The 72089-nt window shown below is 41.8% G+C and overlaps 1 protein-coding gene across 1 annotated transcript; it reads left to right on the top strand.

Annotated features, from left to right (window-relative positions):
* Positions 1 to 22639: 22639 nt before the first annotated feature.
* On the top strand, positions 22640 to 68328 carry SEMA4C (semaphorin 4C). Its single transcript, XM_077469552.1, has 15 exons — positions 22640 to 22958; positions 49275 to 49398; positions 49752 to 49903; positions 50020 to 50082; positions 50303 to 50401; positions 50886 to 50982; positions 54087 to 54203; positions 54408 to 54559; positions 57082 to 57257; positions 58322 to 58466; positions 60131 to 60353; positions 62894 to 63009; positions 64402 to 64559; positions 64674 to 64741; positions 65586 to 68328. The coding sequence occupies exons 2-15, from the start codon at positions 49305 to 49307 to the stop codon at positions 66428 to 66430; spliced, it is 2505 nt and encodes an 834-aa protein (XP_077325678.1). The 5' UTR covers positions 22640 to 22958; positions 49275 to 49304; the 3' UTR covers positions 66431 to 68328.
* The last annotated feature ends 3761 nt before the right edge of the window (positions 68329 to 72089 follow it).

The raw sequence follows: 72089 nt of genomic DNA, 5'->3' as shown, positions 1-72089 counted from the left end.
GCTTTTCATGGAGTACTTTACAGGACATAGGATCTTAAGTCTCAAGCTGGCCATATATCACTCAGGTTTTTTCATTCAGCCAGCAAGCTTAATGAAAAAAACTGAGATGGTTTACCCATCCACACAATTGAGGAGGATGGGGAAATCCTACCTGCTGTGTCTTTGTATTCTAACAGCAGGACCCCGCTGTCATTAGAATACAGTGATTAGTGTTGCAGCTCATTGGCTGCATGCGAGGATTGAGTGGAGATTTTCCAATAAGCCTGTTCATGAAAAGTCAGTCGATCGACTGCTGAACTCGCCAAATTTTAATCCATGTATGGCCAGCAATAGATGACTGGGTTATGCAGCTACCTTCTGTTCCAGTGATTGGACAATGGCAAAGAAAAGCTACAACCCCAGCATAATTCCTCCCACTCCCAGCAAGCCTATGTTTAGAAGCACGCAATAAGGATTGAATCATATAAACAGAGAGGAGGAACATGTGCTCTGTAATGTACTCCAAGAAAAGGATTTTATGAGTCAAAAATCCTACATTATGGAACACCTCACATTACAGGATCTTAATCTTGAATGATTGCAATGTCAAAAAGCAATGTAGCTGAGGGATGAGCAACACAGAAACAAACGCTATCAGGCCCATGCAACAAACAGGCAAAAGAGAGATCCAAACTCAGAGGGCAGCATGTTACACCTCAGGCCAAAAATGATCTCGTAGATCTTAACAAACCTGTAAACAGAAGACCAAGTGGCAGCCTTACAAATATCTAATGCTGAAAAGCCCACAAAGCACTAATTGAACTGGTAGAGTATGCTTTAAAGAGATAGTGAGGAACCTTATCCTTCAGACTGTAGGTGATGTCTTGCATAAATTATCTATCAATGGTGGAATGAGAGGCAAGATGTCCCTTCTGGGGACACTCAGGATTGATGTCAAAGCCTGAATCTGATTGCCTAAAGGAAGCCACAGTAGAGATAAACTTGTACAGCGCTTACCACATCAAGACAGTGGAGAGAATTTTCCTTGGAGTGCTTTGGAGCGAGACACAAGGAGGGAAGTAAAATGTCCTGTTTAAGTTGGAAGGAGAAAAAATAGGGAAAATAGGAGGCCATAGGCTGCAAGACAGCACAGTGGTATAGTGGGTAGCACTCTCATCTAGCAGTAAAAAGGGTCGCTGGGTCGTATCCCAACCATGACACTACCTGCCTGGAGTTTGCATGTTCTCCCTGTGCCTGCGTGAGTTTCCTCTCACACTCCAAAGACATGCAGGTAGGTTAATTGGCTTCTGTCCAAAAAAAATTGGCCCTAGTATATGAATGGGGACCTTGCATTGTGGGCTCCTTGAGGTTAGGGACCAATGTGAGTTTGCAATGTACAGGGATAGGGACAATTCACTCAGGTTGAACTGGATGGACTGGTGTCTTTATTCAACCTTTCTAACTATGCAACCAAGACAAGCTCATCACTGTAATTCTAGGAAGGGCTCTTATCAGTATAAGGCCACTAACTCTGCGACACATCTCACAGAGGTGATCACCACAAAATAGACAACCTTATGAGTGAAGGAACACAGTGGCATGTTCCTGATTGATTCCAAGGTGGGGGGGGGGGGGGTGATTTGCAGACCCAACAAAACCAAGTTGAGGTCGTGGGAGCATGCACATTTCTATTGGCCGTTCTTTGTGAATGCACATTTCTATTAGCCTGGTATGCCTGGTAGTCATTCCCTGTCAGGAGGTCCGGTCTCCCCCAAAAAAATTTACAAGTACTGTAGCTGCTGACTCTTAATATACTGTATATAATATACACTTACCTGTCCAGGGATCCAGCGATGTCGGCATCTGAGACGATTCCTCAAAATACAGCCACTGTGTCCATTAAATGCAGCCACTGTGCCCCATAAAATGCAGCCACTGTGCCTATCATATGTAGCCTCTGTGCCTATCATATGCAGCCTCTGTGCCCATCTTATGCAGCTTGTGCCCATCATATGCAGCTTGTGCCCATCATATGCAGCCTTTGTGTCCATCATATGCAGCCTCTGTGCCCATCATATGCAACCTCTGTGCCCCTCATATGCAGCCTCTGTGTCCATCATATGCAGCCTCTGTGCCCGTTATATATAGCCTCTGTGCCCATCATATGTAGCCTTTGTGCTCATCATATGTAGCCTGTGTGCCCATCATATGTAGCTTCTGTGCCCATCATATGCAGCCTTTGAGTCCATCATATGCAGCCTCTGTGCCCCTCATATACAGCCTCTGTGCCCATCATATGCAGCCTCTGTGCCTATCATATGCAGCCTCTGTGCCCATCTTATGCAGCTTGTGCCCATCATATGCAGCCTCTGCTCCCATCATATGCAGCTTGTGCCCATCATATGCAACTTTTGTGTCCATCATATGCAGCCTCTGTGCCCATCATATGCAACCTCTGTGCCCCTCATATGCAGCCTCTGTGCCCATTATATATAGCCTCTGTGCCCATCATATGTAGCCTTTGTGCTAATCATATGTAGCCTGTGTGCCCATCATATGTAGCTTCTGTGCCCATCATATGCAGCCTCTGTGCCCATCATATGTAGCCTCTGTGCCCATCACATATGTAGCCTCTGTTCCCATTATATGTAGCCTCTGTGCCAATCATATGTAGCCTGTGCCTATCATATTCAGCCTCTGTGACCCCCCCCTCCCTCGTCTGACCAGCACACACTTACCCTATCCTGGTGACGGGTGATGGCGGCGAGATGTGGGACGTGCAGCGAGCTCTTGTGTCCTCCATGGCTCTCTGTCCTCCCGTTCTTCCGTTCCGTTAGGTACCCAATCAGGGCGCATGTGCCTTCAGCCAATCAGGTGATGGGTATTAGAACCATGCCTCCTGATTGGCTGAGAGGTGATTCAGTGTTAGCAAAGCAATTATTAATTATTAATTTGCTTTGCTAACACACCTGGGTGAACTGCGAATGCAATGCTCTGTGCTTGCAGTTCACCTTTTTTGAAGCCTATTAGAGCCTTTGGCTCTAATCAGGTGCTTGAAAAAAACACCCCTGCACTATATACTCTGAACTGCAGTATATATACTATACGGACTGCACTATATACTCTGCTGAAAAATTGGGCCTTAAGTGTTGGTAGATGCAGAACACATTAACCCCTCACAGGTACTCTTGTTGGGAACAGGAACGGTTCCTGCTGTTAAATATTATTTCAAAATCTGTAATTACATGCCCCTGTTAAACAGGAGCAGAAACATTGGGCCTTAGGTGTTGGGGGTGCCAGAACACTGTAACCCCTCACAGTTACTCTTGTTGGGTGCAGGAAAGGTCCCTGCTATTAAATATTATTTTAGAGGCTGCTTGCACTCTTTTAGTTGCCTGTGAGCGTCTGCCTCTCCTTGGAGGCCTTCCGGACATGATGGGTATTTTTTTTTTAACACAGCACTACACTATATTATATGCTGTGTTAAGACCTGAAGTATATATAAATATATATAAGTAGAATGTGTGTGTGTATATATATATGTAGCACTAAGCCCCGAATGAGCTGCTGGTTTAATTGGACTTACCGTTACCTTCCTTTCTCACTTCACGTCTAGGGGTTTCCCATGGTAGATGGCCCAGTAACTTGAGAGACTGACGACAGAATCTACACAAAGGGATTTTATTTGCAAAAACATAGACAACGAACAGTCTCTTGAATAGGGATCAGAGGGTTAGGAAGGAAGTTCAGGTACTCTTAGTGTCAGTCATTAATAAAGAACTTGGTTACTTTGACTGAATCCAGAGAATAGTCATTCACAACTGGATGTTCACTCAAGTTGGATAGTCCCTCTCTCACAAGGTCTAGCAGCCAACAAGGTGCTTAACTCAGGAAACAAGTCTCTGCCACAGACGTTGTAGAACATACAAGAATAAGTCTCTGCCACAGATGTTGTAGAACACGTGGGAAAACTAAACTTGTAGAACACTCGTGTGATACCTGGATCTTTCAGCCAGCTTGGTGATATCCACGAGACCGGATTCTCTTAGGTACTTCAGCTCCTCCAGGCTCTTGCTAAGAAACCAACCCATACGTGGCCTTCTTCTGAAGAGTCCTCCCCTGGATAGCTATGAAGTCACTGGGTCTCTCCCAAACCGGAGACGGCAACCTCAGAATCCTCCTTTAGTTTCCTTTGCCTCGGGGTAGCCAGCCCTGAGAAAACAAGTTGGGTGGATCCGCACCCCAAGCCATAGCCTTCCTGGGGGCTGGTCAGGAGGACCAGGACCATGAAGTCAGTACATCCTTCTGGACCGGAACCCCGAACCACGTGACATCCGCATCTTAAGTACCCTCTCCCAGAAAGCACAGCAAGAGCGCCACTCCAACTGGGCAGGCTCCGAGAGAGAGTAATCTTAAAGCACCCAACCAGACTGTAGTTCCATGCCTGCCAGAAGAGTCAGTGCCCCCTGTGGCCAGGCTGAACATGCCATAGTCCAGTCAGACTGATGCTGAGGTCCAAATTTAAACAATTTTACCCAAACCAAACAGCAGTTCAGGTGTAACCTTAAATTTAAAAAAAACATAGTGCATGCTCTTCAGGAGCCGGCGCTACATATATATATATATATATATATATATATATATATATATATATAGAGATATCTATCTATCTATCTATCTATATCTATATCTATAGATAGCGATATATATATCTATAGAGATAGATAGATAGATAGATAGATAGATAGATAGATATCAAATACACTGCCTGTACTGACTGAATATAGATTTTACACTGTATGTATGTATATATATATATATATATATATATATATATATATATATATATATATATATATATATATATATATATATATATACTGCCACTAACTAACCTGCCTGCCTAATCTAGCTGAATCTCTCTATCTCTGTCCACTATAACACAAACACACTATACGGGCGCTGTCTAAGTAGCCTTGCATAGTGTGGGGCGTGGACGTAGTCCCTCTGAGCCATGATTGGTGTCATGACACTGGCGCTGTTTAGTAACCCACAACTAATTCAACACGCTGCACCACATGCCAAAGTGACAGCCTATGCAGAATCCAGTGTCCAAAGCAACATTAAAGTGGAGATCGACCCAAAAGGGGAAGCTCCACTTATCTGCCTCCTCCCCCCTCCGGTGCCTCATTTGGCACCTTTCGTGGGGAAGGGCGGAACAGATACCTGATTTTGACAGGTACCCACTTCCAGGTGATCTGGCTGCAGCGAGATGCAGCGAAATCACTCGGAAGTTCGGCCCCCCTCCTCCTTCCCCCCGCAACTGGGCCATTCACAAAATACAGCACGCTTCGCACATGCGCAATAGGTAGCCGGCTGTGCCGAGAACCCACGGAAATATTGGCTGGGGTGCCGACATCGCTGGATTCCCTGATATGTAAGTCTCCTATTATTAAAAGTGAGCTGCTACGGTATTTTTTTTGTAGGGAGGCTGGACCTGGAGACGTCTGGGTCCAGTCACTCAAGGCACAGCTGAGGAGTCAACTGCTGCTAAATATGAGCTTCAGTGGCTATAAGCACCCACAGACTTATTAGAACAATGTAAAGGTTAGCAAGAAAATAAAAAAACATAGACAAATGTTCTTTCTTTCAGACCAAAAAAAAAAAACAAGGCTTATGCTGCGTACACACGACCAGACTTTGACGGACTAGGTCCGACGGTCTTCCCGACCCGACTTTCGGCGGAGGTCCGACTGACTTTTTTAATGAACGGACTTGGCCACACATGACAGAGGCTAGGTCCATTTCAAAGTCCATTCTTTTTGAACGTGATGACGTAAGACAGGACTAAACAAGGAAGTTCAATACTCAGTAGCCAATAGCTGCCCTTGTGTCATATTTGGTCCGTCGGACCAGCACACAGACGGATGGTTTACCCGATTTTTAGTCTGTTGGACTTGAGTCCATCAGATAGATTTGAAACATGTTCTTTTTCTAGGTCCGTCTGATTTTTTATATAAAAACCGGTCGGACTAGCCCACACACGATCAGATTGTCCAACACACTGATCCCGTTGGACCTAGTCTGCCAGAAATTCCGGTCGTGTGTACGTGGCATAACTGGGATTGGGAGGGGGTTATGCTGGACTGTCCAAACAACTTTTTGTTTGCCAGTGTCCAGTCGCTGCATAACTCAATCATCTAAGACTAAGAACCTGTGTCCTGTAATGTACGATTAAAAAACATAAAAAATTTAATCATAAACAGTTGGCTCAAAACTAGCCAATTTGAAGGTTGTGATCAGGACCCAAAGAATCTCAGCTATATCTTCTCGGTAGGAGCATACCTTTGATCCTTTGAGTCCATCTGCACTTTATTCATTGCAGGAAAAAATTCATGAGATCATCACCCAGACGTCTTGCTTTACTAGGTGTGCCAGGAACCAACAAATGAGTTCTTGCGGGCAGGCTTCTAATGAGTTTAGAGGTCATATTGAAGGATTTACTGTGAACAGCTCCTTTCAGTGTGATGAGACATAACATTAAGTGCTCCTAAAATACTGACGCTATACTGGCAATAGATTAAAGCATTTGTTAACCCAAAAAAAAAAATGGATCCTGCTCCTTTAAAGCATGCTTGTCCTGTGTCAGTGGCCCCCTGTAACACCTAAAAAATCCTGGCTGATCCTGCCAGTTTCTCCCCACCCCTCTGTAAACTGACCACAGTGTATCATGGCTGCTGAGCCCTGAAATCTTGGTCAGTTTACGTGCCTCTGTAATCAGCAGCCTACTATCTGCTCCCCTCTCTGTACCTGTGTCTGTGTGTGAGCCACCCCTCCCCCTCCTGCTGCTCTCATAACCATCAGCACTGCCTTCTATTGCAGAGTCCCCCTCTGTGAATGATTTATAAATTTAAATGCTGTAAATACCTCATTTAAGATCTGAGATTGTGATCACATGACCAGCCAGCTTTCTCCTCCTCTCCCCCTCCCCTTCTCCTCCCTTCCAGACTGACATCAGCAGACCAATCTCAGCCCCGCCCGCTACAACTCTCAGAGGAGGAAAGAGAAAGCTGGCCAGTCATGTGATCGCAGTCTCAACAGTGAAATGAGGTATTCGCAGCATTTATTTTTATAACTCACAAACAAAGGGGGACACTGCAATAGGAGGCAGTGCTGATGGTGTATACAGGTTAGAGTGGCTTAACAACCACTTTAAGCAATTCTTTGGATGATATGAAGATTTTTGCAATTGATATGAAAATCATTTAATGAGTAAATAAGGAATAATTGCAGACACAGTTTTACATGAAAGAGATCTCTACTAACTGTAAAAAAAAAGTCTTGCTAGTAAAAGGAGCAAAGTATTAAGTGCAGTAAAGCATAACAACAAATCAGAGTTCACTTTACTGTAATCAAACCAGTAAAAGATGGATGCTGATTCATTGCTGTAAACATCATCTTTTCTGCTTCAGTCCTTTGCAGAAATGTCAGCACATCGCTCCTTCCTATGCGTTTTGTCATACGTGACATCGTCCCAGGCCAGTGATAAATTGTTTATAGTGCTTTATGACATAGTGGAATGTGAGTGATATTTTAAATAGTTTAATAAATTTACCTGTGGGATTTTACAATATTGAAGCACCTTTTTCTTTCTCATGTTATACCGATATGTCACAGGGATATCCAGGGCCAGGTGCCCTAATACATGCTCATAAGACCTCACTTTAATTAGGGGGTCACACGATAGTTGGTAAGCATGCAGTTTTGACTATCTGGTGGTGGGTTTACTATCTACTACTTACTATCTATTATTTACTATCTATTTTTATTGGTGATGGAGGTGGATCACTAATTGGAACACAGAAGAGGAATCTTGTTTCTTTCACTTATGGACTTCTATATACACTGGATATTTTTTCACATATTTTCCCTTATTGACTTATGCAATTTGTATCATATTGAAGTGCAGCTTTTTTTTGTATTATTGTATAACAACTGTGTATTATAGTATCTCACGGTAGAGTTACGGCTTTATCTCATTTATCTTAATACTATTGGTTGGTAGTGCAGTTTCTTTTTGGGATTTATAACCTTAAAAATGGGTGTTAGCATTTTACCATTTCTATGATGAGCCCCTACAGCAATACTGGATTGAATAGTCGCTGGAGTACCCTTATATTCTGTTTCAGTTAGCTAAAACAAAATGATTTGTCCTGGTTTCGGCAAGTCCAACGTATGGGAGAAAATTCATGTTTGGGCGATTGTTGGTGTTAGCCACCAGTTTGTATTGTATAAGTTATAGCAGAATAATTCTAATGTATACCAATAAATGTAAAATCTTCCTGTTTTTGGCTTGTTCTAATCATTGCACTTATTTTTTATTTTTATATCCTTTTTAGTTCTAGTTACAATTACTCCTGATTGCTGACAGAGAAAGATAGCAGCATAAAATCAGATAATAAGCCATTATTTGTGTTTCCATATTTTCCTATGTCTATTTCCAGCTGTACAATGTTTTCTGTGTGAAGGATGGAACTGCCTTATTTCCTTTGGAAAGAAATTTTCCGCTACTGATTTTTATTGCTGTAAAAGCCATGTTAATGCCATATCTATATCTACACATATAAGCATAACTATTAGCCCAGCTTAACTTTACTAACCTGACTTTAACCTGGTGATGTATACTGTATGTGCAGACTATATCACAGTGACATGATGTCTGAAGATGCAGTCAGCATGGTTTTATTGAAGTGATATGGAGCAATTACCTTGGACCCAACAGCAGCCTTACAAGTCTTGAAACATGTAATGGTGAGGCAGTATACTAGTTGATCTCATCCCCTTATGTCCTAGGACAGTGATGGCGAACCTTGACACCCCAGATGTTTTGGAACTACAATTCCCATGATGCTCATGCACTCTGCAGTGTAGTTGAGCATCATGGGAAATGTAGTTCCAAAACATCGGGGGTGCCAAGGTTCGCCATCACTGTCCTAGGAAGTCAAATGATCATTTATGTCAGGAAAGTGTTCTGTAAAAATCCTAACCCACATGGTTCTGTTGTATAAATGCCCAATTCCAAGTTTGGTCTTCCATTTTACAAGATGCCAAGGATGAAAAACACAGCTCAAACCTGGAATTGCGCTTTAAGTAAAATTTGGCTCAATAGCTGTGTTTTTTTCTTCTACGAATTGAACATTTTGGAAGCTTTTATGCTGTGAGATTTCTACCAGACAAAACATATTTTTACATTATGCTCAACTTTTACTTAAAATTCTTGTGGCCCCTTCAGTGCACCACAACAATGACGTGTCACATCTTTGGACTTCACTTACTGGCCATCTAACAGCTGATTACTGGGTGTGGTTGTGGCATGCGTTTCAACTCCAGCAGTTCTATCACTGACGGTCTGATTTGATCATGAGCCCACTTACATAAGTAAAACTTATCACATATCCTATTTTAAAATTGACCATGAAGAAATAAATGTATAAGTTCTACACCCACTCACCTCCCTTTCAGTGAGAACACATGTAACTCTTCTGGATAGGACACCCACATTCCTGTCTTTAGGAGATACTCCGGCATATTATTTCTAAAGACACCATATGGCAACTTTGAGGACAGTAGACGCAGTGGTATTTCCCTTTGACAATGGAAGATGTCCAGCAGTGCCATCAGCACAGAACTGGTGGAAACCAGTGAGACCCAGGTAGGTACACCCATCTACTATCTGGAGAACTCTGGTCAGATGTGGTGTTTAATGGAAGAATTGCAGCCAAAAAGCCATACCATATCAAATATTGATTTGATTAGGATTTCTCTTCTTTTCATTTACTTTCTATTGTGTCAATTGATAAAAAAATAAACTATTAACACTTCTGTTTCTGAAAGCATTCATAATTTACAGAATTTTTTCAAACGTGCCTAAAACTTTTCCACAGTACTGTACATAGTAAGCATTAGAGACTTGCGTTTTCACCCATAACAGCAGATACTGCATATAGTAGTTGAGGTTGGGGTACTTCCGACACTGTCTAGTCTCTGGATGTTGTCTCCCACATAATACTACATGTCCTCACTCCCAGGCCACGACACAACCACTTCATCCTTTAGGATATTCCATCCATAATTCCACTCCTCATACATTTGATGAAATTCTTGGAAGGTCAAGGATCTGCCCTCCTACGACCAAAGTGAATTGGGTATGCGCCTCTTCTAGACCTCTGGATGTCCTTGCTATAGATGTGTACCCCTTTCTCTTTCTCTCTGGCTGCCTGTACATGACGACGCAGGCAGTATCTAAGTGCATGCTTGCAGTCTGTCTCTGAGGAGTACACATGAAAGGGTGGCTCCAGAGGACTCTGCGTGAAGCCATCTGAGCAGAGAAAACCTGGGTCAGCAAACCTTGGACCGACTCAACCAAGAAGAATGGAAAGCTTTTTGAAGCAGATGCACCAGATTAGATCTTCTGTTATAAGTTTTAAAAAATTGAGAGTTTAATAATACTTGAAAGTAATCAAAAATAAATGTTTTCTTCTGGAAACCAAGGTAGTTTATAACACATCAAAATGGCAGATTTTATTCTGCCATCATCCCTTTTATAAAAGCACTAGAAACTGTGTTTCTGATACAAAAGATTTTTTAATGTAGAGGTACAAAAATTAGGTCATCACGTTCTGAAAGATCGGATTTTCCGACAACTTTGTCCGACCATGTGTATGCAACAGTTTCGGACAAGATCAGTCGGACAAAATCCGACGGACAAAATCCGACGGATTTGGTTGTCGGAATCTCCGACCGTGTGTACAAGGGCTAAGAGCTAACAGGAAGCCAAAATTTTACTTTAAAAATTTTTTTTACAGAACAGGTCAGACAAAGCAGAGCTCCAGTGATTTCGCTTCCCCAGTGTAATCAGCGGAGTTGTTATTTTGGCAGCTTGGGCCTGCACAGCGCAAAAGAGACATGCGGTGTGATGTGGTGGCCCCCACCAGGGGCCTTTCCTGCCTCTGCCTCGGTTGGGCCCTGGGTGGAGATATTTGGCACAAAGCAACAAAAGTTGTTGGTTATTGATACTAAACAAACTGGCATGATCCAAGTTGAATCCCCATTTGCAACTCTTTAGCTCTGACACTTTGATACAATGGGTCAATTTACATATGATTGCACACTCTGAAGGTGTTAATTCCACTGAAATGAGCTCATGCAATGTATTCAGCATTTATATAGTCTGCTTCTGTGGTATATACATCGGGGGCAGATGTTTATACTATTAATGCATTACTCACATTTTGAGTGGGGACATGACATGAATGCACCCACCTGGGATAGCTGTCTGCTTTTATTGACATTACTCCACTTACTATCAGGCTCCAACTATCCACATCTGCAAGTTTAATTCCAGGCACTAGAAAAAAAATTCCAAGAGGTTGCTGGAAAACTGTGCGTCTGATAATATATTGAGCAAAATCTGGCTACTGCTTTTTTTATATATGAATGTCAATTAAAGGACAGATTCTGTTATGCAGCAAATTAAGTAATTGTGGGCAGTGTTCATTACATCTTTATACCGTTTCTAACTTTATTTTTAACATATAACACTATAGCACATATGTATTCTCCAGAGATTAGTTTCCAAATAACTAAGCATACAATTTGTGAGCGAATCTGAGCAAATCAGACTTCTCTGTATTTACTAAGACAAATATTCCTCAAATTAATACTGACCGATGCAAATTTACCAGTGGAATGCCTTTGGGTTGATGAGGCCAAATGGAGAGAGACCCAAAACCAAAGCATACCTACTGTGACTCTACTGCTGTGCGATATTCAGATAGATTGCATTAATTACAGTATACAGTGCCTTGAAAATGTATTCATACTGTTACGACAAAAAAACGTAAATCAATTTTATTGGGATTTTATGTGATAGACCAACACAAAGTGGCACATAATTGTAATGTGGAAGAAAAATGATAAATAGTTTGTAAAATGTTTTACAAATAAATATGTGTGGCGTGCATTTGTACTTTCTAGAAACGCCTTTCACTGCAATTACAGCCACAAGTCTTTTTGGGGATGTCTCTCCTAGCTTTGTACATCTAGATAGTGACATTTTTGCCCATTCTTTGCAAAATAGCTCAAGCTCTGTCAGATTGGGTGGAGAGCGTCTGTTAACAGCAATTTTCAAGTCTTGCCACAGACTCTCATTTGGATTTAGGTCTGGACCATTCTAACACATAAATATGCTTTGATCGAAACCATTCCATTGTAGCTCTGGCTGTATGTTTAGGGCCGTTGTCTTGCTGGAAGGTAAACCTCCGCCCCAGTCTCAAGTCTTTTGCAGACTCTAAAGCCTTGTACACACGATCCGAGAATCTGTCGGAATGTGTCCTATCGGACCGCGCTGTCGGATAATCCGACTGTGTGTGGTATGCATCGGAATGTTTCCGTCTGAATATCCGTCGGACCCAAATTTCCAACTTGTTGGAAATATTTTCCGACAAAATGCTCCGATCGGACATACTCCGATCATGTGTAGAGAATTCTGATCGGACCAAGTGCCACGCATGCTCAGATCAAATTCCTACATCAAAGCTATTGGCTACTAGCCTGAATGTAGTCCCATCGTAATGAAATTACGTCATCACGTTCTGAAAGATCGTATTTTTCGACAATTTAGTCCGACCGTGTGTATGCAACAGTTTTGGACAAGATACGACGGACAAAATCCAACGGGCAAAATCCGACGGATTTGGTTGTCGAAATCTCCGACCGTGTGTACAGGGGCTAACAGGTTTTCTTCTAAGATTGCCCTGTATTTGGCTCCATCCATCTTCCCATCAACTCTGACCAGCTTCCCTGTCCCTGCTGAAGAAAAACCTCCCCACAAAATGATGCTGCCCCCACGATATTTCACTGTGGCAATGGTGTATTCATGGTGATGTGCAGTGTGGGTTTTCCACCACACATACTGTAGCGTTTTGCTTTTAGGCCAAAAAGTTACATTTTGGTCTCATCTGACCAGAGCATCAAAAACAGCTAATTTGCATGTTTGTTGTCAAAAAGTCCGATCGTGTGTATGGGCCTTAATAGTTATCCTGTGGACAGGTTCTCCCACCTGAGCTGTGGAGCTCCTCCAGTTACCATGGGCTTCTTGGTTCTTCTCTGATTAATGTTCTCCTTGCCCGGCCTGTCGGTTTAGGTGGACGGCCATGTCTTGGTAGGTTTTTAGTTGTGTCATACTCTTTCCATTTTCGGATGATGAATTGAACAGTGCACTATGAGATGTTCGAAGCTTGGGATATTTTTTTATAACCCAACCCTGCTTTAAACTTCTCCACAACTTTATCCCTGACCTGTCTGGTGTGTTCCTTGGCCTTCATGATGCTGTTTGTTCACTAAGGTTCTCTAACAAACCCGAGGGCTTCACAGATTAGCTGTATTTATACTGAGATTTAATTACACACAGTTGGACTCTGTTTACTAATTAGGGGAATTCTGAAGGCAATTGGTTCCACAAGATTTTAGTTAGAGATTTTAGAGTAAAGGGGGCTGAATACAAATGCATACCACACTTTTCAGATATTTTTTTTTTTTTATGTAAAGACCATTTATCATTTTCCTTCCACTTCACAATTATGTGCCACTTTGTGCTGGTCTATCACATAAAATCCCAATAAAATACATTTATGTAAGTTTCAAGGGGTGTGAATACTTTTTCAAGGTGCTGTATGTATGTGCATGTTCAGTGTGTTATTGCTAGTAGCTCCTACAGATATGTGTGTTTTCATTACAACCGCATTAAACACAAAATCAAAAATGTAATATACACTATATTGTCAAAAGTATTGTGACACCTACCTTTACGCGCACATTAACTTTAATGGCATCCCAGTCTTAGTCCATATGGTTCAATATTGAGTTGGCCCACCCTTTGCAGCTATAACAGCTTCAACTCTTCTGGGAAGGCTGTCCACAATGTTTAAGAGTGTGTCTATGGGAATGTTTTACCATTCTTCCAGAAGCGCATTTGTGAGGTCAGGCACTGATGTTGGACGAGAAGGCCTGGCTCGCATTCTCCACTCTAATTCATCCCAAAGATGTTCTATCGGGTTGAGGTGCAGGCCAGTCAAGTTCCTCCGCCTCAAACTTCTTCTGGAATGGTCAAACATTCCCATAGACACACTCGTAAACTTTGTGAACAGCCTTCCCTGAAGTGTTGAAGATGTTATAGCTGCAAAAGGAGGGCCAACTCAATATTGAACCCTATGGACTAAGACTGGGATGCCATTAAAGTTCATGTGTGTGTAAAGGCAGGCATTCCAATATTTTTGACAATATAGTGCATCTCCCAGCTGCTCCACATTTGGAGGGATAGTCATGTTTTTGGATCTCTCTGTCCCTCCTTCCTCCTTAGTTGCTGATCTTTTTGGTCTGACGTACAGACCTCTACAAAAGAGAGAAAAAAAAAAGCATTATTCAACTACCAAAAGTTTAAAACTACACTTAGCCCTTGTACACACGATCGGAGATTCTGACGGAATGTGTCCGATCGGACCGTTTTGTCGGATATTCCGACTGTGTGTGGTATGCATCGGACTGTTTCCGTCGGAATATCCGTCGGACCAACTTTTCCAACTTGCCGGAAATATTTTCCGACAAAATGCTCCGATCGGACATACTCCGATCATGTGTAGAGAATTCCGATCGGACAAAGTGCCACGCATGCTCAGATCAAATTCCTACATCAAAGCTATTGGCTACTAGCCTGAATGTAGTCCCATCGTAACGAAATTACGTCATCACGTTCTGAAAGATCGGATTTTCTGACAACTTTGTCCGACCGTGTGTATGCAAACGTTTCGGACAAAATCCGTCGGACAAAATCCGACGGATTTGGTTGTCGGAATCTCCGACCGTGTGTACAGGGCTTAGCCCTGTTCACACTAATGCAATTTGTTTTATACATGCTGTTGCACTGCAATGCACTACAAGTAAAATCACAATATTCTCCATGCTGCCCATTCATCTCAATGCAAAATTGTGCAGTGCGATTTTTGAAAGGGTGAATGTGCTTCTTTTGGTGACGCATCCAGTCTCTTCCTCCTGAAGCATGAAAATTAATAAAAAAACAAGCAAAAATTATTATACGGCACCCTAGTATGAACCTAGGCTAAGGCCTCATGCACACTTGAACTCAAAAACACTGTTTTTGCAACGTTCAAACCTTTTTTTTTTTCTCAGCCTCATTCTGGCCAATAGAATTAATGCCAGAACTGTGAACGTGAATAAACCCTCATGAACGCACATGCAAAAACATGGCTTTTTACTGCGTTTTCTGCTGCTAAACTTCTACAGGAGAAAGGCTTCATAGAGATTACAGTGCGCATGTGGCCTAAAGGAAATGAAGTGGTGTAAGGGAAACTTTTAACCAATCATGTTTTTCTGTAATAATTCTTTGTGATCTGCGTAACTGAAAGCATGGTAGTGTGTCCCTTGTCTACATACTTTATCATCTCAGAAAGTTGGGATGTACAGTGCATCTATAAAGTATTCACAGCGCTTCACTTTTTCCACATTTTGTTATGTTACAGTCTTATTCCAAAATGGATTAAATTCATTATTTTCTTCAAAATTCTACAAACAATACCCCATAATGACAACATGAAAGAGGTTTGTTTGAAATCTTTGTAAATTTATTAAAAATAAAAAACAAAAAAAATACCATGTACATAAGTATTTGTATATGTAAAAGAAAAGCAAGGCGCATGGCCTAATGCCTAGCAACAGGCATTTCTGGTAAGTTAAAAAAAAAATGTTTTCATTGTTTTTTTTTCAGATTTTTTTCTAATTTTTTATGTATTTTTTTTTCAGGGTGGCCCTCCACTTTAAGCTGGCCATACATTATACAATTATCTTATTCAATTTCCATTAGATTTACTTTCAACTGTCATGTAGTGCAAGACCTGCCTGTTTGCATACAAATTTAAAATGTTTAAGTTTGGCCTCATATTATATGGTTTTGGTAAATCAAAGGAAAGTTGTACCAGGAAATTGTATAATGTATGGCCAGCCTAAAGCCTCGAATCTGCCTCTTCCTCCTCCGCGGAGATCTTCTGTCTTCTCTCCTCCGTGCGGTGTCTTCTGGGAACTGTGTGTCCCAGAACACAGTGCGCCCCATTCACAAAGCTCTGCGTGACTCACGCATGCGCATTAGGAAATGGGCAGTGAAGCCGCAAGGCTCCACTGCCTGTTTCCCTTAGCCAAAATGGCGGTGCCGGGACCCGAGAGCCGAGGGATGGGTCAGCCTCGGGCGGCCGACATCGCGGGCGCCCTGGACAGGTAAGTGTTTGCAGCTGCTGACTTTTAAATTTTTTTTTTTAAAACCGGCCCTCATCCTTAAGGCTTATAAATTCTTACCCTTCTAGGAGTATCTCCCATACAAATAAGAATAAATGTTTTATTTGCGGGTCCTCTGCTATGCTCGATAGCTTGACTGCTATACAGTTATACGACATTACCAAACAAACTGCATTATTATGTACCAACAAAAACACAATACTTTGTTACCGAGTAGATGAGGCTACCCATGCATGTAGCAACTGGAAAGAAACAGTTGCAAAATTTTCCATGGAATTTTGTACCTGAGCATATTATCACATTGCATTATGAAAAATCCTTTTGTTATTTACATTTTCAATATAAAATGGACAATAAAAATACCATTATAAAGTCTTCCGGGAAAATATCCACAAAACTGGGATTGTCCCTTTAAAGGGGTTGAAACCCCTATTTTTTTTATTTTTAAATACGAAACATCATTGGTGGCTGGTGTTCAAAATATTTGGGGGGCACAAACAAACTGAAAAAAAAAAAACATTAATTGCAGCCACTGTGGTCATCAAACACAGCTACTGTGCCCATCAAACGCAGCCACTGTGCCCATCAAACGCAGCCACTGTGCCCATCAAACGCAGCCACTGTGCCATCAAACACTGCCACTGTGCCACCAAACGCAGCCACTGTGCCCATCAAGCGCAGCCACTGTTCCATCAAACGCAGCCACTGTACCCATAAATTGCCACCACTGTGCCATCAAATGCAGCTACTGTACCCATCAATTTCTGCCAGTGGGCCCCATAAATTGCCCCTACTGTGTCTCATCAATTGCTGCCAGTGTGCATCGCCCGGGAGTTAGAACTTACCTGTCTCGCAGCAGAACACGGGGGTGTTCTCTACATCCACACTCCTCAGTGTCTCCGGTGTTCTGCCGTATAGTGTCCGGCCATCAAATAGTGTCCGGTCCATACTGCGCATGCGCAGTACGGAGCAGACGAAGCTTCGGAAAATCTCCGAAGCTGAACGGCGCCTGCGCCGTGAGTGGAGGTGGTAGCCCCACCATCCTAGCGGTCATAGGGTTGTGAATATTAGAGGGCCCCTCGCGGGTGAGCTTCGCTAGCCACGCTTCGGGCTCGGCCTCGCTGCGCTCGGCTCTTTTTTATTCCTACTCTATGTCCACTTGGATAGTGGGGATAGAACCTGGACTCATGGCGCAGGCGCTATTCATCCTCTGCAATTTTCGGAATCTGTGTTGCTGTGTACTGCGCATGCGCAGTATGCAGCGGACACTATCGGATGGAGGACGTTATTTGACAAGACACCGGTCCTCTATATCAGACGTTCAGCCAATCAGGTGACAGGTAACCAGACCCGAGCACTTGATTAGTTGAGAGGCGGGTCAGTGTTAGGAAAGTGATTTATTCGCCTTCCTAACACAACACTGTGGGCTCTATCGGAAAAAGTCCGATAGAGCCCACACACAATCGGATTTTCCAACAACATAATCCGATCTGACCTTTTCCATTGGAATTTCCGACCGTGTGTACAGGGCATAATATTGTATGTGGTTTTCTTTTGGGCAATTCCAACATACTTTCAAATGACATTCGTCAAGTGTTTGTTAGCATCATGAAATGTACTGCCGAGATGTTTTGTACAAACGTTCTACCAGTGTATGGCCAGCTTTAGTGAAATCTCTTCAATGTATCTACAGCCATATGACAGCCTGTGTCTGATCACAGCTTGCCTATGGATAGACGCCATCTATATCATTGCCATCTATCCCCTGAAGGCATTCATATGGGAAAGCTAGCATTATGAAGTGCTGATCTTTTAGTTTGTCTTTTGAGATCAACAGTTGGCAATTTAATACAAATATTTGTAAATACAAAGGTAGAGCAGACATGCAAAAGAGTTGTTAAAGCAATACCTTTTAGTGGCTATATAAAAAGATTTAAAGTGGGAATAAACCCGCAGAATTTTTTTTTTTTTCATACAATGGCAATCAGCGGCTCATTGCGAGGGGAATATCTCCTAAACCATACAGGTTTAGGAGATATTTTTTTACCTACAGGTAAGCCTTATTATATGCTTACCTGTAAGTAAAAGTGAAAAAAAAAAAAAGAGTATACAACCGCTTTAAAGATGAAGTTCGGTAAAAAAAAACAAAAAAAAAAACTTTTCTCCTAAAGCTGCAGCCACACCACTTAGTACCCTTTGCACACGTGGCATCTCGCCCCTGTGTGCCCAATTCTGGCATTTCAGTGCACCTGGGAGGCACAGGGGCAGCATCCAGCCCCACTGTCTGTAGCCTGCCGGGATCCGCCAATTGTTCCCGAGGCAGACAGAATGCCGGTCTGCCTACGTAAAACAAGGCAGATCACAGTTCTATCAGAGGGGAAGATGGAGATCTGGTGTTTCTGCTAAGCAGGAACACAGATATCTTTCTTCCCCTAGTCAAATCCCCCCTCCCCCCACCCACACCCACACACACACACACACACACATACACACACCCACACACACAGTAAGCAAGCACTCACAGGGAACATATTTAACCCTTTGATCGTCACTGATGTTAACCGCTTCCCTGCCAGTGTCATTAGTACAGTGATAGTGCTTTTTTTATTATTATTTTTTTTAGAACTGATCACTGTATTGTTGTGCCACTGGTCCCCAAAAAGTGTCACTTAGTGTCGATTATCAGATGTGTCTGCCGCAATCTCACAGTCCCACTAAAAATCATTGATTGCCTCCATTACTAGTAAAAAAAAGAAAAAGAGTGTAGTGGTTAGCACTCTCACCCACAAGTACAAAGGGTCACTGGTTCAAATCCCAACCATGACACCTTCTGCCTGGAGTTTGCATGTACTCTGGTTTCCTCCCACAATCCAAAGACATGCTGGTAGGTTAAAGTGGTTGTAAACCCTTACAACCAACTTTGACCTACAGGTAAGACCTACCTGTAGGTCCAAGAAATATCTCCTAAACCTATACGGTTTAGGAGATATTTACCCATAGACAGCAGTGCACAGGCGCACTGGGGCAGGCCGTGAGTGTCAGCTCCTGTGTGTATGCGCGGGAGTGACGTCATCGCGGCTCCGGTGAATCACATCGCCGGAGCCGCGAGACCCGGAAGTTGCTCCGGGATCCATGGCAGCAGCGAAGAGGAAGACGGAGGACCGCTTCGGGGGCTTCGTTCTCAGGTAAGTTATTCATAATGAGCTAGTATGCTATGATAGTATGCCTTTCCCTTGCAGGGTGTGCTTTTTATTAAAAAAAAAATTTGCCTTTACTTCCTCAATTAGCTTCTGTCTAAAATCGTAGTATATGACAGGGGAGTAGAGAGAGATCTGCTGTTCCTAGTGGTCTGGAACAGCGATCTCTCTCCTCTAGTCAGTACACTGCCCCCACAGTTAGCCCTTGTACACACGGTCAGACATTCCGACAACCAAATCCGTTGGATTTTGTCCGACGGATTTTGTCCGAAACTGTTGCATACACACGGCCGGACAAAGTTGTCAGAAAATCCGATCTTTCAGAACGTGATGACGTAATTTCGTTACAATGGGACTACGTTCACGCTAGTAGCCAATAGCTTTGATGTAGGAATTTGATCTGAGCATGTGTGGCACTTTGTCCGATCGGAATTCTCTACACATGACCGGAGTATGTCCGATCGGAGCAGTTTGTCGGAAAATATTACCAGCAAGTTGGAAAATTTGGTCTGACGGATATTCTGACGGAAACAGTCCGATGCATACCACACACAGTCGGAATATCCAACAAACGGCTCCGATCGGACACATTCCGACGGAATCTCCGACCGTGTGTACAAGGGCATAGAAACACCTCTCTAGGGAACACTAAGCACTTGTACACATGATCGGACATTCCGACAACAAAATCCGTCTGATTTTTTCAGACGGATTTTGTCCGAAACTGGTGTTGCATACACAAAATTTTATATCCAGCTTTCAAACTTTGTTGGTCAGACATTCTGACGGAAAAAGTCAGATGGAGCCCACACACAGTCGGAATATCCGACAACACGGTCCGATCGGATATTTTCCGTCGGAATTTCCGACCGCTTAAACCCTTAATCACCCCCTAGTGTTAACCCCTTCTCTGCCAGTGACATTTATACAGTAATCATAGCATTTTTATAGCACTGATTGCCGTATACATGTCACTGGCTCCAAAAAAGCAGCAGACAGATCAGACACTTTTGACACTTTTTTGGAACCAGTGACATTTATACAGCGATCGGTGCTATAAAAATGCACTAGTAATCCATTAGTAGTAAAAAAAAAAAAAAATTTTTTTTAAATAATAAAACCTATCCCCTATTTTGTAAACGCTATAACTTTTGTGTAAACCAATCGATATACGCTTCTTACAATTTTTTTTAACCAAAAATATGTAGAAGAATACATTGGCCTAAACTGATGAAGAATTTTTTTTTTAATTGCCATTATTTATTATAGCAAAAAGTAAAAAATATTTTATTTTATTTTTTTCAAAATTGTCGGTCTTTTTTTGTTTATAGCGCAAAAAATAAAAAACGCAGAGGTGATCAAATACCACCAAAAGAAAGCTCTATTTGTGGGAAAAAAAGGGGGATCAATTTTATTTGGGCACAGCTTCGCATGACCACGCAATTGTCCGTTAAACCGACACAGTGCCGTATCGCAAAAAATGGCCTGTCATTAAGGGGTAAATCCTTTCGGTCCTTAAACAGGAGTGCCACCCAAAAATTGAACTTCCGCTTTAAGGGAAGGTGACCCCCCTGACATGCCACATTTGGTATGTCATTTTTTTTTGGGGGGGGGAGCGGAAACCCTCTTTTTAGAAGGTTCCAGCTCCCACTTCCTCCATGGTGCCGGAAGTAAAGTCACCTCTCCCCCCTCCCTCTTTGCAATCATCTGGGACACATCACAGGTCCCAGATGATTGCCCGGCCAATCACATTGCACAGCGTGGCTCGCGCATGCGTAGTGCGTGCCCAGCTGTGAAACTACAGCCGGTTGCCCACAGTAACAATGCCGGCACTGCAGAGAGGAGGAAGAGATGAGCAGGGCTTCGTTCCCCTGCATCGCTGGACCGTGGGAACAGGCAAGTGTCCAATTATTAAAAGTCAGCAGCTGCAGTATTTGTAGCTGCTGACTTTTTTTTTTTTTGGAACTCTGCTTTAAGTGGTTAAAGTAGCGCAAAAAATGGCCTGGTCATGAAAGAGGGTACACCTTCTGGAGCAGAAGAGTTTAATCCCATTAAGAATTTGTGATCAATCCTCAAGAGGCAGATCAAAATGAAAAAAAAAAAATACTGCCAAATGCCAATCATTGATTATGGAAGAATGGGCGGCCATCAGTCAGGATGTGTCCCAAAAGTTGATGACATCATGCACACCGCCCAACTTTTTGAGATGGTAAGAAGGGACACCTATCAGCAAAAGTATTCAGGCATAGGACACACCCCTTGTCACGCCCCTTAAAGGAAAATTGTATATATAAAAAAACATGATTGGTTAAACCCACAAGTTCTTTTTTACCACTACTATTCCTTTTTATTGGCTTTTGGAATTTACAAATGCAGCAATTTAGAAATGAGATGAAAGGTTTAGGGCTGGAAAACACTTTTTGATAGATAAAAAGTGCATTTTATTATCTACTCTAAAGATCAGACCAAAATGAGGGACAAATGAGGAAAGAGGGACATTGATCCAAATCAGGGACAGTCCCTCCAAATCAGGGACAGTTGGGAGCTATGTATCATGGGTGGGGGGATTTGAGAGGTCTTGAATAAGAAGGACCAACACTGTAAATATTGGCTCTTTGCATAAACTTCATGTCATTGTCAATAAGAGACTTTGGAGATTTACTAAAACTGGTTCACGCAGAACTTGGTGCAGCTGCACATGGTAGCCAATCAGCTTCTAACTTCAGCTTGTGTAATGAAGCTTTGGCAATATAACCTGGAAGCTGATTGGCTTCTATGAAGAGTTGCACCAGATTTTGAAGTGTCCATTTTTAGTAAATAGCCCCCTTTGGCACTTCTGAAATGCTTGTCATTCTACTTCACTATATCATAGTAAGATGTGACATGAAGATCTAAGAACACCGTGCAGACTGTGTGAGAAGGGATATTTGGTGTACATGAGATGTGTGGGATCCCGGGGATCTGTGTCCCTCCTCTAGGACAATAGACACATTATAATGCTGCCTTAGGAGAGGAGGGACAACCCTCCTCCATCACAGCTCCACCCCACCCCCCTCTGTGACGTCACAAGGAACGGGGCGGGGACAGGGGGAGGAAAACTGGCAATTGAAAGATGAGAAGAGTATTGAGGACGGCGATGAGTGCGGAGAGATCGGAGTGCACAGGGATGCAGACACAGGCGAGCTGAGGACTTTGTTCATCTGGTGCCGATTGCATACTTGCCTACACTGGACCTTCCTGCACCTGGAGCTGATTGCATGTAATAGAGGAGCCCCTGGAAGGGATCGCATTCTAAGGATCTCCACTCTATAGCTGCAGCCTGATCGCTAGGTGTGTGTGTTGTCGGTGGTCATCTCTACAATCAGAACAGGGAACGGGATAGAAGAAGTAAATCGGAGCTTTGGTGATCACTGGGAGCAGGTGAGCGATCAGATCGTGCGATGTTCTCGGTGTGTTGTGTGGGGGGAAGGGATTTCTTGCTGACTTGCAGAAGTCTGGACAGTGTAAAGAGGAGGAGGGGGAGGTTTGTATATAGTGTAGAGGGGGAGGGGAGGCTGTGTGTAGAGGAGGGGGTCTGCACGTGTGTGTGTGTGTGTGTGTGTGTGTGTGTGTGTGTGTGTATAAGAAGGGAGGGGATGTGCAGGGACAGCTCAGGGTGCTGCTTCCCATTGCCCCCCCCATAAGCCCTGCACTGGGCACCCTCACCTACAGCTCAGATTTGCAACCTGATCAGCTGATGTGTAATCTCCTCTGTCATTGCCTTGTGTGCAACTGCAATAGAAGATCTCCTCCTCCATGTATCGATGGCAGCTCCATGAATGAGGTCCTCCTATGTGTAGACAGAAGGCTCTCCTCCCTTCCCTGACCTCTGCACATCCCAGGGAGGATTTACTTAGGGAGATGCATTAGACAATTGCAGGCACCAGGCCTAGGCCAGCAGCTGGAGGGCAGAGACAGTACTGCTAATCTCATTTCTATGACATATCATGTAAACTCATTTTCCAGATGGACCGGCTGTGTTGGGGCATTGCCCTTAAAATTACGCCGGTCAGCCACCCCCCAGATCTGGCATCTGTTACCAGTCACCAAATATTGGTGGGTCCAGCTCTTCTCCCATCTGATGATCATTACTTCTTCCTTTAGAAGTAGTGGTGGAGTCTGGGGCAGGCCTGGGGCCACCTGGAGAACCTGATCCCACATGATCAGAAAATGGGATGTGTTCATTCATCTTCTGCCCGTCTACAAGCTCACATTAGCTGCAGTCTGCCTTTAGTCTTCTCTATTTTTCCATGGCTCCTGTAAAGCCCTCTGCGTCCGTTCGCACTGGGATTCCGCTTCACAGGCACCATGGGTTTTCCCCACATCTACGTTCCATCCAGGGCTGCTGGGATTTCTAGTTGCCATTTTGTACAAACTGCTGGGTGATGGTTATATGCTTCCCCCCCCCCCCCCCCTCCTTCTTTATTTTTTTATTTTTTGTGCATTTTATAGAAATTCTGTACAGTAAAAGCTGCATCATTCGCACCTGAGATTTTGAGGCATCTTTATATAAGTGTTTTACATGCATTATCAAGCTTCGGATGTTTTTGCTTTAGCCAATGAAAAACACAAGGTGAAGGAGAGCAGTTATTACAGGTTTAATAAATAAATAAATAATAAAAAAAAAACAAATGCCTGATATGTGTCTCGCCTCCAAAAAACACAAAAAAAATTGGCAGATTTGAGCATTTTCAGATATTCCTATGGGGCCCAAAATGCAGAAATCTGCCTTAAGTGATATTAAAGTGGCTGTATGCCCTGAGCAAAAAAAAACCTGTAAGGCAGGGATATGCAATTGGCGGACCTCTAGCTGTTGCAAAACTACAAGTCCCATCATGCCTCTGGGTGTCATGCCTGTGGCTGTTAGTCTTGCTATGCCTTATGGGACTTGTAGTTCTACAACAGCTGGAGCTCCTCTAATTGCATATCCTTACTGTAAGGCAAAGGCATAATGAGCTAGTGTGCATTGCATACTATCTCATTTTGAAGTACTTACCTTGGAACAAAGAGTCAGCACTGCCTCCTGGTCACCGCTAAGGGAGTTGACACGTTCCCTCTGCGTTCTTCTTCTGGGTTCGCAGCTCTGGCGCTGTGAGTGGCATGCACGGAAGTCCTCCATTCCGACAAGGAGCTCTGAATTTCTGGCATGATCCACCAGAGCTTCAGAGGGCATGTGCCACTGATGTCAGCGGCTGCATGCAAGGCAAATATCTCCTTTTAAACAAGCAGTTTTAGAAGATATTCACAGGTAAGACTTATTATAGGCTTACCTGTAGGTAAAAATCCACCAAGCAGAGGATACAATCGCTTTAAAGGTTCATAAATGTAATTATGTTTATTTTTTTATTTTTTTTCCTTTTTGTCATATTTGCCTGCTCTGTGTAATGGTTTTGCACAGAGCATTCACAATCCACTACTTCTAGGGTCCCCGCCGGCACTCTGAGCTCATGCCAAGTACCCCCATAGCAAGCTTCCTGAGCCTCTGCTCCATGTGTCTGTTCCCACTGCTCTCTCCTCATTGGCTCACTGGCTGTGAATGACCATAGTGAGGTCCAATGGCTACTGCTGCTGTCTCAGCCAGTGAGGAAGGAGAGACACTGGAGACCTTCCTGCTTTAAAAGAGCCTCTACAACCACTTAAGGAGCTCATGTAGCTTCTGGCCTCAAGCTACAGGCGTTTGAGCACTTATATGTATGAACAAGCACCATTGAAATACATTGGATTTAGGATAAGAGTTGTAGCTTCGAGCTAGAAAACACTCAGGTGGGAATTGGGCCTAAGGCCCTGTTCACACCTGAGCATTTTAGGTGTGGTGTGTTTAAAAATAAAAATTAAATAAAGCTTGCCGCATCTTTGATTCACTCTTATGAAAGCCCATGTCTAGAGTATGATGGTAGTGCAGTTTTGGTAATAGTGTTTCGGATTTAGTGTGTGTGTGTGTGTGTGTGTGTATGTATATATGTATGTGTATGTATATATGTATATATATGTATATGTATATATATATATATATATATATATATATATATATATATATATATATATATATATATATATATATATATATATATATATATATATTACACACACATAATTTTTTTTTTTTTTAGATTGCATGTCAGTAAGATGAAAAGAACAAAAATCATTAAAAAAATAAATAAAGAAGAAACAATAATGTAACAATATTTTTTATTTACAGATAATTGTGTACAACTGTGTTACTTAGTTTACTAATAAAGTACACTGGTGACATGTAAGAAATGCACACTGCATTGGCTCCTTGTAATATATGGAATCGGATGTAGTCCTCTGTGATCTTGCTGAAATCTATTCACATAAGTAACCAGCATAGATCCCTTACCAGATCAATGCAGGGAACACTCCCATGTATTGATTGGAAGCATCAGATTACTGTCAGTAGGAAGCAGGCTTTTATTCTGCATGAAATGTGTACAGGAAGATATGCTTTTTCATTTAAAAGAATACCTTTTAATGGCAGACGTGAGATGATTCCATGGAAATTGTTTGCTCTTGGGATATACTGGGTGTTTTTTTTTTGTTTTTTGTGGTTGGAAGAATTATTGTAGCTTGTCAGTAAATCTTAGCTAGCAGTCCACTATCCCGGAGTGCCTGAATGACCAGCTTGGGTTGGGTACTTTGTATTGATTGCTGACATGCTGCTTCCTGGAGGACCTCTTGGTGTATGTTACTAATGTACATCTTATGAATCGCATGAAGGTTGATCAATGACCTGATCTATGGGGCCAATTGCCATGCCACCGTTTTGTTCTGAATCTGCAGTGTGGCTGGTTCTAAACCTATTGATGCAAAGGGATCCTGCTTGTTGGCGTTTTAAGCAATCAGACCCTCAAAAGAACTTGAAGACCAGATACGTACATTTTTTTTAGAATTTGTGTTGCTCGGGAATTCATAATGTACTGCTCATTTTGGTGAACAGGACAAGTTACAATGTGGATCTGGCTGAAAATTTCCACATTGCCTGATTGTTTTTTTGGTTCATTGCTGCTGTGCCAGTGTTTGAATATGCTGTCTGTCTGTTAGAGCCCAAATTGTGCCTTGCTGGATCCTGTATAGCCCTATTCTATGACAACAGAAGCAGGAGTGCAGCTGCTACCCATAGAAAGCTGCCAGGCGTTAACCTTTTAGATGGTTGTTTTGGGTAATAGTTGAAATTTTATTAGTAATTATTTTTTATTTTTTTTAAGTGTACATAACCTGTGCTCCTCTACTTGCTGTGAAGCTTCTGTTGCGTGGCTCTGCATTTTCTTGTGAACCAGAATGCTTTTTTTTTTTTTTTTTTTTCTTCCCATTTCTTCCACAGTAATTATTGATTTACTTGGCTTACACAGCCCTTGCAGAACTGGTTTGTGCACAGGGAATTGCCAACAGCTCCATTATTCAGCTCTTAAAGCTGAACTCCTGAAAAATAACTAAATACAGTTTAAAAACATACACGTGAGCTGTCTTTATCTGGCAAAGGATTTCTAATTCAGTTCTTGCCACCTTGGCAGGCAGTACTATCAGGTTGGTGTTCACAAGTTTTTGCCCTGGTATTTAAAAGAGAAGTATGTATAAAAGGGCTTTGGCCATACTTCTCTTGCGGGTCACAGGGGTGCACTTAGTTCTGCACGCCTGTGATCCTTATTTAGCTGTCAGTGAGCTAAAGCCAGCTGATGTCAGTCTGAGCTGCTCCCACCCGCCTCACAGCCTGGCGCTCCAGTGAGCACTGGAGGGGCTAGAGCAGAGAGCCAGAGACTGACAGTCGCACCTTTTGTGTTCTTAACAGAGCTAAGCGATCAGTGGTCTTTGATCGCTCAGCTCTCAGTGTAGAGCCAAATATCTCCCTCGTTATCGGTTTCTCTAGCGCCTGAGCTGTCTGCACGCTGTCTCGTGAGAACCCTAGAAATCTTCGTCTACAGGGAGACATTTTGGAAGGTTTTCCCTGAAGGAACATGTTTGTACAGAAAATCCCCAGCCATTGTGTGAAATAGAAAATATAAATCTTCACTTCTGGGTTCACTATATCCTGGGGATTTCCAAAATTACTTTTGCAAAGATAATGTCTAGCCAAAAACTACAGTAGTGTGCCAGTTATAATTTCAAAATGTTGAAACTACATTAAGAAATTGCCCATGTTACAAATACAACTTGGAGCAATGCCTGCCTATTCTGTAAAGCATGTAGTATGCACTGAGGATTTGTGATATGCCGCTTGCCTCTATTACAGTTCTACAACACATCCTGTGCTCTGATAGTTCTAATAAACCGATCGGATGCTGGACTCGGGGTGTGTGCCTCTGTCATCTGCTGCCTGAATCCTTCTGCTGACGTCACTTTTGAAGGTCTCATGTTAGATTCCATACTGTTGTGAGAGACATTCTTATGGAGGAAGTACGCTTGTCCTCTCCCAGGGAGGGCTTTGTGGCCAGTGTGTGTTCCTCGCGGTAAAATTGGCATTCAATTCTTGCAGCTGAGCTGGTGCTATATTGGTGTAGGGTGCATTTCGGTTTCTACAATGCTGAGTAAAGGCGGCCATACATGTAAATTTGTCCAGTTCAGCAGGAACCAGACGTATGGGCAGGCTGGTTGTCTAGAGTTCAATCTACTGATTGACTTCTTATATATGTGTGTGTGTGTGTGTGTGTGTGTGTGTGTGTGTGTATGTATGTATAATTACTTTAAAATACTGTATTTCACAATATTTTTACCACTAAACTACGCTTATAAGTGTGAAATGTAAGACTTGGGTGGGTGTAAAAAGATGTCCGCTTGGGGACTTCAGACTGTAGGCTGAGTGTGGGGTGTACCAAGATGGCTGTGACAGAAAGTCACTTCCATTACAAGTTTTTGACGGGTTGCCCAATCTGACAGAACACAGGCTCTGTGACTTCTGTGACACAGCAGTGCCTACACACGGGACCTAGTGAATGTGTCACAGAATTCAAGGAGGTAAATGTGTGGGGAACTTTACAAAGTATGTTTGCAAACTTCAAGATCATTCAGATTAATAGGAGTAGGCCAGAAATCACTGAAATACAATGTGGAAGCTAATATAAGATATGACTATATAGATAAGCTTTACTTTATAAATGGGTTTTATGGCATAGTTACATTGGTCCAATATAAGTGTGCATATTCTATACCTGTGGGATCCCTGCATAAGCTGGAAATCGCTGTATTGATCTCTGCTGTGATCGCTGTTGTCTTCTGGTTCCTGTCACTCACTTGGCACAGGCGCCATTCACAGAATGCCTTGCATGTTTCTCAATAAATGCAAGGCTTTTCTGATTGTCGCATTGTCCAGCGGTGCCTTTATTATAATATATATATATATATATATATATATATATATATATATATATATATATATATATATATATATATATATATATATATATATATATATATAATTTTATTTATTTATTTTTCTTGAGAAAGCTGCAAAGCGTTCTCAGAATGGCACCTGTGCATTCCTGGGACCTGGAAGACGGCAGGCAATCACTGTAGTAGCAGATTACTACAGCGGTTTCATACCAGTGGTCTCGCTGGTGTGAAATATGCGTGCTTATGCCGAGTACACACGGTCGGATTTTCCAACTGAAAATGTTTGATGGGAGCTTTTTGTTGGAAATTCCGACTGTGTAGGCATCATTGGACATTTTCCATCGGATTCCGACACCAAATTTGTGATCTGGATCTCCAATTTTCCTACAACAAAATCCGTTTGAATTCCGATCACGTGTACACAATTCCGACACATAAAGTTCCACGCATGCTTGGAATCAAGCAGAAGAGCCACGCTGGTTATTGAACTTCAATTTTCTCGGCTCGTCATACATCACAGCGTTCTTGACGTTTGTAATTTCTGACAACATTGTGTGACCGTGTGTATGCAAGACAAGTTTGAGCCAAAATCTGTCTGAAAAAATCCCATGGATTTTGTCGGAATGTGTGCAATCGTGTGTACGCGGCATTACAGTTGTCAAAGCTGGACCAATGTAATTGTGCTATAAAATCCCTACCCAGAATTAATCTTAAAACATAACAAATGTGCAGAATCAAAAATGCTATCCCTTCTGTAGGTGATGTGGCCTTTTTTTATTTATTTTTTTAATACATGCATTGAGAAATCTCAAACTTTTCTGTAGTGTGTGTGTGTGTGTCTATGTGTCTATAAGTATAATATATCATTAGATCCTACTTGTGTAATGAACAAGTATGGTCGTCCCCCCACCCATTCATACTTGGAATCGCACCTATTTGTTAGGTCTAATTAATTATTCAGTGGTAATGCCCATTCACATTAGAATGCAGTGTGGGAAACCCATGTTCCATGACAAATTCATGCACTGCCCTTGCGATCTGCAGTAGGTGTCAATGATGTAACTAACAGTGCGTTTTCTCGCATTGGATAGCATGGCGCAAAAGTACCATGCGATCCGGTTGCATTGCGTTTCCAAAAGTGGTGCATGAATGGGGCTGAAATCGCACTACACAGAACTGCATGTGACTTGCACAGCACATGCAGTTCCTAGTGTGAATGGGCATAGGAATTGGTCCTCTTAGTAACCTAACAAGACTGCATAGATTTCTGTCCCAATATTTGAGAACTACATAGACACCAGGATATATATGATTGTGACCTCCCTGACCAGCATATCAGTCCAGGAATTGGGTGCTGACTCCAAAATAATGCCTAAGGCCCATTTCACACAGGCTTTCCGATCAGGTCCGCCTGTCGGTTTTTCAGGCAGACCTGATCGGAAGCTCCCTTCACTCCTATGGAGCAGCGGATGTCAGCAGTGACACGTCCGCTGCTATCCGATCCTGTCTGAAATCCAGGTGGATGGTGACCCTATTCTTCCTCCGTCTGGTGGATTAGATTAAAAACGAACAGGTGGTCCATTTTCACCCGATCTCCCCATAGAGCCCAGCTCTCCTCTGACAGGCCTGCCTCAGGAGAGTGAGCTGAGATGGTCCTGTCGTCCACCTGCTCAGTGGATCAATCCCCCACTGAGCAAAGCAGAGTCTGTCAGGAGGACCACCCGCGTAAAAGAATCCTATAATTCGGTGATCATCAACCCTGTGCTCAGGGCCCACTAACAGGCCAGGTTTGCAAGATAACTGAAATACATCACAGGTGATATAATTTGCTGCTCAGTGATTGCAGTATTCTAGTCTGCATCTCCCCAAGGTAATACATAAAACCTGGCCTGTTGGTGGGCCCTGAGGACAGGGTTGATGACCACTGCTATAAATGGTGGCTTTGTACTTCTCTCTACACAAGCAGATGATGCCTTTTGTCAGAGGAAAAATTGTGATCTGTGGGAGGTAATAAACCTCTACAAGTGTTACACTTGCACAATTAGCAGGCATGGAATTTACATGAGAAATCCATCTGGTGCTAAACCCCAACCGAATGACATTTTATCTAAACACATAACTGCTAAATTCAGTGTATAATTATTTTTTTTTTTTTTTTTTTAAATCCTGTATTTTATCGCTGTGCAATGCACTTCTTTAGCCTCTTTGCAACCACTTCCATGCTTTCCAGTAATGGCTGCATGTCCTTTCCCTAGTGATGATTTTCAGAATGAGAATAGCAGGGGACTATGACTTTACAATGTGTGCCGAAATGGCCAACCATACTCTCCTTTGGACATCTGTGTGACAATGAGACTGTTCAGGAGTTGACGTGGTAGTCGGGAGAGAGCGTTGTCACCTTATAACGGGAAGTACCTGAACAAGGACCTGTGTGGCAGAATCACCAGGGATTATTTATAGCAAAAGCCGTAAGTGACATTTTAATATAGTGAAGCTTATAACCAATTAGGTTTACATCTACTTAACTAAGTAGTTACGGTAAGTTTTTGCTTTTTTTAGTTTTTTTGGGTAGAGTGAGGAGGCATTAAAAGACCTGTCATATTGTAGCGCTGTCTGTGCCCCCATTGGGGAGTTTCACCTGCTCTATTTGTCCTGTTTACCGTTTTCGTTGAAAGTTAAAAGAAAATCCTAACTTTAGAGTTGACATCAGAACATGAAGAATTGAGGGGAAATCTTCCAGTGAGGGCGCTAGTTCTGATCTCATCGGAATTCCTTCACTTCAGAGAGATTTCCTCTCACTTCCTGTTTTGGCTAGGGGACAGGAAGTGAAGCGATATCTCCCCAATGGAGCCCACACAAAAAAAAAAAAACAAATGGGTTAAAGTCCTTCATTACTGTATCCAAAATGGAAATAATGTTTCTTGACTTTTGGCACACTTTAAAGTTCCAATACAGTCTCCCTTAATAAAACAAACTGACCTAGCAATTGGATTGATTTTTCTTTCTTTTTTTTTTTTTTTTTTTTTCCCAAGCTTGGGCTAAAAATCAGTGTTTGAAGTAGAGTATTCCTGACCCATTTACTCCTTCTTAATGGTTACAATTCTGTCTGTGATCCTTCAATAAATGAACTGGTTTTTCGCAAAGGGCCCCTGAACCTGTTCCTCTTGGGTCCCCGCCGGTGCTTCCAGCTCCTCCACTCCAGCGGCTGCCCCCCATAGAAAGCCACTTTCATAATCGATTAGTTGGCCAATTGTGCTGCGCTGTATTACCTGATATGTAAACAAATAATGCATTCTGTATGCAGGTCAACTAATCGGCTGGCCGATTAATCAATTATGAAAATGGTTGTCAACTATTTTCATAATTGATTAGTTGTTTTGGCCCTAATATCCATATCCATTCTGTTATAGCTAACTTTTGGTGATCCTGTGGGCTAGCTATCCCACCAAATCTTGAAAGCCATTTTCTACAGCTTTTTTGCCAGGTCTTTCCTCCTGAACATCAGTCTGTAAATGAGGAAAGTTTAAATGCTTAAAGACTAAACCTCTTTTCTGACACTTGTTGGATTTTAACATCATTTTTTGCTAAAAAGTGTGTGTGTGTGTGTGTGTATTTTTTTGCAGAGACACTAGAGAATAAAATGGTGGTTGTTAGTTTGTCACACTGTGTGTTTGCGCAGCGGTCTTTCAGATCCAATTTTTTGTTTTTTTGGAACAAAATACACTCAAAAAAAAAAAATGTAATGTAAAGTTAGCCCAATATTTTTATTTTCTTGATGTTACACCAATAGAATCATGATCTTTATTGTAAAGGGGGGGGGTGGGGGGGGGGGGGGGGGGGAGTGATTCTCATTTTTCCCAGAAGCGTGCGGTTCTACTATGTTCTCCAGGCAGGGATGCTCCCTGTGCCAACCCATCCACCATACCACTTGCCCAGAGAATGCATACAATATCTCTAAGGAAGGGATTCCCCCATCAACACTGACTGTTGCATTACACTCTGTGTTGATGGGAGGAATTGAGAGCTTATCTTTCCAGCAACCAACTGCACTATCTATTGGCTGCTTAATGCTAGGTACACACGGGCCAAAAATGGTTGGTTTGGCAGTTCCGACTTTCGGGTGGTGTGTACAGCTCCTCTGTCATCAAATGACCAGCTTCTGTCAAATGAGCATGCTGGAAAACCAGCAGCTGCTCGCTATTTGATCAGCACTTGCAGCCAATGGCTGTGAGCACTGACTTGTGTGTCCTGGTGGGGGGGCTCAGAACACAGTAGCACAGTGGGGAGATCACTGTGCTAATATCGCTTAGAACAGCGAGCTCCTCCACTGTTTGGTTTTTTGTTTGGGAGGGGTCATTCAGCCTGCTGGGTTGAACGAAAAAAAAAAAAAAAAAAACTGCCTGTGTACCAGCCTTAAATGTACTCCTCCCTCCTTCTTTTTTTTTTTTTAAAGGCTGTACATTTGTATGTGATTGTATCTGATGATCCTGATAGAAATCTAGTGTGCTGATATGTTCCTATTTTTTTTCTCCTCCTACATTGTTCTCTTTTGTTATGGAGAAGAGGAGAAAGGTATTGTCCTGTTCTAATGTAGTAGGTTAGGTTAAGCTGGTCTTGCATGTTTTGTGTTGTGTGTTTTTTTTTTTTATTATTATTTATTATTATTCAGCCAGTGAGCAGAATGGAAAAAAGCTGAACTGCTTTTCCCCATAGGTAGTAATATTACCCCCTCGCCCTTCCTTGTGTTTGCCCGAGTCCCCACTCCATCCATCACTGTGCCTGTCTGTAGCAGCTCTTCCTGCTCTCACAGGCTTTGTTGAGGCAGTGGGAGTCATTGGCCCCTGTTGCTGTTAGTCAAATCCTGTGACAAAAGGGTGGAGGGGCAGGCTTCGCTGTCTGTGTCCTATAAATACAGGCAGCAATACTCTGGGATCAAGCCCTCGGGTGTGCCGCCATAGGAAGCAGCACTGGCAGGGTTCCCCAGAAGAGGAGGATTCCAATGCGAAGCGCAAGTATGTTTATAAAAAAAAAAAAAAAAACTTTAGCTATCCTTTTTAAAAAGACTGTTGTAGACCTAGGCGTGCACTCACAGTGTGCCAGGGCGCCCCCTAATTACCCCATGCAACGCAGGTTCTTTAGGTCACCCCTGCCTGATCACTCACTGTGGGTTAATCTGGTGCAGCTCTGCATAGATGCCAATCTGCTTCCAGGTTTTTTTTTTTTGCAAAAGCTTAATTAAACGCTGAAGTTAGAAGCCGGCTACTAGGGTTGCACCGATACTAGTATCGGTGCTGACAAATGAGCATTTCCCCGAATACTTGTACTCAGGCAAATGCTCAGATGCTTAATCCGATACCTGGACAGTCAGGGGAGATTGTGGCACTGGGGAGGAGTTACAATCACCGATCTCCCTGTATAAATTTCAATAAAGCAGCTGTTGTCTGCTTCTCTTCCTCTCCTTCCTGCTCCCTCCCAGCGCCACACTGATCACCCCTGACTGTCCCCCTCTGTGCTTCTTGGGCTCCTCTGTCCTCGATCTGTCAGGATGGAGAGTGGAGGAAGGAGCCAGTAAGTGATCACTGACTCTGTACTTTCTTAACTGTCACTGAGCATCGTAAACTGTGCTTCAGTTTATGAATGGAGAGGAGCCGCTATCTCCTGCCAATTCAACTTCAGTGCAACAGCTGAGGCTGCAGAGAAAGGGACTGGAGAATCTCTGTCCTCAGTCCCTTTCCCTGTCTCAAAAGGAAGATGTCTGGGGTTAAGCCACACCATATACAGGAAGCTGTTCAGCACTGTGCACTTCCGATTTGCTCGCTGTCCAGTGCAGATGAGGCTGCAGAAAAAGGGACTGATGAATCTCTGTCCTCAGACCCTTTCTCTGTCTTAAAATGAGATCGCAGCAGTCTGTTTTACTGTCGTTCCAACTTTCAGGGGGCTGGACTAGGGCCAATGGGAGTAGAAAATGTCTTGGAGCAGTGTCACATCGTTGGTGTCGCTGAAAGGCGCAGTGCACCAGGGGTCTGTTTTTATAAACCTGATATTTCACCATGCATTCTGTTTCCATTCGTCCACCCCATAGAGGAGAGCGGGCTCGTTCCTTGTCTGCTCTGCATAGCACCCATCTGATCAGTGGAGAGACCCCCCCCCCCCCATTCAGCAGGCGGATTCCCCTCTGGAGGGATCTGCCCCATGTGAAATTGGCCATGGGCTAAAAAGATCTATTTATTTTATTTCAGCTTGCAGATTCCTCCATCCACATCCTGCTGGGCTATTATATTCTGACCGCCATTAGCATCTGCTTTCAGAAAATCTGAACAGTCTATTCAGCTCATTGGCTACAGGCGCTGGTAATTTTAGGGCCGAGTAAACCAGTTTTGTTAAGCCGACAGAGCCACCCACTTGCAAAAATTATATTTAATCCCTGGAGTTCTGCTTTTAAAGGGCCAATCACCCTCAAGCTGTTATTTCAATTGTTAACGTATATCCTATGAATAGTACTTTACGAATGGTTCTTTGTCAACTTGTACTTTGGCTGTTTTGATGGGAGCTTTTTGTGTAAGCATCAAGTAATCTAATAAGATTACGCGGAACATCCTGTCTCATCCTGGACCTAATTTCATGTAATATACTGCAGGACTCGCCATCAATTAGATGTCATAATGGGATACTGTTCTCAACGCACAGTGCTATAATGACTGTGAATAGCGTCAGCAGATAGGTCACTTTATCTCCTTAACTTCCAATCTGCAGGAATAACAGGACACCACGCCCGCCCAGGTTATCCCCATAATGACCGGTATTGTCTGGATGAGTTTAAATTAGGGGGGATTTTCAAACCGTCCATTGTAAGTTGTTTTACGACGTTTTAATTGCCCTTATAGATTTCTTCATGGCCTCTTCCTTTCAAGTCTCTTGTTTACCTTCCAGCCACTTGGCAAGGTTTGCCTCTCTTTTATATAGCTCTGTGTTTACTTGATTCCTCATTTGACAGAGGTTGAATTCTGTATTAATTATGGGAGTCTGCTACAAATGAACTCCATCAACAGTTGATATCTCAAGTGGTGAGTGATTGTTGCCTTTGGAGGAACGCCTTCTTCCTGTTTAGTTGCAGCATGTGTCAAATTTTAAATTGGAGCATATTGTGGCCTTTCCAGCTCTCAGAAGATCAAGAGTGAAAACTTTATTCTGAACCATAAATTCCTTTTGTTCCAGCTGTTATTTATTTTATTTTTTTCCCCTGTTTTCTCTCGCTGTATTGATCTTGTTTGTTTCTCTCATTCTTGCTAGCAATCCTTCAGTGCTTTTCAGCAATTACCCTAGATTCTGCTTGTTGAACATTTGGGACACGCCGCATTTTACAAGAGCACAAAAGAAGTCTCCTTCCCATTTTGTCAAAGCTTGACTGCGAAGTATCAAGTGCTATGAACTACTTCTGGCCTTGTGTGGCTGAGATGTTTCTGCTGACATCGATGTCTCTTTTATGTTGGCTGTGCAGACATTGAAAGCTTCTCTTTGATAAAGATCTTATTCTTCTCTTTTTTTTTTTTTTTTTTTTTTTTCCTAAGACGCTAATGATAAAGAGACCAATGTCGCAAGAACACAATTCAGATTTTCAAGTTATTTTATAAGGAGACCAATGTACGTTTACAATTAGGTGGCCTACAATTTTTTATAGAGGTGTAGATGCTGTCATTTCATCAGATAACTTAGCAGAAACCTGTCAATAGGACAGTTCTGTGGCCTACAGAAGTGAATTGTACAGCATTGGTCATTTAATCTGGACCAGTGGTCTCCAAACTGCGGCCCTTTGCCTGCTTTTATCCAGCCCTTAGGGCACTATTCCTTTCCTTGATCCAAGTCCTTTTTCCTTCTACTAACACCAAAAATGGGACCCTATTCTTTCCGTTGATACCAATGGTAGGACATATTTCCTCGCAATGACTCCAAAGGTGGGAACCTTTTCCTTCCACTGACACCAACGATGGAGCCTACTTGAATTAAGTGAAAATGTGCAGCACTACAAATTGTATCATTGTGGAAATAAAAAATAAATAAAAATTTATAGATGTGCAAAATTGGCCTCCTACAGAGAATCTCAAATTGCGTGCAATAAACCCCAAATAAAATGTACATATGAGTACTATAGTGCATAGAAAATGGCCACAGTAAGTTCAAGGGACAATTATTTATTTCAGGTACTTGTATATCTCTGTCAATTTACGCAGTGCTGTACATATACATTCTACAGTCACATCAGTCCTTTGCCCTCAAGGAGCTTACAATCTCTAAGGTCTCTAACACACATTCATACATACTAGGGCCAATTTAGACAGGATCTGAATAACCTATTATCATGTCTTTTTTATTTTTTTTGTATGGGAGGAAACCGGAGTATCCAGAGTAAACCCACGTAGGCACAGGGGGGACATGCAAACTCCAGGCAGATGGTGTTATGGTCGGGATTTGAACCAGTGACCCTTTTTGTTGCTAGGTGAAAGTGCTAACCACTACACCACTGTGACAATTGAATTCATTTGAACACTGGAATCGTATAGGAATAAAATGCTCTGTATAGAATATGAATGCCCATTCCAAATAGCGAGTGAAAATGATACACAGTGGCAAAAGGGCGGTCCTTCTAAAGTTTAGTGCAGGGGTGTCAGCAGAAGACGCTCCAAGTTATCTCAAGTGTATCGGCACCAGTGGGTAACAGGCAGGAGGCTTACCAGAAACATAAGAGCACTACTAGATGGTGGTCAACACACACACACTTTAGTTGATAATGCAATCCTCTAGACCAGAGATCACCAAACTACCAACCTCCAGCTATTGAGGAACTACACATCCCACAAGGCAATGTAAAACTGACATTAGCAGGCATGATGGGAATTGTAGTTTCTGAACAACTGGAGGGCCATAGTTTGGAGACCCCTGCGACGGGTCATCATGATCTCCGATGGAGTCTACTTCCTTCCACTGATATAAACATTAGAACACTATTCCTTCCACTGATGCCAATGATGGGGCACTATTCCTCCTCCTATCGGGCACAATTTTTTTTTTTTTTTTTTTTTTTTTATGACCATCAAGCCCCAGGAAATTTCTATTCCCACTGACAACAGTCTGGCCCTCCTGTAGTCTGAAGGAAAAAACTGACCGATTTTGTTTAGAAAGTTGGGAGACCATTGGTTTTGGTAGATAATGGTCCTAAAAATATGGCTGGTTGGTGGCAGCTCTTCTTGCCTATCCATGAACACTAAAGCAAAATGAGCTTGAGAAAAATTGCCATTTATTACAGCAATGGGCCTTATGTAAAATGTGTAAAGCAACATATGTTTTGACAATTGTGTTCCAGGTCCAACTAGGACAGAATAGCAAGTGTATTTTTCAGAGGAGCTGACTGGCTAGTCCGGGACTTGGTGACAAATATTTTTCTTTTTAGCAATAACCCTACTGGATCTAGTAAAAGAAGCAATATAGCCCAACAATAGCCATCTGTTCTTCTTTTGGTCATTTAAAGTGGTTGGAAAACCTCACATTTACCCAGTGAAGTAACTGACCTTGGGTGATGGGTGAAACAAATCCTCTTGCATAAGTTGTACTTGATTATCTGGAGTCTCCTTCTTTGTGTGTCTATCTATATCGCATTATTTCAAACCTGAATTTCAGTGCGAGTTCGGGGGCCGATCTGAAAGACATCTATGCGGGTTCATGCACAGACGTCTATTGAATTCTCCCCTAAACTTGCCAAAAGTAGTGCAGCAAAGTCAGCGTCTCACTGATTGTAACAATGCCGTTGCCAGCCATAGGCTGCAGTGTGACATGTCAAATCGTGACGAGGTGAACGGGGGGCTAAGTCACACTCTGCAGAGCTCTGAGAGCTGTTTGGAGGGAAGAGACCCCCGTCACCCCTTTCACACAGGAACAGAGCTGAGGCTGTTAATTAGCTGGAGCTCCCTCCCCTGTCACCATTTTTCTCTTGGTGTCAGGAAAACTTGTCAGAAATTGTTCATGCTGATAACAAGAATGAAACGGCAGACAGAAATGACACTTGGTGCTCTGGATGGAGACAACACTATAAAGTGATGTGCTTTGTTCATATTTCATGTTAGAGGTCTACAACCACTTAAACCTTCAAATAGGCACATAGGTTTATGTGTTGATGGTGAAAACGCAACTGGCAGCTTGGTGGAATAATTGCTTCTCTCTTTTAGGACCTGTGTTGCCAAGCAATCCGTTCCTTGACCATGGCCTGTATCTGACCTTCTTCTCACCTGCTTTAAGTAGGGTTTGCATTCAAGACCTGTATGGAAATGCAAAACTAGTTTTGAAGTGAATGAAGATCTGTCGACATAGGCCCTTGAAATATTTCACAATATAGCCGGCCACAGTCCATACTGTTTTTGTATTGTAACTAACCTCCACCATGCTATTGAGGCAGATTACCTTTCAGCTGACCGCCCATTTTTGCAGATCTTACCTTTTTTTGGTTGCACTTACAGCATTGGATGGACATTGAGATGAACTGGCCTTTTCATGTGGATTCCAAAGTTATTTTAGAAAGTAGATAGAAGGCAGGCTGGTTTATGAGGAGTAGAGAAGCTGTTCATTTACAGGTTCCCTCATAATTTTGGGAGGGTGGTTTATACACCCTTTTTATACTGTGGCCAACATTTTTGAACTCCCAAGAGTTCTGCATTAGATTTAATGTGAATGCGTGATTCAGAATCTGAAAAACATGTAATGGCAGGTTTATAATTTACCCTAAATATCTACATTGAGCTTTGTATGTTCTAATTTTTATTTTTTATTGGAATAGACTGGAAAAATAGGATGATGGCTATTTCCCAGTCAGGTTGGCCCAGTATGATCACACAGCATGGTCTAAATGGAGAGCATTTCTTTTACCAAACATTGGAATGAGAGCTTTTCAAGCAGTGGGTATTACATTTTGGTGGGGTGTTGGTGTGGTTGCACAGCTTTTGGTCTTTTAACCAATTGTACCAGTATATATTGAATCTTGGTATTGATCAAGATCAGAACCTAGATATGTTTTTCAGCAGTGTGGATGAAGTTTACGCCTGTGTTTTCACAAGTACTAGGTGTTCCTGCATGCTTGGTTAAAAGTTCTAGCCTTTCTCTGCCAAGTGCCAGAGGCTCAGCTGGCAGAGGCATACGAAAAGATGGGGGCTGAGGCACAAAAGAGAATCCAACTTTAAAAAAAAAAAAAAAAACACTGCTGCTGCACTGTGAATGCTTCACCAGGTGCTGATATTCAACACGTTTTGACATTCTACCAATTTTGTTCATTAGAAAATGGCAAATCTCTCACTTTTTTGGTTGGGAATCTGATTCAGATTGCTCCCTTTTGTCGTGTCCAAGGCTGCCCATAGACGGTTATCATTAATCAAAGCTGTTGACGAGCACTGGACACTAACATGTCCATCATATGTGGTCAATTATAGGATTATCCACCTTCGCTTGTGGGAAAAAAAGATTGAAGATTGACTAACCTCTTGCTAAGGGTTGGTCTTTCTGTGTTTTAATGTCTCTCTATTGTAGCTCTTGGAATTGGCTATCTTGCATCTAAAACCACAAAGTATATTTGCTATCAATTTTGAAAAGCTCTTGATACTATGTGTGTATAAAACTGCTAATTACCTATTGATAACAGTACTTCAGACTGTGCAGTGAGTTCTTTCGTTTTTTTTTTTTTTGCTGTGCGGTTCCATTGTATACTCAGCGCATAAAGTAATGTTTTCTTTTTAACCTAGCTTGGTGTCTATGAATATTTTATGCAGTTGGATTACTAGTACGGAAACAATTACGACCGTAGACGTTTAAAGGCATATTGTGCTGTCTTGTGAATGAACATATAGTGTGTATGTGTAAAATATATATATATATATATATATACATACATACATACGATTAGTTATGCTGGACTTGTCATTGTATACCTCTGGTGTCCACTTATGGCCCTTGGGTACTTGTTGTGCTGCCCTTTACTGACCCAAGCAGTCAGTAATGTAAGCCTTCATTGTAAAGTGGCTATGACAGTGATCTAAATGTTTTATGTAGTATGTCTCCACGCTCTCTCTCTTGTATTGTCTTCAGTCATCACTGTTGCACTTCTGCAGTCTCTGATCATCTCCTCTATTATGTTGTGTGTGTGTGTGTGTGTGTGTTCTATGCAGCCCCTTGGATCTGTCAAGGGCCACAGTTGAGGCCTCCTAAACTTTTGTAAGTTGCCAGTTACTGATGCTTGCAGTGGCTGGCGCAAAATCTTAACGGTCTCTGCTAAGGTTTAGGCCAACATTGCCTATGCTGCTTATTTTCTGGGTTTTACTGCGAGTGGCTATACCAGCCCCACATCTATAGTTTGCAGCAATCGCTGTCTTTGTACCCAGGAGAATACAATGGCTTGGCAGGAGGGATTCCCACATCAACACTAATCTGTGTTGATGGGGGTATTAAGCGAATGTCTGTCTTGCAACCCGAGGTTGCAGGAAAGATATTTTGCTCGTGTATGGGTTACTCCCTATTTGGTTCAGCCCTGCCAAGATAACCTGCATTGTGCTAACTCAACTCCTGTCCTTGGGTGACAATATTGCTCTTCGTTAAATACAGTAGAGAGAGTTGGCATTGTCATCCTATGTTCAGAGGTGTGTTACTAGCAGGGTAACCATGTGAAAATAAAGGGGAAAGAAGACTGAATAAAGAGAGTGAATGTGGTCATCTTTAGAACTCTTGTTTGGTGGGCAGAAAGTGTTTGGAATATATTTTGTCAACCTGCAGATACACCTCTGTTAGCATATGTGTCCATGCACGCATAAGCATTTGCAGGCTGGAAAAAAAACCCATCACCAAGCACGGTCAAGAGAGGAGCGTTTTGGGTAGGGGGAAATAAATGTGAATGCAGTTCGCATTTCAAACTAGACACAATGTATTCTTATGGCCAGAATAAAAGATTATTCTGGCCAATAGAATCCATTAATGCGATTATGCTCATAAATGTGTAACCGTGTGCGCCAAACGCAGCTTTTACTATAATCTTAATAAATATATTATATTATTTATTTTTAAGCAGCTTTTCTCTTACCAGGAGAAAGGGCGTTTAGAGGAGTGTGTATGAGGCCTAAGGGCCCATAACAACTCGCTGGCAGAGGCAACACGTGCTAAAACATGCATGCATAGGTGTGTGTGTTGCCTATTGTCTGTTATTGTAGTTAAGCCTATTGTCTGTCAGGTTTATTTTACACATGCTTTAAGAGGGGATTTTTTTTTTTTTCTTCCCTTTTGGCAATGTGGAAGTATAAATCCTTAAAAAAAGATTGTCTCTTGCAGCACAAATTCAGTGGCTCTTCTTTTTTTTACTTTTTGTACAGCCCTGGCTTGTTATCTTGTTTTTGTCTTTGCACGCATTGTCATTGTGATTTTATATATGCCTCAGCAAACTGCCACCAGGAAATTTTAAATGTGTTTCTTGGCATTATTGTATGGTGCTTGTCATCGGTAAGCTGTCCAGATAGACTATGTTTGAGCTAGCCTGGCTGCATGTGGGCAAAGGATAAGATTGGCTACCACTCATGTTGGCTCTGGGAAGTACTGCTGAATATGTCGGCTTTATTGAAATGTGTAAAAAAAATAAAAATAAAACGCTTGTCCAGGAAATCCAATATCACCTTGCTTTGATGCTCTGCTGCCATGGGCAGGGTGCTGTACCACCATCTTCCCTTCCTACATTAGATGCAAGCACCCGAAAGAGCCAGCTCTCAATTACCCCCCACCACCGATGTGCCCTGAGGGCCTTCTCCCAGCTACTATGTCACTGCACGCTCCTGGGATATGTGATGGGGCTATCCCAGGAGAGAGCAGGACGCATCATTCTTTCCTATGTGAGAATGGAGGTAGAGGGGTAGGCCGGATTAACAAAAAAATAAAATGCCACTGATCACAACTTTTATCTACTGCAGGGGGTTTGTTGCAGGGATAGAATTAACATTTTGGGAGTGAAGGTCCATTTTAAGGGTGGGTTGCCCATTTCGTTGGGTATGTGCTGGTATTGCACCTCCAGAGTGTCATATTGTTGAACCAGATTAGCAGTTATTTAAGCCATCGGTGAACAAGATGGGTAGCTGAGGATTGGTGCACTGCCCAAAAATATTTATTACAGGTGCTGATATAACACCATCCATTTATGCAGCCTTACGTATAAGTATATTGTGCATTCACATCAGTCCCTGCCCTAAAAGAGTTTACAATTTTAAGGTCCCTTAAGCCTAGTACACACGTGCCGAATGTCGGGCAGCATTGGCCAGTTTAATAGAAACCAGTCGACATGCGACCCGTGTGCACTGGAGTTGGTTGGACCAAAAAGGTGTGCTGATCGGCTCCTAATCCGTGCTCCTAGCCAATGGCTGAGAGTGCTGTTCGGGGGGCGTTTTTTTTTTATTTTATTTTTTTTGGCCCTGCTTGGTTGAACAAAAAAAAACTACGAGTGTGTATGAGGCTTTAAAGTGGAAGTAAACTTCCATCGATTTGTACCTAAATAGGTAAGCCTATAATAAGGCTTCCCTATAGTTACTGTAAATATCTTGTAAACATGTGCCATTTAGGAGATATTTACTGCATATGCAACCGATGACTTCATCAGCGCTTGCGCTCTGAAGGTACACCCACTGATGTCATTTCTTCAAAGCCCTGTGCCGTGACCAGCGGCTCCCACACACATGTGCAGGAGAGACATCAAGCGGCTCTTGCCTAAAATGTAAAAACCTTTCTACTAGCTTTACATAACGCAGCAACATCCACAAGTCCAAATAGGACACCCAATGTTAGAGGGGATTTATTCTTCCAAAGCAAATACACTTTTGCAAACTGGTACTGACTTGTATTCCAATGTTTCTCTATCACTCAGTTAATGTGACCCCCCCCCCCCCCCCCACCGCTCATAAAGATGATGGGTGTCAAACAAGGATGCTATGCAGAGGCTGGGCACCCTGCTTGAAAGGCTGCATTAGACAGGAGCAAAATATCCAATCAGCATGTCAACATGCAGGTAGTGCTGTGGTTGGGATTCAAGCCAATAACCTTAATGCTGCTAGGTGGAAGTACTTCCTTTTTAGGTTCACCCAAGACGGGAAGTGATGGGAAATCTCCCCAGTGGGATCTCGGATATGGTTTTAACAAAGGTTTTTTACTCTTTCATGCTTTTTCCAAAAAGAAGAATCTTTTTTTGCTTTTTACAGATTAACATTACTGGGAATAAACTATTCAGCAGCTTTTCAAACTGTCAGACCCTCTCTGCAGGCAGTTAAATCAAGCTCCACTCGTTATCCCATCCCCAAATGTTGATTTTCATCACATCTTGTTGACATTTGTGTGCGAACGTACAGTTCGGCAACAGCTGTAGACCAACAGGTCTGGATTACAGGAAGCCTCTTTGTCCCTTTTTTTTTTTTTTTTTTTTTTTTTTTTTTTTTTTTTTTTTTTTTTTCCCCCTCCTCTGTATGGCCAGGCCTTATTGTGGTTGGGGGGGGGGGGGGGGGAGCTGCCTTTGTAACAAGAGGAAGTGAGTCTTTCTGCAGCCTACTAGTTAGATCCCAGGAAGTGTATCCTGTTTAAACTCCCACCCTCGTCCCTCTCCGCCGTTCTGTCCTCCTCCACACTTTTGGCACAGCAAAGTGATTTTCATTTTCCTTGATTTTGTACAGTATATTGAGTCATCCGGTTAACTCCTTCCTGCTCCCGAGGAGGGCTACTGACTGACGTCTTCCGGCTCGCTCAATTCTAGAGAATAGTTAATCTTTCAGTTCAAATTGAAATTTAATATGGATATTAAGTGAAGTCGCCCATATCGGGCTGCCTGTTGCAGCTGTTGGGACCGGTTTACAATGCAGGAGCAGCACTGCCTCATTACCAAGCTTAAGTGTGTGTAATGGTAAAATTCACGATGTGTTATTCCGAATAAAATGAGAACATGGCAAAATGTTCCACTTATCTCTGAAGTTAAGCTCATTTTCCTTGAATCATCTGCAGTAATGACCTGAATCTGTAATGTAATGTACACAGCAATGAATTTAAAGGATATGCACACGTACACAGTATTTCTGAGTGGATTAAGATGCTTGCCAGTAACTTACTCACTTTCCTAGGCCTTGCCAAGCTTATTGTCTTGCAATCACGCCCACCCGGTTCAGTGTGCGGCCAGAGCGAGGTGTGGAGGGACCTCTCGCTGGGGCAAGAAATGCGCTTGCTGTGCATACAATAAAACCTAAGGAGGTATCTTCACAGGGTCAGGCCCCTGGGCCGGCCTGCGAATCGGTGGTGACTGCGATTTTGTTTTCAGCAGAATATCTGTTTGTTTAGTTAACAGCTGGAAATTCAGAACTGGATCTGGTCTTTTAACATTGAGCTTTTCATTCGGGGGGGGGGTTCATATTTGTAACCGCATATAATATCCAATACTAGGACTGTTTGCATCAAAATGAACAAACAGGTTTGTGAATAGGAAAGAAGCAGAGACCTAAATGTTTAGTATCTTTCTTTTAACGATGATAATTTTTATTAATTTTATTGAAAAGCTGGAGGCATGCGTTTGGACAGACACTATAAAATATATAAATATGCCAATCACATAATTGTTTTTTTTTTTTTTTTTTGTGCACATATCATATGAAAACAAAAATGTTTATTTCCTGAAATCTATACCGGCAGCTGAAGGCTGAAATCTTGTGTTTGGCAGTTTCAGCTGAACTATTTTAGATGCTGTCGCTGTTCTGTTTTCTGACAGTGGTGGGTACTGGCTGTCAGAAGACAATAGCTGGCAGGGGGGAGATTACTCCATCTGCACTGTTTAGCATGAATGGAGGAATTTATTTGAATTCTCTTTTTAAAATGGTATGGTATTGCAAAGTTTTTATCATATTGCTGTTTTCTTTCTTGTTTTCTTTCTTGTTTTCTTTCTTGTTTTCTTTCTTGTTTTCTTTCTTGTTTTCTTTCTTGTTTTCTTTCTTGTTTTTTCTTGTTTTCACAAACCATTTACCACTGACAGGGATGCTTACATTGATCAGCTTTTTATTTATGTAAAACGCTTATCCCAAAAGAAAATGCTGTAACTGTGCTTAAAGAGTGTAGCTGGATTTTGGCTTTAAAGTTGGAGTAAACTCCCATCTCAGATTTTTACCTAATGGGTAAGGCTTACCTATAGGTACTGTAAACCTCTCCTAAACATGCACCGCTTAGGAGATGTCACTGGCTGCATGTACAGTAAATATCACCCGGGCCGTTCCTTCAGAGTCCTGTGCCGTAAACAGTGGCTCCCACACGCATGCACGGGAGTGATGTCATCACTGCTCCGGCCAGTCACACAGGCAGGATCCACGGACCCGGTGAAGATGGATGCACCTGCAGCGGTGATAGCTCAGTGCTGGAAGGCTTGTTTTCAGGCAAGTTTAACATAATGTGCTAATATGCAATGCATACTAGCACATTATGCCTTTTACCTTGCAGAGTTTAAAAAAAATAATTGGTGCGGTTTACTACCGCTTTAATTTGTTGGAACAAGTGCATCTGAGCTACTGCCTGTGTAATGCCTGGTGAGCCTCAAGAACACAGCACTCCGCCTGGGGAAAGTCTCTGCAATCCGTGCAAAAAGTGAGAGGCCAGTGCCATGGAAGTCAGCTAAAACATTGTTTTATTAATGCAGGTAAACAAAAGTCAAAAAAGCCAATGTGTTTTAGACATCAGGCCTCAATCGTGGCGTAATATGTTAGTGTATCTAAATCTGCCAGTACATTTAACACTCTTCCTCCCCCCAAACTGACAATGCTGTTCAAAGGTGCCTCCTGTGCTCCTTTATTCAGAGTGGAGGCACTCTAATACAGGAGGTGTTACTGGCCAGGTGAAGGCTAAAAAATGAATGCAGCCAACCACATCTTATGATTGGTAAGCTGCAATATATGATTTTAGATATAATACCCCTTCAAGCCCACAGGCTGAAAAAGAGAAATGTATACGTCTGGGTGGATTTGATTTAAATCACTAGTAAAAAGGCTAGATTTACCGTAAATAAACTTGATTTTAAATCATAATTTTTAAAGAGTAGCTGTCATCTGTCCCACAGCGGCTCCTCCTCTGACCCGCTGTTGACTCACCGACAGTCCCATTCACTTTAATGGGACAGCTGGTGATGCAGAAGTGATACAAGGTGAGGGATGTGGTGGTTGCAAGTGAATGGATGCCCGCTAACAGGCACTGTCTTGATGGGTCTGAAATTACAGGTGCTCTTTGAATGTAAGCACTTATTCTTGCTGGCAGTTGGTGTGAATGTATGTTCTCCGCTTGCAGAGCTTGGATTCATTGAATGAGTTTACCAAAACCGTAAATATTGTAGAATATACAGCATCACGCTACATAACTAAGCTCCATTTCATGCTGAATAAACTAAATTGTTAATGTATCTTAAAAAAAAAACTATCCTTAGATACTCCAAAAGCATTTTATTAAAATAAATTTGATAAAAATCAAAGTCAGATTTTAAAACAAGATATCAGGGTGTTTGATCCATGCACCCTGGTATACGTATATAGCAAGCTTTCCCAGAGGAGAGGGTGGGTGTCATCAGTGCAATGTTAGTAGTCCCAACACAGGAGGCTGGGCAGAGCCAGGGCACAGGCACTCTTTGGCTGCAAGCTTGGAAGTGCTCTTGAATCCCTGTTCACATCTCATGATTTGGGATCGCAAGCAATATTACTGACATTCTGCCTGTGATCCCAAATTGCATGGCAATTGCTACTTGGGTGTGTGTTTGTGTGGTGATTTTTGTTTTTTTGCATGATCATTATTGTTTGTTTTAAGATGAAGCTGGCACTGAACATGTCTGCACAGTGCTTAAGCATATTCTCTCAGGCAATGTGAGTGAGCAGTTCTACACAGTGTTAAAGATAAAAAAAAAAAAAAAAAAAAAAATGTTGGCAGGCATTCCTTTTGCGCAGTCAAACTGCCTTTTTAGAATCTGACCACCACGTTGCCAGATCAGGTTGTGGTACCACTGCCAAGGCTCAATGACCCAAACGTTCAGCGGTGCAGCCAAATGACTGGAACTCTCCAGCTGTAATTGAAGCAGCAATACTGTGGCTGAATATACCGTCACTGGCATACATTTTTCAATTTCTCTGCCATCATAGTTGCATTAGAAGGAAGTATCCTACATTTGTCACCTGAGATGACTGAGTAATATACACTTCTTTCTTTTTTTCTAAATACACAGTTGAAATGCATATATTGGGAGTTATTTTACCTGATAAAGGATTTTGTGCAGCTGGCCTGAGATCCAGAAAGCACATCAAGCCTCTTGGCATGACCTCCTGAGATTGTGCTTCTGCTCCCCCCCTCTCCATGTGTCCTCAGTTAGGCATGGCTCACCTCTATGCCATGTGGTGTTCGTTTTTATTTTTTATATGCCTTTATGGGTGCATTATCATTGAACTCTATAGAACTTGTTCAGCCAAGCGGCAGCTGATGCTAAATAATTTTGGGTGGGCGCAAACTAAAGTCACGTAACACACCCTCCCCTGCAGGAGACCGACCTTTTTAACTTAGTAGGCAGGGGGAAGGAAGAGCCATTGCTTCTCCTCCCAGCTGAACAGAAAGTGTCCTAAGACTCCCTGGTATCGGGACCTTCTTCCTGATTGGGCGGGGAGAAGACTCAGGCATACAATAGCTATTGTCGCACAATGGGGTGGGTGGTCCCACCCTCCTTTTTTTATTTATTTATTTTTTTTTTTTCCAATTGGAGCCTCGAGCTGAACAAGGGCTCAGGAGGAGCCTGCGTACTATCGGTACTAGCGGTCTAGGGTTCTGATGTCAAGACCAGAGCAGTGTCAATAACCTTGCTCTGGATGTGAGGGACAGCCCACTGCTTGGATTTTTAGCGCTATATAAATCCTGTAATAGGGAAGCGCTGTCTGAGGGGGGAGTGGAAGATCACGTAAGCAAAACAATTTCTCCCCTCTCCTAGACAAAATGAGCTGTTAACCCGTGCAGTCCCTGCAAATGGACACTTTTTTATTTTATTTGTTTGCCTAGAGTTGGGCTTTAAAATGCTCATGTAGCAAAATTCAGAGCAGCGAGGCAACTAGTTCCCCCTTTAGTGATTCTGCTGACCAGAGGATATTAGGAAACTGGTGTACAGGAAATTTTAAATCTTATATTTGTTTTATTAAAAATACATGGTTTTAAATGCATTTTTTTTTTTTTGCCTTATGCATGAGATCCATTTGTGTGTATGTGTGTATATATGTGCATTGGAAATGGCTCTTATTGTCATCTTTTCTTGCCCTGCAGACTCCCGCACTTGGAGAACCAGGCGAGGGGATGATTCCACGGTGGTTATGGTTTTTGGCGCTTTTGCTGAGAATAGAAGTCAGAGGGTGGAATCAGCTTCCACGGAAAACTGTGCGCTACTCAGGTGAGTCTTCACCCTGTAGTATCTGCTCTTGTGCTATATTTCCTGAAGTGTGGAGGCAGATACAACTGCTGCAAATGGTGCCAGATTAAAGCACAGCCTCTGCTCTGTAGTCCTGTTGGGCCCGGATTATGTCACCTGTTTGTGCGCTCTTCAGGTTCCCCATGGAGGTGATGTCATGCTGTAATTATACCTCCATATTCTCCCCTGTGACTTTTAAGGCAGTGACTAATCACATGACCCATGGAAAGATGGCCAAGATTAATCTGCTGGGAGGATACTGTTCATTTATCTTTATGTAGAATTCAGTTTTTGCGATGCAGCTTGTCTGTAACACTTGAATGTTTTCGCATTAGGGGTCTCTGAGCTTCGCCAGGCCTGGCCCAGTGGTATCTCCCATTACCTGACGTTGACGCTGGATGAGAGTCGAGGTGTGCTGTATGTTGGTGCACGAGAGGCCATATTCATGTTGGACCTTAATAATGTTGGAAAGCAATTGCGGCCTCCGGTAAGCTTCATTTTAATTTATTTAAATTTTATTTTTAGTTCAAAGCCTTTGTATTTAGAGCTTTCCATTGGTATACATAATTCCTCATGCTAACACCTACTTTCTTTCCTGTTCAGATTGTATGGGAAGCACCAACTGAAAGGAAGATAGAGTGTGTCAATAAAGGAAGGAACAATCAGGTGTGTATGCGGCAGGGTTGAAATGATAAAAGATTGAGGGTACATCCTATTAAAGGATATCTGATATCCAGACACTATATGTAGCTATTTTGTAGGCTAATCTGTACACGTGACATGACCAAATGTCTGCCCCCCTGTGTGTACCATTCTTCCATCGTAGTCCCAATTATAAATGGAATGTATCTGTGTTCAAACTCGGTTTCCTTTCTTTTAATTCCAGACGGAGTGTTTCAATTACATTCGCATCCTGCAAGAATTTAATGACACTCACCTCCTCACCTGCGGGACGTATGCCTTTCAGCCCAAGTGTGCTTATATTGTGAGTACTCGGTTTCAGGTCGATAAAGCAAAGCGAGATTCCTCTTCGGTGCAGACAAACACTGCTTTACTGTTTACCCAGCTGGCATACTCAGCCAACAGCAGGATAGCCAAAGTGGGAGCAGGTCATTGTTAGACCTGGTTGTGTCATTTGTCTGCCTCTTGCTCTCATGCAGGCACTAATTGCATTGACTGACAAGTTTCCAATTCACCCTGTGCCCCTTATGTGCTTGATTCTGTGTCAGCAATGGGCCATTATCGCTCTCCGGGCATCCACTTAAAGTGCTACAAACTACTTTTTCGTTGCTAGTGTGATCACTTAATGTTTCTGGAAAAACCCTTTGTTAGATCTACAATTGTTAACTTCAGCTCACAGGGCTTTCTGCCAATTTGCCTGTAGCTGTCTGTTCCTTTTTTTTTTTTTTGTAGTTTAACTTTGGTTACGTCTTGTGCATTGTGAAGACTGTTCCCTTATTTCTCTCCAGGAGCGGTCGACGTTCACTTTAGATGCTGTTAACTTGGAAGATGGACGGGGAAAGTGTCCATATGATCCAACCACAGGCCATACTGGGATTGTTGTAGGTGAGTACATCTTGCCAAATGTTCTGATTTGTTGAGTAGCCCCATTTTTGTGGGACAGTTCTGTTGGTAAACCTTCCCTAATGGCTTCCAAGATTGTTCTGACAGGAAGCGACGGGAAATCTCTCTAATGGGGACAAGTCCTTAAAAAAAATAAAAATAAACCCTTACAGATGATGCAACCCCTCTCTTCTCTACTCAAAGAAATAAAGGCTCATTCACACTATTATTGAACTGCATAGATAAACACAGGGGCACATAAAAAAATTAATTGTTCACACCAACAAGCTGCATTGAGGTTGGTTGCAGTGCACAGTGGTATGCAGACAACCCACCACAGTATTTTTTAAAAAAGCCGCAGTGCATATGTTTAAATGAAGGGTCCTATTGTGAGACTTTAATAAAGGTGAAAAATTAAATAAATAAAAAAAGTGCCTTTCATAATGCAAAGTACTGCCTCTACACAGCAGACACCAGCCTGTCTTGGTACATGGGTTGATTTGCAGAAGCTCTAAAGTTTTTGGATGCAGTTGAAGTTTAATGATCACTATAAAGGTGGTGGATTTTGGTTTGCTTTAAGGGTTTGACGAGAGCTTGGGGTAAAGCATTTGAGATCTCAAAATATGTGATTTTTCTCCTACTAAAAAAGATACACGTTTAAATAAAGTACAATGAATAAGACCAAAAATGTATCTGAAAGTACAGCCAGCAGAGCAGAGAACTTGCTCTAGGCTTGTTTGTAACTTATCTCTTGCCTTAAGGGGCTAAATAATCCTTCCCAACTCGCCTTACTTATCTGTAGCTTGGGGAGAAATTCTTTTGCTTTCTTCCTGTTCTGGGAAATGAACTCTGGTTCATCTGTGGTTTGAATAGGCTATTCTGTGTTCCTTCCCCTTTTTTTTTTTTTTTTTTTTTTTTTTTTTTTTTCTGGTTTTGGTGCAAGAGTATAGAATAATCTGGACTAATAAGGGGGGTGGGGGTTCTGGTTGTAGAAAATACATTTTTGTGCTAATCACTATTCATATCCACATGAAAACATGATCTGGTCTTGGGATAGGATTGCTAAGGTTGGGTATATACAGTGGTGGTAAAATGTCAGGTTTCTGTGATGTAAAAAAAAATGAGACAAAGATAAAAAAAAATTCTGAACTTTTTCCACCAGATCTCTAAACTGATACTCAATTGAACAACAAATTGAAATCTTTTAGGTGATGGGGAAGTAAAACTAAAAAACTAAAATGTTATGGTTGCATAATTGTGCACACCCTGTAAACTAACACTTTGTTGAAGCACCTTTTCATTTTATTACAGCACTCAGTCTTTTTGGGTATGAGTCTATAAGCATGACACATCTTGACTTGACAATATTTGCCCTCTCTTCTTTGCAAAAACACTCCAAATATGTCAGATCGTGAGGGTATCTCCTGTGCACGGCCCTCTTTAGATCACCCCACAGATTTTCAATCAGAGTGAGGTCTGGCTGGGCCATTCCAATACTTTAGTCTTCTTCTGGTGAAGCCATTCCTTTGTTTGGTTTGGATGTATAGTTTGGGTCATTGTCATGCTGAAAGATGACTATGCTCTTCATGTTCAGCTTTCTAGCACAAGCCTGAAGGTTTTGTGCCAATATTGACTGGTATTTGAAACTGTTCATAATTTCCTATACCTTGACTAAGGCCCCTGTTCCAGCTGAAGAAAAACAACCCCAAAGCATGATGCTGCCACCACCATGCTTCACTGTGGGTATGGTTTTTTTCTTTTTTTTTTTTCCGATGTGCAGTGTTTTTGCACCAAACATATCTTTTGGAATTGTGGCCAAAAAGTTCAACCTTGGTTTCCTCAGACCATAACACATTTCCCACGTGCTTTTGGGAGACTTCAGATGTGTTTTTGCAAATTTTAGCCAGGTTTGGATGTTTTTCTTTGTAAAAGGCTCCCGTCTTGCCACTCTACCCCATAGCCCAAACATATGGAAATTACAGGAGATTGTTGTCACATGTACCATAAGCCAGTACTTGCCAGATATTCCTGCAGCTCCTTTAATGTTGCTGTAGGCCTCTTGGCAGCCTCCCTGATCAGTTTTCTTTGTCTTTATCAAGTTTGTAGGGGCATCCAGTTCTTGGTAATGTCGCTGTTGTGCCAAATTTTCTCCAGTTGATAACTGGTCTTCACCGTGTTCCATGGTATACCTAATGCCTTGGAAATTTATTTTGTAACCTTCTCCTGACTGATACCTTTTTAACAATGAGATCTCTCTGATGCTTTGGAAGCTCTCTGTGGACTATGGCTTTTGCTGTAGAATGCGACTAGGAAAATGTCAAAAGGCCTACTAGAACTGCACTTTATTTGGGGTTAATCGGAGGCACTTTAAATAATGACATGAACAATACAAAAAGTCCCCAGGTATATATGGAAAATGGGCTATATATTCAGTGTAGACTGAGCTAATATTAATATGAAGCACAAAGTAGTCTTGTTAAGGAAGAGGCAATAAGCAATTCAGACCAGGGTTCAGCCTGGTTACCTGGTTACTGTTTCGCTTCCAAGGAATCGTGACTGGGGCCTCAATTTACATGGGCATACTACAGCGTACACCAGTGCTAGGGCCATGTTTACCTGCACAGGTATTCCATGCATCCTGTCCCCATTTGACATTTGTGTGGATGCACGGCCTGGAACAAACGCTGTCTGCGTTTTAGAGCTGTGTACCCACACAGATGACAGTTTGTGAGCAGTGGTTGTGTCGGTGCAGCCATTGCATCTCGTTTTAACATGAATGGGACCACCTGCATGTGGATGCACATAAGCACGGCCCTCGCACAGATGTATGCCCGTGTGAATGGGGTCCAAGAAAATCCTGTTCCTGCATTGCAGCTTCCTCCACTTTTTTTTTTTTTTTTTTTTTTTTTTTTTTTTCCACTTTACCCAGTCTTTTCATTGGATTGTCAACTTGCATCATCTATCCAGTGAGCAAGGAGCCACCCAGCAATTTAGTAATGCCAAAGTAGAAAATAGCAGGGTGATCGTCCTGATTAGCAGACATGATGGGCAAATTGACAAAAAAACTGTTTAGCATTTATTTATTTTTTTCTTTTAATTTCTTCCAGATGGAGTTCTATATTCTGCCACTTTGCTCAATTTCCTGGGAACCGAGCCGGTGATACAGCGCAGTGTGGGGCAGCATAATGTTCTAAAGACCGAATATCTGGCAACTTGGCTGAATGGTGAGCATCCAATATTTATTTTTATTTTTTTTTTATTTATTTTTTTTCTTCTTGATCGTCCTGTACACTTTGGCCTCTCCTGTCATATTAAGCCCCCTCTTTTCTGCTTCACATTCTATTTAGTCTTTCCTATTCTCACATTTGTCCTGCATCTTGCCGATAATCAATGTCAGGCTGCAATCCTCTATACTTTCTCTCCACCAGGTCCAAACTTTGTGGGCTCCTCTCACATCACGGAGAGTGAGGGTAATGAGTTGGGAGATGATGACAAAATCTATTTCTTTTTTACTGAGCGGGCCCTGGAATATGACTGCTACAGTGAGCAGGTTGTCTCCAGGGTGGCCCGAGTCTGCAAGGTGAGTGCAATCTACGGGAGACCTGCAATTATTTCTGATCTTTTGTTTCTGTAACTGAATATTGAGCTTAAGTAGGGAAATGATTCAGCATGGCGCCTTTGTCTTACCTTGCTCCTGCAATCTATACAAAAAGCCAATTAAATATAACTCCTGTAATGCTGAAATTTCTGCCTGGCTTTCTCTGAATGCAGATTAGAAGGCGTGATGTCGGACCTCCTGATCTGCATAATTGTTTCAGGTCAATGACTAAGAACATGAAGCCAAGTGATCGGCATAATAGTTGGTCAGGCAACTAGCATATTCAGAAGTAGAACTGAGCAATGACAGTCTCCTTATTCTTGCAGTACGGTGAATTTGCTTATTTCATTTATAAGGGACCACCAATTGGTCATATTTTCCAGGAGTATTTTTAAAAGAATTACACTGATGCATGCTAGGTTATGAAAGCTGCAGCAAAGGGAGCCAAACTATTATCCACAGCAATCAGTCAAGATTCAGTGCTAGGAAAAATTAACCATAGGCAACACTTTCAACCTTTGCCCTGGTTTTATAAACTAATCATTGCAGGAAGTGAACATAATTTAAAATGTATTATTGTAGGGCTTACCTTTGTTAAAGTACCTTCACATTTTACATTTATTACAGGTTTTTATATGGCACTGACCATTTGCACAGCACTTTACATACTGAGAATGCGCACAAGACTCTGCCCTCATGGAGCTTACAATCCAAGATCCCTATCTCGCATGCATGCATGCATGCTCATACTAGGGCCAGTTTAGACAGGAGCCACCTAACTTACCAGCATTACTTTGGAGTGCTTACTTTTGCATATTCTTGTTAAATATAGACACTTGTAGATCAGCTACTAGAGGGAGTAATGTTTGCAATGAATCTACCTCCCTTCTTAACTGTTGATAAGACACCAGCCACATAGGAACTGCATTGATTTAATTGAATCTGCCAACTCAAAGGCTTTCGTTGTGAAAAGGAGCAGTAAAGTGCCATTGGCACTGCAAAGTATGAACCGGAAACTGGGTGTGCAGGGCGCTGCCATTTTTCCTAAAGAACATACTCCATTACACATTTTACATTGACATTTAAATAAAAAAACCTTGCATGCATAAAATGTATTTTGCATGTATAGCTACATTTGTTAATACTATATTGTTCCTTTAAAGTGACACTATTCTCCAACACTTATTCTCCAAAAATTGATGCGCCTCACCCCAAAAAAAAAGACTGAACTGAATGATCTCTTGGCCACTGAGTTCTCAGTCTCCACTGAGCAGGGCGGTGATGGTCATTCTCTGCTCTGTGCTCTGCTCCTCCGGCACTCACTGGAGCACCAGGCAGGGGTGGGAGCAAGAATGGCTGGCCATGGGTCGAAAGGCAGAGCCAATTGTCAGTCAATAGCAATAGTCTTCTGTCCGTTAACTCTGGGTTGCAGGAGAAGATGGTAAGTGTCCTGTCTCCTGTGAACCAAAAAAGTATAGCCTAAAAAGCTTAGGCCATACTGCTTTTAATTACCCTGTAATTTATTTTTCATAAAATAACTTCCTACTGTGTTTTTCTGCCCCCTCTGTGAGCTCCAGAACCTCTTCTTTCCTCCCTTCCGTTTTTGTTTGGAATGAACAGTGCACATTATTATTATTATTATTCAGGATTTATATAGCGCCAGCAATTTACGCAGCGCTTTACAATATAAAAGGGAGACAATACAGTTACAATACAATTAAATACAAGAGGATTAAGAGGACCCTGCTCAGAAGAGCTTACAATCTAAAAGGGTGGGGCAGGTGGTACAGAAGGTTATAATTGTTGGGAATGAGTTTATGGAAGTGGTAGGAGATTAGTTTGAGACGTGATAGGCTTCCCTGAATAGATGAGTTTTCAGGGATCGTCTGAAGGTAGTAAGAGTAGATTACAAGAGTACATTAGTTGTAATCATATGCATGGTTTTATGCACACTACACGGTCCAAAATCCATAGTCTCTAGTCCATCTTGGGAAGTGAGTAGGAGAGGGTGGCTATGTTTCCACATACAGTGGGACCATGGAGCGCAAAGCTATCCACCTTCTAACACTAAGTCAGATCACAGCAGCAAAAAAAAAAGGAATTTGGAGGAGGCTAAGAGAAATCGAATGGAACTTAAGTTCAGAACACATACATACATAATGTTACCATTAGAACTATATAGACAGGGGAACACTTGAACTAGTCAATGAGTTAGACTGAGTACTATCAGTAACGATTCAGTGTTTCATTTCCCCAGTGCAGCGTGGAGTTTGACACTAGATCCTGGTTGATTGCTTTAGGAAATTGCCCTATTCTATCCTTTTTCATCAGTGCTCTTCAAGCTAATGCATATTGCCCACCCTAAAATAACATTGTGTTCTCACAGTTCATCCAAGCAGAGTTTCCTATACATACACACAGTGATTTATAAGCTAACAAACCCTTCCTGTCTTTTTGTATGTTCCCCTTTCCTTCATATTGGCTCTTGTATGATTGTATTACAGGGGGATTTAGGAGGGGCTCGCACTCTACAGAGGAAGTGGACAAGTTTCCTGAAGGCCCGGCTAGTGTGTTCTATTCCGGAGTTACAACTTCATTTTAACCTGCTGCAAGCTGTGTACACGTTGCGCACCAATCACTGGAGATCCACACAGTTCTATGCCGTTTTCCAAGCACTCTGGTGAGACATGAGTGTTCCCTGGTGTTGATAGAGGCACTTACAGTTTTAATCTAGATAACCTGATTTTTAATCTAGTTATGGTGTCTGTTTAATTTCAGTGTATTAGATGGACCCTGTATCCGACACTTCAGCAGACATTAACATCTGTAGAGTATTGCCATAATATAGAAAACAAAGCATCCATGCATACCGCACTCTTATTATAGAAGTCCATGTACATCTTCCCTCTTTTTGCAAAATATTAACATTTGAAGTATTAAGTCAAAGAACAATTCCATGATCGTATGGCTTTGGGTCAGTGGTTCTCATACAGTTCACTATGCTCTGGCCTCTAAAGACCTTTTTTTATTTTAGATTCAGCTAGTTCTCATCTCTTTATTGAAACTTAAATATTTTCCATGTAAAAAGAAAAAAACAAAAGTCTCTGAGGACAAGTGGGGTTTTTATTTTTTATATATGGGGTCCCTGTACTTCTGATATTCAACATTCATCTACAGAGGTGCCTTGTGTCTAGCAGCTACTGTTCCTTAGCAAACCCATGAATGGCATAGGACCTATTTAGAAGACTTTGGGTTAGAGAGAGTAGTCAAAATGTGATGCATTATCCAGAAACCATTCAGATTCACATATGTGTGAATTGGATGCGGGTGTGACTGGCACTCAATGGAGCCGGTTCACACATGTCCAGGGCGGCTGCGGTCCGCATTTCAAAAGGGTCCCGTGCGTGTTTTGGGCCTGGGTTGAGCAAAAATGTGGACAGGATTCGCACCTGAACCCTTGATCAGTAACGCACCAGACCCCATGTTGGGAACCGCGGCTGCACATATGTGAACCTGCCCTTACTGAAAGTCAGGGCCAGTTGTATGTATTTCCCCCCCCCCCCCCCCCCCCCCGTTTTGTGGTAGGTTGTATGTTGAGTACCTTCTATTCTGTGAAAGCCTAAGGCACAATCTTTATTATATTTTAGCTATATACTAGGGCATCCACTAGGTCGTTTTAATCCCTTTAAATTTCATTTCATCATATGTTATGTTATTTTCGGCTAACGGTCTTTCTCATTTTAGGGGTGATGTCTCTGTCTCAGCCGTCTGCCAATACTCTATACAAGACATCCAGAAGGTGTTTGATGGGTCATACAAGGAATACCATGAGCAGGCCAAGAAGTGGGGCCCTTATTCTGACTCTGTGCCCATTCCCCGTCCTGGATCTGTAAGTTTAGTCTAATTACTGGTTAATAGAAACAATCTAAGGCTAATAAGCTGCATTTGTTGACCTCACATGAACTACATGGAGAGAGGCGGCACAAGCTGCTCATCCCTTGAGAAGCAGCCAGGAAACCTTTTGCAGCGACACAATGAACTATTTGTGGTGACTTAACAGTTCAGCTTTCCATAAGAATCATATGAAAAGCCTATTATTTTCGTGAAGTGTTTTTATTCAGTTTTCCTTCTAATGATGATTTTCTCAGTATAAAAATGTTTAGAGCAGAGGTCTTCAGCGTTGTGTTCTGAGCCCTGCACAGATTTAGGAAGGGTTTGATTATCCCACAAATTATAAAAAAAAAAAAAACGGTACTAAAAGATGGTAAATACTATAATCATAATGAGATGTTGTATCCTGGTATTTCGGAGCCTCCACCCTGCTCGCCAAGTACCTGGACTGAAAATAGGAATACTACACTATGGGAGCATTATTTTTTTTTTTTCTTATGTCTTCTGAGTATTACCAGTTCTCGTTGCAGTTCCTGAGAACTTTAAAGGTCCTGGGGAGACTGTTTTTCCCTGAGCTTTGTGAGACTAGTGTTTAGTGGTCATGGCAATCTGGTAAGCTCCACCTGGGTGTGGAGCTGGACGCACTTTATATGAAGGATTTGTCACAATTTTCTCCTTTGTCGTTTATCATCTCTAGCTACATGGATGGGTGCTACCTTGTTTATGGGCTTGAATCTCAATGGGACTCTGCTTTAGTTTTTTCACTTGATAAGTTGACCAATATTTTCACTAGCGCTTCATCTATTTTGCATATTTTATATATTGAGATTCTATCTGCTTGGCTTTTTGTTTTTTATATAAGTGTGCTGTACATATTCACAAGTACAAAGGGAACTTGAATATAACCTCAGATGGAGCCAAGCAGTTCTTGTAGATTTTAAGTCATTCATTGCGGGTGTCAGATTTAGGTTAACAAATATCACTTAAAATGGAACTAAACATTGATTTAACAGTTTAAAAAGTTATATTCCAGGCACATGCGAGGAATAGCAGTCACATTTTGGTTGTGCTCTGACGCAAACCATCAAATGGCTGATGTCATAACTCATCACGTGTGGCATCACGGCAGCTGGAGATCAAACGGAGGCTAAAATGGATGCTTCCTTGGCTAAAAATGATAGGATGTTTTGGTTCTGTTTTAAAGCTAAACGCGAGGCACAGAAACTTTGAAATCTATTCCTCAATAGCCACGTATATTTTACATATTGATGCATCATTTTCATATCCTAGAAATCTGTTTGTGAGCAATGGCATCACCTCCTTAGTCCCAAATGACTAGCAGGCATGCTTTTCCTCCATTGCACAGTCCATTAAATATTAGACAGACATAGTTTCAAGCCGCACATTTCTGATTTTTGCTCTGCTGTCTGCTTCAGCCTTGAATTTTAATTGCCACTTACTGTCAGCCCTGCATGTGCTTTGCTAGAGCTTTCGCACTGGAAACTGTACAGAACTGCACTATAGGCCACACATCCCAACGATCAGGGGAAAAAAACACATTTGTACATTAAAACATTTTTACCATTTTGTTTCTCCTATTGTTTTTTTAGCTTACTCCAGTTGTGATAAATTCTGAATACAGTTCTTTCTTTTCATTTCCAGTGTATCACAGACTTTCACAGGCGTCACGGAGTGAGCAGCTCACTCGAGCTTCCAGATAACACTCTCAACTTTGCCAAGACGCACCCCCTGATGGATGATTCTGTCCAGCCTGTTCATGGGCGCCCTCTGCTGGTCAGAAAAGGAGTCAATTTTACTTCAATTGCAGTACAAAGAACTGAAGGGCTGGAAGGGGAGTTATATGATGTCTTATTCATTGGAACAGGTGAGCTTCTGTCAGGATTCCTATTATGAGATTTTATTTATACATTATATACACAATGCCTTGAAAAAGTATTCATTCATACTTCTTGAAATTTTCCACATCTTGTCGTCATGTTACAACCAAAAACGTAAATGTATCTTATGTGATCTCTGCAGCTTCTTCAGTTACCGTGGGCCTCTTTGCTGCTTCTCTGATTAATGCTCTCCTTGCCCGGCCTGTCATTATAGGTGGATGGCCATGTCTTGGTAGATTTTCAGTTGTGCCATACTCTTTCCATTTTTGGATGATGGATTGAACAGTGCTCTGTGAGATGTTCAAAGCTTGAGATTTTTTTTTTTTTTTAGAACCTAACACTACTTTAAATATCTTCACAACTTTATCCCTGACCTGTCTGTGTTCCTTGGCCGTCATGATGCTGTTTGTTCACTGAAGTTCTCTAACAACATCTGAGTGCTTCACGTAAAAAGCTGTGTTTATACTGAGATTAAATTATACACAGGTGGACTCTATTTACTAATTAGGTGATTTATGAAGGCAATTGGTTCCACTAGATCAGGGTTTATCTTGCAGGGGTCCATGGAACCCTAAGGTTCCTCCAGAGATTGCTAGGGGTTCCTTGAGCAATGAGTAATTTCTGCCTCTCAAAAAACAAAAAACAAAAAAAACTATTGGCACTATTGATGTATTTGGTGATCTGAGGGTAATTCTTCCCAATGGCCAAACGAGCCAGAAGCATTCTTCCCACTGACCATCCCACGAATATATCATGAGTTGTAATTTTTAGTAGGGGTTCCCTGAAACTAAAATTATTTCAAGGGTTCCTCTGTGTTGAAAAGATCAAATGGCTGCAATAGATTTTAATTAGGGGTATCGGAGTAAAGGGGACTGAAAAAAAAAAAAAAAAAAATGCATGCCGCACTTTAAAAAAAAAAAAAAATTGAAAGCCATTTATCATTTCCCTTCCAGTTCACAATTAGACCAACACAAAGTGGCACATATAACATAAAATACACTTGCGTTTTTGGTTGTAACATGACAAAATGTGGAATATTCTGAGGGATATGAATATTTTTCCGTGTATGTGTGTGAAAATTAGTTGCTGCAAAAATGAATACACCCCACAGCTAAAACTGCTACATCTAGTATTTTGTATGACCTCCATGATTTGTAAGGGCAGCACTAAGTCTTCTAGGCATGGTGACCTATTGCAACCTCTATCTTTTTCCATTCTTCAAGAACGACCTCCTTTTAGAATCTGGATGCTGGATGGAGAGTGATGCTTAACTTGTCACTTCAGAATTCCCTGTTCTTCCGAAATTGCCAGTTGCCTTAGATGTGTGTTTTGGATCATTGTCATGCTGTAAAACTGCATGACGACCAAGGGCATGGAGCGATGGTAGCATCTTCCTTTTCACTATAGAGCAGTACATCTGTGAATTCATGATGCCATCAATGAAATGCATCTCCCCGACACCAGCATGTTTCACTGTAGGCATCATGCATTTTCTTTTGTACTCCTCACCTTTGCAATGCCCTACAGTTTTGAAGCCATCGGTTCCAAAAACATTTATCTTGGTCTCATCACTCCAGAGTACAGAGTCCCAGCAGTCGTCTTCTTTTTCAGCAGTTTGACTTTCTACTACTTTAGCTAACTGCAGTGAATTTGCATATCGATTTTTCTTCAACCCTTCTCATTAGAACATGCTCCCCGTCGAGGTGTTGACTTCTATGGACGGCCTGGATGTCTCTGAGATGGTTGCAGTTGTATCTTTGTTACATTTTTGTATCACGTTTGCTACAGTATTCTGACTAAGTAAAGCTTTGCTGATCTTTTTCTTATAGCCTTCACCTTTCTTGTGTAAACAAATTATTTTTCTTTCTCAGGCCTTGTGACATTGCTCTTCCATGTGGTGCCATTGCTGACAGCATGAAATAGGAAGGGGATTTCTTTTAATGCGCTTTTTATACTCCACTGGTCACCTATTTAATGAATAATTAGACTCTCACTTAAAGTTGGAATTATGGTTAATTAGGATTTTGTTGTCTAAAATTTTAGCTTTTCTCAAGACTTTCATTGGGGTGTATTCATTTTTGCAACATGGTCTTGACTGAAATTGTTAGGAAAAAAAAATCTTGTGTGTACAAATTAACAAATCTTGGTTGCAATCAATGGCCCCTATTTGTGGGGAGTATTTTGTAGTATAGTATCCCATAGAAAATGTTGATCCTGAAAGGAAAGTAAAGATTTTCTGACGCATCTGCTGGGGTGTGATGTGTGTGTGTGTGTGTGTGTGTGTATATATGTGTGTGTGTGTATATATATATATATATATATATATATATATATATATATATATATATATATATATATATATATATATATAATGTGTGTGTGTGTGTGTATATATATATATATATATATATATATATATATATAATATAATATAATATAATATAATATAATATAATATAATATTATGTATGTGTGTGTGTATAAATATAATTTTTGTATAAGTTTCTATTTTTTTCATTTTAAACAGGAAATGGTTGGCTGAATAAAGCTGTAAGCATGGGTTCCTCCGTACATTTAATTGAAGAAGTTCAGATGTTTGATAAGCCTCATCCTGTGCACAGCCTAGTCATCTCACCCCGATCGGTAAGACCATGTCACATGTAATTGCCATCATTCTCTGCCATGTCAAACCAGTATCTTCTTGCAGCCCACAAAATGGGATCAGTTTGTCAGATCCTAACATCAAAAGTTGAAGATGTTGTTGTTTTCTGATTTTCTGATCCTGTCCTGAGACTGACTAGAAAATGTATTGAACTAATAAGCACTGCCTATTTTCTCTTAGGATTTTCTCTGAAGCGGTAGTGAAGTCTTCAATAAAAAAAAAAAAGAAAAAGGAAAAAACTACTGGCCCACCTGCAAGTTAATGGCATAATGTGCTTCTATGCACTGCCTACTAACATATTATGACAGACTTGCCTGTATAAGGGGTCCCTCCAGCAGCACGTTGTCACTGCTGCTAGGGCTTCCATCTTCATCCGGTATTCCTTCCGGGTTCACAGGCTCAGGCTGTTTGAATGGCCAAGCCGTGATAATGTCACTCCTGCACCCAGGGCACAATCGCAGCATTGCATTCTGGCTTGACGGCACATTCAGAGCGCATATGCTGGTGACTACACCGGCTGCAGAACTTGTGTGAATATTTCCTAAATATGCACTGTTAGGAGATATTCACAAAAACTTCAGCCAGCGACATCACCAGTGCATGCACACTGCACTCTATTCATTGTACCTACAGGTAAGCTTTATTATAAGCTTACCTGTAGGTACAAGTGACAGTGGCGTTTACTACCACTTTAATCTACAAATGTAGTGTTATTTTATTTTGGATAGAACGCAACATTCACAAAATACATTTTCAGGATGGAATAGTTTGTGAAAAATGTTATCTAGATTTATAAAGCAAAAGGATGGGTGGCTATTCTGTGAACATCCAGAGACCTGTTTTAAATTAACTTGAGGCAGACATCTTAAAAATAATCCAGCCGAACAGTATTTAGCTGTTGATCTGAACACAGGAAAAAAATGCTAAATTATAAAGCTGAATTAAATATAAAGTTGCTGTTTTACCTGCCACAGAATTTGTATTTTTATAATTTTAAGCTCTTCAAAGCTCTGTCCTGTCTGGCATATGAGGACCTGACTTTTCTTTTGCTTCAGTTCATTTGTGCTGCTACATGTACAGATCTCCGCCTTACCCCCAGCCTGTGACTGGACAGTGGAAGGAGAAGCAGCAGACAACTCTGATCTATCCTCCTATTGGAATGCTGCTTGCACATTAGCACAACTGATTGGCTCCTCGTGCTGCTTCTTCCTTCCTCAGTCTAAGGTCTCAGGCAAAGGATTGCAAGAGGCTGATACCCGGTTGAATGGTTTCCTTATATCTGGAGTTAGATTTTTAATATTACAAGGACAGTTGCATCGTTCACAAATCTGTGTCCTGTCTCCATGTTGCTGACTTCCCCCTTTCTCTTGCAGTCTTTTCTTTTTGCTGGTTCCCCATCTGGACTGGTACAAGTACCTGTGGCGGACTGCAGTAAATACAGATCCTGTGCAGACTGTGTTCTTGCCCGGGACCCTTATTGTGCTTGGAATGTCAACATCAGTCGCTGCGTACCATCTGATGAGCAGTATGGGTGAGTGCTGGGGAATACAAAGTATTTTTTGTTTCTGTTTTGGGGGGAGAGTGAAAAGCTATGCTTGTAACATACTTAAAGATTTGAGATCCTGACAGTTTGTGTTTCTTGTAGGGATATGTTGCTACAGGATCTCCAAGGCTCAGATACATCAATGTGCGAAGTTCAGTACAATAAAGCTGGTAAGTTGTTTTGTCTTGATTTGCAGAATTTATTCACAGTTGATTGGAAAGGACATGAGGTAGAAGAAACGCGAATATCAACCGAAAATAAATATATATATATTATTATTTTTATTTTTATTTTTTTTTATTAAATCGCCACATTTGTATTCTATATTAAAGGAGAAGTTCACTTATAAATGCACATATTTTTGCTGAATTTGGGCATTTTATTTTGTTTTCTGCAGGAACCTGGAAAGCATTGTACTTGTGATCAGGGGTACAATGTCGGGCTTCTGCAGACAAGCCCCCTGCGTCTTTCAACCTGTACTTTTTTGGATGGACTGGCAGATTGAAAGCTGCAGGGCTTGTGGATGAACTACAAGCCATTTGCTGTGGTGTATGATAGTACTTGTAGCTCCTTCATTCACAGGAAACTGTGAATGATGCAGCCATGTGGGCAGAGACCTGTTTTTTAATTGTGACAGTGGATGCGGGGAGAAGAACCCCCTGCCTACTGTCACACTAAGGGGAGTCCCACCCATATTATGTTCCAAAAGGTGAATCGGATCACATCTGAATTTGGACTATATCTCATGATTGCACACTGACACTTCCTTTGGACTGTTACTTTTTAATATATATCTTTTGTACGCTTTTTTATTTATTTTTATTTTTTTTGAGTGAGGTCCTTTTTAACATGTGTATTTTTGTTTTCACTATTAGCGCTACATTTATTTTATACTATTTTGACTGCACAGTTTTTTGTTTTTTTTTCTGACTGGTTTTGCTAGCAGCTAGTGTTTGTCAGTGTGTTTTTCATCCTCCATTTTTATATATAATTATATATCGCTTTGCTTTTCAGTTAAGCCCTCATTAAGAAACCTGACTGTGGCCATTGGAACAAATGTAGTTCTCCCATGTGAGCTGACCTCCAACCTGGCTCAACCAGTGTGGACCTTCAATGGACGTGAGTTGTCCCAAGAAGACAATGAATCTATGCTGTATGACATTACACTGCAAGCTCTGGTAATCCTTGGAGTAGGTGTCCACCATTCTGGCACGTACTACTGCTTTTCAGTTGAACAAGAGACTCGCTTTGCCTCTGAAATCTACCAACTCAGTGTTGTGGCTTCACCATCTCTCACTTTGGAATCTCGGGCTCCAATGGATGGTCTGGGTTTGGTCTGGATGATGGTAATAGCGCTTGGAGCAGTGTGCTTGGTCTTGTTTCTGGCTGTTATCTACCTGCGAAGGAAGTTACAAGATGAGATGGAGAAAGGGTCAAAGTCCCTTGAGAATACCCTTGTGTATCCCATCCAGTTGCCATCTCAACCAAAAATGACAAAGTGCCTGCCAAGTGCAGATTCAGATGAGAAACTTTGGGATCCATCCTCTTTTTATTATTCTGATGGTTCGCTTAAAATTGTCCCAGGTCACGCATTGTGCCAAAACAGCACTGGCTCTTCCTCACCTTCTGGCAATGGGATCCCAGGTCAACCGCTGCCATCACCACCTCTTCACTCTCCCAACCACATGCTGCTCTCGGGAGTGCGTGGCTCCAGCAGTAATGGTTATATACGTCTAACACTGGGTGGTGGAGTGGGAGAGGAACGTCCTCCGCTTGGTGAGCTTAACGAGGAACTGAGGTGGAAACTGAAGCAAAGACAGACTCTGCCAGACTCCAACCCTGAGGAATCCTCAGTCTGACACACCCTCTTTACCACCTGCACAGTTTGCACTGTTTTTTTATTTTATTTTTTTTTTGTTTTGTTTTTTCCTCTGAACTACCTCAGGGACTGGAGGATTGGGGAAGGAATGCAGCCAAATTTTTTTTTTTTTTTTTTCTCTTCCCCTAAAATGTCCTCCTGATGGACTGCAGTTTAACTTAAGTGAGGAAAAGACCTAAGCGGCTCCCTTGTTGTCCCAGTGTCCTTGTTCATCTTTGCTTGATTTCTGAGACTCGTAAAACTTCAGTATTTGTTAATCTTTCTTTAAAGGTTTGATGCGCACACACAAGTGATATAAAAAGCATTGTGACTATTCCATCTTCTTTCCTGAAATCTGCAGCACTAGCAGCAATAACAGATGGTAGACTCCATGGCACGTTTTACTGAGCTGCAGGGATCAATCATTAACCATTCAGTTGCCAGTTTTGCTCTGCCTCAGCTGTATATGGGCAATTAAATCATCACTACTGTAATCTCCAGCATTCGTGTCCTAAGTTTACAATGGTCTTGAGCATAACAAAACTTTTTTATAACTTGACCAGTTCCTTCTGTGTAGAAGTCTGTGTAAAAGCTGGAAATGGCAACCATTGGCAGCCAGTTACTGTGGAACAATATACTTGGCATGTCATGAATTTGGGCTTGTATCTTTTTAGGCTGAGTGTATCTGTATCCCTTTTTGTATTCCGGTCCACTTTCTGCAGGTCATATATCGATTGATTATATCAATCTCAATTCTCCGCAGTGACCGGTGTACTACCTCTAGAGTTTTTAAAGATCTACTAACCAGGCTGAAAGACCCTGTTGATTACCTATGGAGAATACTTTAGATTTTGCATAGTAAAGTGTGTCCTGCATCCTCTACTGGATCCTGAAAGGAAATTCAAACTGCTAGTAGAGGGGTAAATATTTTTCTCTGGGGTCCAAAATGGCAGTAACGACCTGGTAGGGGATGTGTCGCTCATCCATTCCACTCAAAACATAACTTTGTTGGAGTGGCTCTATAATTAAAACCATGTACCAGCTCAGCCCAGGTCATTCAAGCAAGTGCTTAGCAGATGCATATGGAATATCTGTAAAGAGAAGACTATAAAGTAATTGTTGGTGGCCCAAGCCTGTACTGGAGAGAAGAACTTGTGCTTGTGACAAATCTATAGAAAGTAAATTTAAGCCTATCCAAATGTAATGGTAGAGAATAATGGAAACCGTCATTTTGTACTCTTCAAAACTCATATCTGCCACATCCAAAATGACTGCTTCAGCCACATGATGTTGATGCAGCCTGTCTGGTTGCTGAGTGATCGTGTATATGAATTTGTTTTAGACGCATGAAAATGAATGTGAGGATGTAGTAATATTTATATATATCTTTTTGTAATGTCTTATGCTGGGGCAGTACCCCAGAAAACCACTTCTTAAGCATCTTCCAATCCAGTATCTCTTCCTGATCCTTTCACCAATAAACTCCCACTTTGAGTACTGCAAGCCTGTTCTAGTTAACATTTCAAAGATCCATTTTTTTTAAACCTGGAATTTGTATGGGTCCCCACCATGCCAAATGCCAATTTGTTTTCTCTTATTTGTGTGTCTGCGAGTGGCCGAAGGCAGGGATGAGAGAGCTGTGTTTTTTGTATATACATATCCTGTCCACTGGTTTTAAACACCAAACCTCCTTCGGGGTCTGCTCGCTAAAAATATCTTCTTTTTTTTTTTTCCATTCCCTTCTGTAAATAGGGTTGTCCGTTCTCACGCTCTCTCTTTCCTGGATTCCTTCTCACTTCTGTAGCACACTGTGTAATTTATTTGTTTTAAAATATATTTATTTCCTGTAAATACTGTATTTTTATATTGAGAAAATAAAAATAAAATTTAAACATGTTATGTTGTTGTTGTTTATTCCTAATGCTATGTCCATGATGCAGTAAGTCTTGTCTAGCCAGCAAGTCATTTGCCAAAGTTCTGACTGCATTAAACTTCTGAAATTTAAAACTGAATTGTTTGACTGGATGCTTGTTTTGGTGGCCTAAACCACAGCTTTTTTTTTTTTTTTTCCCAGTTTGAATGGAGTTGCAATGGTTAAAGCCCATCGGGTTTTTATTTGTGAAGATTGTCATTCACTTCCTGTCCTGTAGACATGGCAGAAAATCTCTTCAAATTGAGTAAACTGCCTTCTTATATAGTTCTCACTGAAACGGGTCCCCATTGGACAATTTCCCCTCTATTGTTGTTCTGGTGACAACTTAAATTTTGTATTTCCCATCACTTTTAGCTCTCTTGACAATGGTCACCACGATAAATGTGTGAATTTCCCTAATGGGGACACGGCAAGAGGCTCTAAACTCTCACCACTCTATCAAAAGATTTAAAAAAAGGTTAGGCTTTAGATATACTTAAAATCTGAACTACAGGCACAAAAGCGTGCATTTGGACATACTCCTTTATAACCTCAAAGGATGTAAATCCACTTATCTTAATCGTACAGGACAGACGCTGGATATTAATAGACCCTTGTTCATAGTCTGCTGCCTTCATGTGATTGGATGCAGACCAAGCTTTGCTGGACACTGTTCCTGGGCATACCTCATTAACTGTGCTTTACTCCTTGAGTCCTCGGTTTTTTGCTAGTGTCCTTAGGTGATTGACCTAATGGAGAAGGCATTCTCTACTTAACTAGTTTATTATCTTGCTTTGAATTCGTCAGTTGGCTATTTGGTCATCTCCTCACTGTCTTCTTCGACAACAGAAGCAGTACTTCTGGATTGGTGCAACCTCAGTAAAACCTTGTGAGCCATACTCAAACCCTGTAACATAGGGATGGCCTGTAATGTTGCTTCGGGCACTGGATCCTGCCTACATGCTCCCCTTAGCACCACGTGTGAAGTTAGTCACAGTGCTATAGAGGTCCAGGGCAGTGATCATCCCTATTTCTTAAAGACCCCTCTTAAGGGTACACCCACAGTGACAGGCAAAGCGTGGACCCTAAATGGGGACCAGTAAGCCATGATCACCCAGTTACTGGACCAATACTGTAGTACTAGGTTACTTGTATTTCCTCTATAGTATGCAGGTTTATATTAAAACTATCAAACCAGGAATGTGTTTCAAAAACGATTTACTTATAGAGGAGTTAAGCTTTTCAAACTTGGTGGAGAATTCTGCCATTTTGGAGTTTAGTCTCAGGAGGATGACTAGATGTTGCATCGCACCACAGGTCACACTATTGGCAGTAAAAAATATTTGAGATTTTGACATGTTGAGCACAATAGAAAACATTAAAGCGTTTGTTAACCCTGTATCGCAAAAAAAAAAAAACCTGGCTGATCCTGCTTGGCTATACCCCCCCCCCCTCTGTAAACTGACCACAAGAATCAGAGCTGCTGAGCCCTGGCACTGTGGGCAGTTTACGTGATTCTGTCATCTGCAGCCCTGCTATCTGTCTCCTATGTCTCATCTGTCCTCCTCCCCCACCACTTTCAGTAAACTCGAAAATGAACTGTGGTAGCAAAAGTTTTGGATGTACAGCAAGGTAGTTACACAAATTCAAATCCGTTTCAAAAGGAAGCATGACGTATGCTCCATCCAGGCAAAAACGGGAGTTGAGGGGAAGGATGGAGCAGGGGAGGCAGAGAGAGAAGATGGGACAGGAAAGTGGGGGGGGGGGGGTGAACAGATGGCAACAGCCAAAGATGCCCAGTAAGCAACATGGGTACATCCAGCCCAGTCTGAGCCGTAGCCTCAGGGGCATCAATAGTATGCAAGAGATTAAATGGCATCAGATGGTAAGACCTTGGGCATCTATCCAGGCGTATCAAATTTTGTAGAATTTTTCGGCTAGTTACAACTAGTATAAATCAACTTGTATAGCAATAGATCTGTGTTAATAGCTGCCTTTAACTCTTCCACAGTAGGAGGCTGAGGGGGCTTTTTATTTGATCATTATGTTCTTTTTAAGAAATAGTGCCAAATCGAAAATAACTTGACAGAGTTCGCACTATTACCATTACTTCTGCCTAGAGCCCACATAAGTTACCCCAACACTTCTTACTGCTCTCTGGCAACAAGGACTTCATTACAGGACGGTCAACACCTGGGTTGTTTAACTCCTTCAGGGATGCACTTTCCCATAAAAACTTCTGTGCCCTTCTCTGCGAGTACCCCACAGGACATTCCTTATTCATGAACAAATAGACTGGGCAAATTACGACCATTTGATTGCTGGGCTCTATCCATTGGAAAAAGTTTCTATAAAAAAAAAAAAAAAAAAAAAAAAGTTGGCTGTTCCAGTAATAGACCCTACTGTCTCAGTATTCAACAAACTCACTGTGCCTATAGGAGATGTTACTTACTTAAAAGATTTTGTGGCCAGAAAATTTGAGACCCTCTTTCTAAAGGTTTTCTTTAACTTCGCAGACACAACTCTGCAACCAGCTATTGCTGAAATGTTCTCTGTCAGACTGCAGCTGAAACAGACTATTACACAGACCAACCAACAGGTCTCTTGGGACTGACCTTTGGCTGTGCACTTACAGACCCTAATCCTTTTTGTGTTGATGCCCTAGAACAGGGATATGCAATTAGCGGACCTCCAGCTGTTGCAGAACTTCAAGTCACATGAGGCATAGCAAGACTCTGACAGCAATAAGCATGACACCCAGAGGTAGAGGCATGATGGTACTTAGTTTTGCAACAGCTGGAGGTCCGCTAATTGCAGATCCCTGCCCGTGAACAAGGGATATTTAGGAGATGAGCCAAAAGGTCAGGGCAACAAGCAAACCGAGAGATGGTCAAAGAACACCCCAAAGGTCAGGGTATGAAGCGGACAAGGATAGTCGAGCAAGCCAAGAACTGTAAAAGGAATCAGACGTAGAACACACAGGAAGCCAAACACAGTATTGCTCGCGCAAGGCAGGCTTGGAGAGCACAGTGTTAAATAGTGTAGTCTGTAGAAGCTAGGGTGGAGTCATGAGGGTAGATTATAGACATGTGCAAAAGGAAAAAATTTGTTTAGTTTCGTTTAATTCATTAATTTTCATTTTAGTTATATTCGTTAACTTCCTTTAAATTTGTTTTCGGATTTCGTTTATTTTTCTACCGTATTTGAAAAATCGGCCACATTCGAAAATATTTCAACCAAATTCGAAAATATTTCTACCGGATTCGAAATGATTTCAACATGATTCGACATTATTTCAACCGCATTCGAAAATATTGTGACCCGACTTTAGGGCCATGTATCTCGGGGTGACTTGGTGCTAGAAACTCCAAATTTGGATATGTTGTAGTGCTAGTACCATTGTGTTTGCATACCAAATTTGGGGTTTCTAGCTATAAGTGACCCAGAGATATGTGGCCCCAAAATCGGGTCGCAAAATGTCATTCTCTGCTCTAATAACATTTTGCGACCCGATTTTGGGGCCACATATCTCGGTCACTTATAGCTAGAAACCCCAAATTTGGTATGCAAACACAATAGTACTAGCACTACAATATATCCAAATTTGAAGTGTGTAGCACCAAGTGACCCCGAGATACATGGCCCTAAAGTCGGGTCACAAAATATTTTCGAATGCGGTTGAAATAATGTCGAATCCTGTCGAATGCATTCAAATTCATTCATTATATTTCTTTCGTATTCGTTGTAA

The sequence above is a fragment of the Lithobates pipiens genome, unplaced genomic scaffold, assembly GCF_037356315.1.
Source record: "Lithobates pipiens isolate NorthernLeopardFrog02 unplaced genomic scaffold, aLitPip1_a1.2 Scaffold_8, whole genome shotgun sequence".
Taxonomy (NCBI): Eukaryota; Metazoa; Chordata; class Amphibia; order Anura; family Ranidae; genus Lithobates; species Lithobates pipiens.
Note: the sequence above shows the minus strand (reverse complement) of the source record. Positions and strands in the feature narration are given on the sequence as shown.

What these genes read in the sequence shown, in the direction of transcription:
- SEMA4C (XM_077469552.1), top strand. Translation starts at nt 49,305, where the DNA reads ATGATTCCACGGTGGTTATGGTTTTTGGCGCTTTTGCTGAGAATAGAA. An exon ending in GGGTGGCCCGAGTCTGCAAG is followed by an intron (nt 54,560 to 57,081) that starts GTGAGTGCAATC and finishes ATTGTATTACAG; the next exon opens with GGGGATTTAGGAGGGGCTCG. An exon ending in CCATTCCCCGTCCTGGATCT is followed by an intron (nt 58,467 to 60,130) that starts GTAAGTTTAGTC and finishes TTTCATTTCCAG; the next exon opens with TGTATCACAGACTTTCACAG.